Here is a 72,089-nt window from a genome sequence, read left to right as displayed (position 1 = left end):
TAATCTAGATTACACAGTAATGATTCTAACACCCATGGAGCCTTGGTGCTGATCATGTTTTGCTCGTGGAAGAGGCTTAGTCAACGGGTCTGCAACATTCAGATCCGTATGTATCTTGCAAATTTCTATGTCTCCCACCTGGACTAGATCCCGGATGGAATTGCAGCATCTCTTGATGTGCTTGGTTCTCTTGTGAAATCTGGATTCCTTCGCTAAGGCAATTGCTCTAGTATTGTCACAAAAGATTTTCATTGGACCCGATGCACTAGGTATGACACCTAGATCGGATATGAACTCCTTCATCCAGACTCCTTCATTTGCTGCTTCCGAAGCAGCTATGTACTCCGCTTCACATGTAGACCCCGCCACGACGCTTTGTTTAGAACTGCACCAACTGACAGCTCCACCGTTTAATGTAAACACATATCCGGTTTGCAATTTAGAATCGTCCGGATCAGTGTCAAAGCTTGCATCAACGTAACCATTTACGATGAGCTCTTTGTCACCTCCATAAACGAGAAACATATCCTTAGTCCTTTTCAGGTATTTCAGGATGTTCTTGACCGCTGTCCAGTGATCCACTCCTGGATTACTTTGGTACCTCCCTGCTAGACTTATAGCAAGGCACACATCAGGTCTGGTACACAGCATTGCATACATGATAGAGCCTATGGCTGAAGCATAGGGAACATCTTTCATTTTCTCTCTATCTTCTGCAGTGGTCGGGCATTGAGTCTTACTCAACTTCACACCTTGTAACACAGGCAAGAACCCTTTCTTTGCTTGATCCATTTTGAACTTCTTCAAAACTTTGTCAATGTATGTGCTTTGTGAAAGTCCAATTAAGCGTTTTGATCTATCTCTATAGATCTTAATGCCCAATATGTAAGCAGCTTCACCGAGGTCTTTCATTGAAAAACTCTTATTCAAGTATCCCTTTATGCTATCCAGAAATTCTATATCATTTCCAATCAGTAATATGTCATCCACATATAATATCAGAAATGCTACAGAGCTCCCACTCACCTTCTTGTAAATACAGGCTTCTCCAAAAGTCTGCATAAAACCAAATGCTTTGATCACACTATCAAAGCGTTTATTCCAACTCCGAGAGGCTTGCACCAGTCCATAAATGGATCGCTGGAGCTTGCACACTTTGTTAGCTCCCTTTGGATCGACAAAACCTTCTGGTTGCATCATATACAACTCTTCTTCCAAAAATCCATTCAGGAATGCAGTTTTGACATCCATTTGCCAAATTTCATAATCATAAAATGCCGCAATTGCTAACATGATTCGGACAGACTTAAGCATCGCTACGGGTGAGAAGGTCTCATCGTAGTCAATCCCTTGAACTTGTCGAAAACCTTTTGCAACAAGTCGAGCTTTGTAGACAGTAACATTACCGTCAGCGTCAGTCTTCTTCTTGAAGATCCATTTATTCTCAATTGCTTGCCGATCATCGGGCAAGTCAACCAAAGTCCACACTTTGTTCTCATACATGGATCCCATCTCAGATTTCATGGCTTCAAGCCATTTTGCGGAATCTGGGCTCACCATCACTTCTTCATAGTTCGTAGGTTCATCATGATCTAGTAGCATGACTTCCAAAATAGGATTACCGTACCACTCTGGTGCGGATCTTACACTGTTTGATCTACGAGGTTCAGTAGCAACTTGATCTGAAGTTCTATGATCATCATCATTAACTTCCTCACTAATTGGTTTAGGTGTCACAGAAACCGGTTTCTGTGATGTACTACTTTGCAATAAGGGAGCAGGTATAGTTACCTCATCAAGTTCTACTTTCCTCCCACTCACTTCTTTCGAGAGAAACTCCTTCTCTAGAAAGGATCCATTCTTAGCAACGAATGTCTTGCCTTCGGATCTGTGATAGAAGGTGTACCCAACAGTCTCCTTTGGGTATCCTATGAAGACACATTTCTCCGATTTGGGTTCGAGCTTATCAGGTTGAAGTTTTTTCACATAAGCATCACAGCCCCAAACTTTAAGAAACGACAACTTTGGTTTCTTGCCAAACCATAGTTCATAAGGCGTCGTCTCAATGGATTTTGATGGTGCCCTATTTAACGTGAATGCGGCCGTCTCTAAAGCATAACCCCAAAACGATAGCGGTAAATCTGTAAGAGACATCATAGATCACACCATATCAAGTAAAGTACGATTACGACGTTCGGACACACCATTACGCTGTGGTGTTCCGGGTGGCGTGAGCTGCGAAACTATTCCGCATTGTTTCAAATGTAGACCAAACTCGTAACTCAAATACTCTCCTCCACGATCAGATCGTAGAAACTTTATTTTCTTATTACAATGATTTTCAACTTCACTCTAAAATTCTGTGAACTTTTCAAATGTTTCAGACTTATGCTTCATTAAGTAGATATACCCATATCTGCTTAAATCATCTGTGAAGGTGAGAAAATAACGATGTCCGCCACGAGCCTCAACATTCATCGGACCACATACATCTGTATGTATGATTTCCAACAAATCTGTTGCTCTCTCCATAGTACCGGAGAACGGTGTTTTAGTCATCTTGCCCATGAGGCACGGTTCGCAAGTACCAAGTGATTCATAATCAAGTGGTTCCAAAAGTCCATCTGTATGGAGTTTCTTCATGCGCTTTACACCGATATGACCTAAATGGCAGTGCCACAAATAAGTTGCACTATCATTATCAACTCTGCATCTTTTGGCTTCAACATTATGAATATGCGTATCACTACTATCGAGATTAATCAAAAATAGACCACTCTTCAAGGGTGCATGACCATAAAAGATATTACTCATATAAATAGAACAACCATTATTCTCTGATTTAAATGAATAACCATCTCGCATCAAACATGATCCAGATATAATGTTCATGCTCAACGCTGGCACCAAATAACAATTATTTAGGTCTAATACTAATCCCGAAGGTAGATGTAGAGGTAGCGTGCCGACCGCGATCACATCGACTTTGGAACCATTTCCCACGCGCATCGTCACCTCGTCCTTTGCCAGTGTTCGCTTAATCCGTAGTCCCTGTTTCGAGTTGTAAATATTAGCAACAGAACCGGTATCAAATACCCAGGTGCTACTGCGAGCTCTAGTAAGGTACACATCAATAACATGTATATCACATATACCTTTGTTCACCTTGCCATCCTTCTTATCCGCCAAATACTTGGGGCAGTTCGCTTCCAGTGGCCAGTCTGCTTGCAGTAGAAGCACTCAATTTCAGGCTTAGGTCCAGACTTGGGTTTCTTCTCCTGAGCAGCAAATTGCTTGCTGTTCTTCTTGAAGTTCCCCTTCTTCTTCCCTTTGCCCTTTTTCTTGAAACTAGTGGTCTTGTTGACCATCAACACTTGATGCTCCTTCTTGATTTCTACCTCCGCAGCCTTTAGCATTGCGAAGAGCTCGGGAATTGTATTATCCATCCCTTGCATATTATAGTTCATCACGAAGCTCTTGTAGCTAGGTGGAAGTGATTGGAGAATTCTGTCAATGACACTATCATCCGGAAGATTAACTCCCAGTTGAATCAAGTGATTACAATACCCAGACATCTTGAGTATATGCTCACTGATAGAACTATTCTCCCCCATCTTGCAGCTATAGAACTTATTGGAGACTTCATATCTCTCAATCCGGGCATCCTTCTGGAATATTAACTTCAACTCCTGGAACATCTCATATGCCCCATGATGTTCAAAACGTCGTTGAAGTCCCGGTTCTAAGCCGTAAAGCATGGCACATTGAACTACCGAGTAGTCATCAGCTTTGCTCTGCCAGATGTTCTTAACGTCGTCAGTTGCATCAGCAGTAGGCCTGGCACCCAGCGGTGCTTCCAGGACGTAACTCTTCTGTGCAGCAATAAGGATAATCCTCAAGTTACGGACCCAGTCCGTGTAATTGCTACCATCATCTTTCAACTTTTCTTTCTCAAGGAACGCATTAAAATTCAACGGAACAACAGCACGGGCCATCTATCTACAATCAACACAGACAAGCAAGATACTATCAGGTACTAAGTTCATGATAAATTTAAGTTCAATTAATCATATTACTTAAGAACTCCCACTTAGATAGACATCCATCTAATCCTCTAAGTGATCACGTGATCCAAATCAACTAAACCATAACCGATCATCACGTGAAATGGAGTAGCTTTCAATGGTGAACATCTTTATGTTGATCATATCTACTATATGATTCACGCTCGACCTTTCGGTCTCAGTGTTCCGAGGCCATATCTGCATATGCTAGGCTCGTCAAGTTTAACCTGAGTATTCTGCGTGTGCAAAACCGGCTTGCACCCGTTGTAGATGGACGTAGAGCTTATCACACCCGATCATCACGTGGTGTCTGGGCACGACGAACTTTGGCAACGGTGCATACTCAGGGAGAACACTTTTATCTTGAAATTTAGTGAGAGATCATCTTATAAAGCTACCGTCGAACTAAGCAAAATAAGATGTATAAAAGATAAACATCATATGCAATCAAAATATGTGACATGATATGGCCATGATCATCTTGTGCCTTTGATCTCCATCTCCAATGTACCGTCATGATCTCTATCATCACCGGCATGACACCATGATCACCATCATCTTGATCTATATCAATGTGTCGTCACGTGGTCGTCTCGCCAACTATTGCTCTTGTAACTATTGCTATCGCATAGCGATAATGTAAAGCAATTATTTGGCGCTTGCATCTTATGCAATAGAGAGACAACCATAAGGCTTTTGCCAGTTGCCGATAACTTTAACAAAACATGATCATCTCATACAACAACTTATATCTCATCACGTCTTGACTATATCACATCACAACATGCCCTGCAAAAACAAGTTAGACGTCCTCTACTTTGTTGTTGCAAGTTTTACGTGGCTGCTACGGGCTTAGCAAGAACTGTTCTTACCTACGCATGAAAACCACAACGATAGTTTGTCAAGTTGGTGCTGTTTTAACCTTCGCAAGGACCGGGCGTAGCCACACTCGGTTCAACTAAAGTTGGAGAAACTGACATCCACTAGTCACCTGTGTGCATAGCACGGCGGTAAAACCAGTCTCGCGTAAGCGTACGCGTAATGTCGGTCCGGGCCGCTTCATCCAACAATACCGCCGAACCAAAGTATGACATGCTGGTAAGCAGTATGACTTATATCGCCCACAACTCACTTGTGTTCTACTCATGCATATAACATCAACACATAAAACCTAGGCTCGGATGCCACTGTTGGGGAACGTAGTAATTTCAAAAAAATTCCTATGCACACGAAAGATCATGGTGATGCATAGAAACGAGAGGGGAGAGTGTTGTCTACGTACCCTCGTAGACCGAAGCGGAAGCGTTGACGCAACGTAGAGGAAGTAGTCATACGTCTTCCCGATCCGACCGATCCAAGCACCGAAACTACGGTGCCTCCGAGTTCTAGCACACGTTCAGCTCGATGACGATCCCTGGGCTTCGATCCAGCAAAGCGTCGGGGAAGAGTTCCGACAGCACGATGGCGTGGTGATGATCTTGATGTTCTACCGTCGCAGGGCTTCGCCTAAGCACCGCTACGATATGACCGAGGTGGAATATGGTGGAGGGGGGCACCGCACACGGCTAAGGAACGATCATGAAGATCAACTTGTTGTGTTCTAGGGTGCCCCCTGCCCCCGTATATAAAGGAGCCAAGGGGAGGGGGCGGCCGACCAAGGAGGGCGCGCCAAGGGGGAGTCCTACTCCCACCGGGAGTAGGACTCCCTTCTTTCCTAGTTGTTGAAGGAGAAGGGGGAAGGAGGAGGAAGAGGGGAAGGAAAGGGGGGGGCGCCGCCCCCCTCTCCTTGTCCTATTCGGACTAGGGAGGGGAGGGGGCGCAGCCCACCTCTTGCCTCCACTCCTCTTCTCCCTTAGGGCCCATGTAGGCCCAATAACCCCCGGGGGGGTTCCGGTAACCCCCTGGTACTCCGGTAAAATCCCGATTTCACCCGGAACAATTCCGATATCCAAATATAGGCTTCCAATATATCGATCTTTATGTCTCGACCATTTCGAGACTCCTCATCATGTCCGTGATCATATCCGGGATTCCGAACTAACTTCGGTACATCAAAACTCATAAACTCATAATATAACTGTCATCGAAACTTTAAGCGTGCGGACCCTACGGTTCGAGAACAATGTAGACATGACCCAGACACGTCTCCGGTCAATAACCAATAGCGGGACCTGGATGCCCATATTGGCTCCTACATATTCTATGAAGATCTTTATCGGTCAGACCGCATAACAACATACGTCGTTCCCTTTGTCATCGGTATGTTACTTGCCCGAGATTCGATCGTCGGTATCCAATACCTAGTTCAATCTCGTTACCGGCAAGTCTCTTTACTCGTTCCGTAATACATCATCTCACAACTAACATATTAGTTGTAATGCTTGCAAGGCTTATGTGATGTGTATTACCGAGAGGGCCCAGAGATACCTCTCCGACAATCGGAGTGACAAATCCTAATCTCGAAATACGCCAACCCAACATGTACCTTTGGAGACACCTGTAGAGCTCCTTTATAATCACCCAGTTACGTTGTGACGTTTGGTAGCACACAGAGTGTTCCTCTAGTAAACGGGAGTTGCATAATCTCATAGTCATAGGAACATGTATAAGTCATGAAGAAAGCAATAGCAACATACTAAACGATCGGGTGCTAAGCTAACGGAATGGGTCATGTCAATCACATCATTCTCCTAATGATGTGATCTCGTTAATCAAATGACAACTCATGTCTATGGCTAGGAAACTTAACCATCTTTGATCAACGAGCTAGTCAAGTAGAGGCATACTAGTGAGACTCTGTTTGTCTATGTATTCACACATGTATTATGTTTCCGGTTAATACAATTCTAGCATGAATAATAAACATTTATCATGATATAAGAAAATAAATAATAACTTTATTATTGCCTCTAGGGCATATTTCCTTCACCCACCTCTGTCCACTATAGTCACCTCCTCCGTGTTCTACGATATCTTCGTGGCACGATCTGTCAGCACCTTTTCTTTCCCCGCTCCAGCTCTCTCCAGCTCCAGGCCTACTCTGATGCTACGTGGGATAGTGATCCTTCTGCTCGACGCTCACTGTCTGCTTACTGTGTCTTTCTTGGCGGCTCTCTCATTGCCTGGAAGACAAAGAAATAGATTGCAGTTTCTCGGTCAGGCACAGAGGCTGAGTTGCGAGCGATGGCTATGTTGACGGCTAAGGTGACCTGATTACAATTGTTAGTTGAGGACTTTGGTGTGTCTTCTACTACACCGACTCCCTTATAGTCAGACAGTACATGTACTATCAGTATTGCGCGTGATCCGGTGAAGCATGAGCTCACCAAGCACATCGGCGTGGATGCCTCCTTTGTGCGTGCTGCTGTGTAGGATAAGATTCTTGCTTTTCACTATGTGCCCTCTGAGTTACAGTTGACGGACTTCTTCACAAAGGCACAGACTCGAGCGCAGCATGGGTTCTTTCTCTCCAAACTCAGTGTTGTTAATCCACCATGAGTTTGAGGGGGTGTTAGATCTGTATAGTTATCCCCTTTTCTGTATATCCCCATTGTATAAGGGGCTTCCTACACTTTACCATACATGTTGGCCTTTGGCCCCATGTGAAAGTTACGACGCGTTTGGTTCGACAGTTTTCCTCCGTCTCCCGATTACACCGCTTAGCGAAGACGTTACCAGCGTTTGGTACGGCTTGGCCGGTTTCAATCGCCGTGTAATCCGATACGCCGCTTCGTAAAGCCCAAAACGGGGTATACCTTGTGGGAACCGAAAACGCCCGATCTCCTTTTCCGCTCGCCCGCGACCTCGCCTGTCGCCTCCAGCAGGATTCTCTCTCTTCGACGGCTCCCTGCCGCGAGCAGCAACGCTGGCCGAACTCCGCGCCGCTCCCCCCTCCCCTCCCCTCCCCGCCACGAGCAGCGACTGTAACACCCCGGATGTAACTTTCCCTATTTGTACTCCAACTCTTGCCGTCTCCGGCGTTAAGTTATAATTTTTTCCTCGGGTTTGGGTTTTTGTCTCCGTGTGTTGTTGTCGTTGTCATGCATCTCATATCATGTCATCATGTGCATTGCATTTTGCATACGTGTTCATCTCATGCATTCGAGCATTTTCCCCGTTGTCCATTTTGCATTCCGGCGCTTCGTTCTCCTCCGGTGGTCATTTCTAGCCTTCTTTCGTGTGTGGGGATTAAACATTTCCGGATTGGACCGAGACTTGCCAAGCGGCCTTGGTTTACTACCGGTAGACCGACTGTCAAGTTTCGTACCATTTGGACTTCGTTTGGTACTCCAACGGTTAACCGAGGGACCGAAAAGGCCTCGTGTGTGTTGCAGCCCAACACCCCTCCAATTTGGCCCAAAACCCACCAAACTCTGCTCCATGCTCTAGAGCGTTCGATCACGATCGTGTGGCCGAAAACCGCACCTCATTTGGACTCTCCTAGCTCCCTCTATGCCTATATATACACCCCCCTTCGAAATTCCCGGATCCTCTCCCCCCTAACCCTAAAAATCCAAGATCCCCGCCGCCGCCGGACGTGTCCGACCCGCGCCGGACAACGTCCGGATCCGCCTCCGCCTGTCGCCGCCTGCCATGTGGCCTTCCGCCGCTCGCCGCCGCTCCGGCCCGGATCGGGCCCCCGCGAGCCCGAAGCTTCCGCCGCCCAGCGCCGCGCCCCCTCCGCCCTCGTCCTCGCGCCCGGTGGCCGGCGCCGCCGCCCCGCCATCTCCGGCCGCCGGAGCTCCGATCGCCCGAGCCGCCGGTGTTCCCCGCCGCCTCCACGCGCCACCACCGCGCCACCGCGGCCGCCCCGCGTCTCCACCGGCCGGCGCCGCCCGGCCCCGGCCTCTCCTCTCCTTCCCCGGCGAGTCCCTCCTACTCCGGCCACCACCGCGGCCATTGCCGGCCGTCGAACCTCGGGACGCGTGCCTGCTACAGTAACCTCTCAGATCTGAGATCTGATAAACCCTAGGGTTGACTTTTCCCCTCCCCCCTAATTTTTTGTGCATACTTTGACCGGCCATATCTCCGCATCCGTAGTTTCGATTTGGTCATATAGTATATCAAAATGTTCGTCTCGACGAGTACATCATTTCATTCCATTGCATAATTTTCAGTTGAGTTCATCTTGATGCCCGAAATGCTGTTAGAAGGAGGCTTCGTGAGTTAATTGTCAGATATGTTGCTTCATTTAGCACTTTTGTCATTTTTTCCATGATTAATGTGTGCATGATATGCCTGTGAGTCCTTCATATGTTTTGTTAAGGATTTTTTTATCTTTCCATAGGTGCAACCCATGAATTTTTAGGATGTGTGTGGTGACTTGTGCAAGCTTGCAAAGTGAGGCACCCGGTAAATCTGTTTTCAGGGACTTAGTAGTTTTCACTAAGTCTGGGATTGTTTAGTTCATGATGCCATATGTTCTTGTTGTTTCCTAGTGATCCGTACCTCTTTTGAGGATGATCAGTAAGGGAGTTTTGTTAATCTTGTAGTGCTCTATCCATCCATGTCTTTTTTGCAATTATGGAGCACCCTAGCTTGAGTCAATCGAGCTCTACTTTTGCTTCGTTGTGAATATGGGCAGATCGTCAACTTGTTTGCGATTTTGCCGATGTTATTGTAGTTGATCCGTGCATGATATGCCATGTCTAGCTTGTATTTTGTGCCTTCTTTATGGGTGTATGCTTGCCTTTCCATGACTTGCACCGTAGTGAGTGCATCGAGCTCGTAAACATGCCTTCGTGAGTTATGTTTCAGCAAGTCCCAGTTTTCACTAAGTCTGAAAACTGATGATGTTTTTGCTATGTTCGTGTGCTTGTTAGTATATTTTGTGATCCCTTTTGGCTCAAGGTCACTAAGGGACTTTTGTTAAGCTTGTTGAGTAGCTCCATGCCATGTCTTTCTTTGTCATGTTCAGGTCCTGTAGCATGTTGTTTTGTTGCTCCGAAGAGGGCTATATAATCTGAAATTCCAGACAAGTGTTAATTTCACCAAGTCTGAGATCTGTTTGTCATTTGCGTTTTTGCCATGCTTGTTTGAACCTGTTAATGGACGATTTGGCCGTAGCTCAGTGCTAGACTTTTGTTAAGCATCTTGTGTGCATCCCTGCCATGTATTTTGTTGTCTTGTTTGGTGGCTGTAGCATGTTCATGTCATTGCATTTAGATGCCTACTTGCTGTAAATCGCAGACCGGTGTCATTTTTGAATCGCTTGCCATTTCCAAACCGTAACTCCGATTCCGGCGTTCTTTATATCGTTTTCAAGCGATTTCATCTCATCTTTCCAGTGGCACCCTTGGAATTCCAAGTTGAGGCCAGGTTCATGCATTTCCTGTCATATCTTGCATTTTGCATCCCGCATCGCATCCCGCATAGCATATCATCTTTGCATCGTGTTGATTGAGTTTGCACGTGGTTGATTGTATCCTTGTTGTTTGTTTGTCTTGTTTGGGTAGAGCCAGGAGACGAGTTCGCTAACGAGGAGCCCGTTGAGTTTGCTTTTGAAGATCCAGTCAACTCTGACAACTGTGCAGGCAAGATGATCATACCCTCGAAATCACTACTATCTTTGCTATACTAGTTTGCTCGCTCTTTTGCTATGCCATTGCTACGATGCCTACCACTTGCTTGCAAGCCTCCCAAATTGCCATGTCAACCTCTAACCCACCATTGTCCTAGCAAACCGTTGATTGGCTATGTTACCGCTTTGCTCAGCCTCTCTTATAGCGTTGCTAGTTGCAGGTGAAGATTGGAGGCCGTTCCTTGTTGGAACATTTATTTACTTGTTGGGATATAATTATATTGCTATGTTATCTTAATGCATCTATATACTTGGTAAAGGTTGGAAGGCTCGGCCTCTCGCCTAGTGTTTTGTTCCACTCTTGCCGCCTAGTTTCCGTCATATCGGTGTTATGTTTCCGGATTTTGCGTTCCTCACGCGGTTGGGTTATAATGGGAACCCCTTGATAGTTCGCCTTGATTAAAGCTTTTCCAGCAATGCCCAACCTTGGTTTTACCATTTGCCACCTAGCCCTTTTCTTTCCCTTGGGTTCTGCAGACTCAAGGGTCATCTTATTTTAACCCCCCCCCCGGGCCAGTGCTCCTCTGAGTGTTGGTCCCACTGAGCGATGTCCGAGGCTACCAGGGGCAACTCTGGGCTGGCTTACCCGATGTCTGGCTCATCTGAGTGTGCCCTGAGAACGAGATATGTGCAGCTCCTATCGGGATTTGTCGGCACATTCGGGCGGTGTTGCTGGTCTTGTTTTAACCTATCGAAGTGTCTTGTTGTACCGGGATACCGAGTCTGATCGGAACGTCTCGGGTGGAGGTCTATTCCTTCGTTGACCATGAGAGCTTGTCATGGGCTAAGTTGGGACTCCCCTGCAGGGCTTGAACTTTCGAAAGCCATGCCCGCGGTTATGGGCAGATGGGAATTTGTTAACGTCCGGTTGTAGATAACTTGAACCTTAATTAAATTAAAATGAATCAACCGAGTGTGTTACCGTGATGGCCTCTTCTCGGCGGAGTCCGGGAAGTGGACACGGTGTTGGAGTAATGTTTGCGCACGTTGTTCTCTAGTTTCTCGCTCGTGCTTTGCCTCCTCTTCTCGCTCTCCTTTGCGAATAAGTTAGCCACCATACTTGCTAGTCGCTTGCTGCAGCTCCACTCATATTTTACCTTGCCATACCTATAAGCTCAAATAGTCTTGATCGCGAGGGTGCAAGATTGATGAGTCGCTGTGGCTCACAGATTACTATTACACCAGATGCAGGGCCTGATGATTCCGCTCCAGGAGACGCGTGTGAGCTCAAGTGGGAGTTCGACGAAGACTCTCAACGATACTACGTTTCCTTTCCCGATGATCAGTAGTGGTGCCCAGTTGGGGGTGAACGGGACCGTTGTCGCATGTTGGGTTCTCTTTTATTTTGGCGCCGTAGTCGGGCCTTGAGTGTATGGATGATGTAATGTTATTTATGTACTTGATTGACGTGGCGAGTGTAAGCCAACTATGTTATCTCCCCTTTTATTATTATTACATGGGATGTTGTGAAGATTGCCTAACTTGCAACATATGCCTTCAATGCGATTATGTCTCTAAGTCGTGCCTCGACACGTGGGAGCTATAGTCTCATCGAGGGTGTTACAAGTTGGTAATCAGAGCCTTCCCCGACCTTTGGAGCCCCATTGCTTGATCGTTTTTAGCGGCCGAGTTGTGTCTAGAAAAATGTTTTGAGTCTTAAGGAATTATATATCAGAGAGATTAGGAATTCTTTTTACTTCCCAGTCTCCTCATCGCTCTGGTAAGGCATCCTGACGTGGAGTTTTGACTCTTCTCTTCTCAAATTTCACTAAATTTTTTTTAGGATCACGCGGGTATCTTGGAATCGTTCCGATGGTTTTATGATGAGAACATTGACTTGGTGCCTCCTGTCAGGGGTTTAGTGGAAGTGTCCCGGGGAGTTGAGCTCTGAGGTGTTGTCATCATAATTTTATCGTTGCAATTCTGGAATACCTGAGTCTAGTACGCTGACATCGAAAATCTCTTTTATGCAGTTCGTTGGTGAGATAACCTCGACGCCACCCAGTACTGGGGCGGGAGTTCGGGAGTATCGCCATAACTTGTATAACGGATGCTTTTCGAAGGTTGAGGTAGATGGTTTCCGAAGGTTTCTTGGTGATGTGTTGAAGGATGGATACAGCTGGATGTAGGATTTGCTAGTTTGGGCGAGATATTATGCTTCCCCTATATCCCCAACACCTGATTGCATAACCGGAAAGGTTCGGGAGTTTCATAGGTGGGAATTCTAGTAGCTCTAGTTCTTCTTCCACGGATATTGGTTTGAGATTGGGATTTCTTACCGATTATTCGTTCTTGATCCGTACCTTGTTGATTTATTTCTCTACCTTAATTCTACGTGGCTTCTCAATTTATGGATATGTGACCATTTTTAAGAGGAATGCATTCGTGCATTTTGTTCGGATGTGAAGACTATATGTTGCCATTTTCATTTCGTTGGATTCAGCTTCAATATTATCTGTCTATGTGCTAATGGTGGTCAACCTCTTCAGGATGGCTCCTCCAACACGCATGACTCCGAATCCTGATCCGCCACCACCTCCACCTCCTCCAGAGGCATGGCAAGCTGTGATGGCCGCAACCAATGCAAACACACAGCTGATCATGCAAATTCTTCAAGAGCGCAATCAAGGCAGTCAAGGGAATCAAGGCAGAAATCAGAGTCACTTTGCTACACTCAACCAGTTCCTTGCTAACGGGCCAAAGACTTTCAGCAATTGTGTTGAGGCAACCGATGCTGACGATTGGCTTGTGGATCTGTGTAAGCATTTCGAGTGCAGTAATGTCAGGCCTGAGGACTTTGTGAAGTTCGCTTCCTTCCAACTCAAAGATCAAGCTGCAGAATGGTTCCAGCAGTACAAGGACTCCAGAGGTGGACGTGTTATCACTTGGGATGATTTCCGTTGAGATTTCCGAGCTCATCATATTCCGTAGAGCGTGGTTGAAAGCAAGCGTGAGGAATTCCGCAATCTGAAGCAAGGCTCTTTGTCTGTCTATGACTACAACAAGTTGTTCCAGAAGCTCGCCCGCTTTGCCAAGCAGGACGTGCCTGATGAGAAGAGCATGATATATCAGTTCAGGGGTGGTCTCAGAGAAGAAATTCAGCTCGCTCTTGTCCTCTTTGAGCCCTTGAGATACGATGAGTTCTACAACATGGCACTGAAGCAAGAGGCTGCTCAGTTGAGGTGTGATGCTTCCAAGAAGCGAGTCAGAGATGTTACTCCTTCTTCCTCTACTCAAGTGGCCAAGCAGCAGAAGTTTTGGCTTCCTCCTCCTCCGTTTTGTCAGCCGTATCAGCAGAAGAGCAAAGGTGGCAGTGGTTCTTCCCACCCACCCAACCCTGGCTTTCAGAATAAGACTTCGTCTCAAGCTCCAAGATCGAGTGCTCCGTATCACCGTCCGCTTTCAGAGGTCACGTGCAACAAGTGCCAACAGAAGGGTCACTATGCCAACAAGTGTCTCAACCAGAGGCGTCTTCCTCCTCCTCCTCCTGTCAGATCGGCAAGTACAGCTGTGGTCAAGCATAACCCCAAGTCTGCCAAGGTCAACTTGATAAATGCAGCTCAGGCAGAGGACTCGTCAGATGTGATCATGGGTAACCTTCCTGTTAATGATATTCCAGCTAAAGTTCTTTTTGACACGGGTGCATCGCATTGTTTCATTTCGAGGCCATTTGTTTCTAAGCATGAGTTGCCTTTGCAAGATTTGCCTAGACAGTTATCTGTTGTTTCTCCGGGTAAATTTATGAATGCAAGCGCTATTGCCCCAGATGTTTCTATCACATTGGGCGATTACAAGTTTCTCTCTTCTCCGGTGGTTCTTTGTAACTCGGATATTGATCTTATTCTCGGAATGGATTGGCTTTCTAAGCACAAGGCTCAGCTTGATTGTGCAACCAGGCTGATTCAATTGACTCATTCGTCTGAGGATGTAATTGTCTTTGCCGCTCATGATGATACCATTCGTCTATTTTCTCTCAATGAGAAGGGTGAATTGGATGCCATCTCTCAAATTCCAGTCGTTTGCGAATATCAAGACGTCTTTCCAGAAGAGCTCCCGGGAATGCCTCCGCACCGGCCAGTTGAATTCGTTATTGATCTTGAGCCTGGCACGGAACCTGTGTGCAAACGTCCTTACAAGCTCGGACCTGAAGAGTTGAAAGAGCTGAAGAAGCAACTCGATATGCAAGAGAAAATGGGTCTCATCCGGCCTAGTTCTTCTCCGTGGGGTTGTGGTGTTCTTTTTGTGAAGAAGAAGGATGGAACGGACCGACTTTGTGTTGATTACCGTCCAGTGAACAAGAAGACCATCAAGAACAAATATCCACTTCCCAACATCAATGAGCTGTTCGAATAACTCAAAGGTGCCCAAGTATTCTCCAAGCTTGATCTCCGTATGGGTTATCACCAGATTCGCATTCGTGAAGAAGATATTCCCAAGACAGCATTCAGAACAAGCTTTGGTTCATATGAATACACTGTCATGTCTTTTGGCCTTGCCAACGCTCCTCCGACGTTCTCTCGCATGATGAATTTCATCTTCAATGCCTACACCAATAACTTCGTTTTGGTCTATCTCGACGACATTTTGGTTTTCTCGAAGAACAAGGAAGATCATGCCAAGCACTTGCGTTTGGTTCTCGATAAGCTCAGGGAACATCAGTTCTACGCCAAGTTCTCCAAGTGTGAATTTTGGCTTGATGAGGTTCTTTATCTTGGTCATATCATCTCTGCCAAGGGCATTGCCGTGAATCCTGAGAAGGTGTCCACAATTGTGAATTGGGAACCTCCTCAGAACGTGAAGCAACTCCGCAGTTTTCTCGGTCTCGCAAGCTATTACCGAAGATTCGTTGAAAACTTTTCTAAGATCGTGAAGCCTCTCTCAAATCTTCTTCAGAAGCACGTCAAGTACGTTTGGTCTCCGGAGTGTGATATTGCTTTCAACACTTTGAAAGAGAAATTGATCACTGCTCCAGTTCTGACTCCGCCTGATGAATCCAAACCGTACGAGGTCTTTTGTGATGCCTCTCTCCAAGGTCTTGGCGCAGTATTGATGCAAGAGAAGAAAGTTGTTGCTTATACATCTCGCTAGTTGAAGCCTAATGAGAAGAACTACCCCACTCATGATCTCGAGTTGGCGGCAGTTGTGCATGCTCTTTTGACTTGGAGACGTCTTCTATTGGGAAGAAAAGTGGACATTTTCACTGATCACAAGAGTCTCAAGTACATCTTCACTCAGCCTAATCTCAACCTCAGGCAAACTCGATGGGTCGAGATGATTCAAGAGTATAATCCGAGTATCGAGTACACTCCAGGCAAGGCTAATGTGGTTGCTGACGCTTTGAGCAGAAAAGCCTACTGCAATAGTCTGATTCTCAAGCCTTATCAACCCGAGCTTTGTGAAGCTTTCCGCAAACTTAATCTGCAAGTTGTTCCTCAAGGTTTCCTCGCCAACCTTCAAGTCTCTCCTACCTTGGAAGACCAGATTCGCCAAGCCCAGCTTCTTGATGCTATGGTGAAAAAGGTGAAGATTGGGATTGCCAAGAGTCAGTCCAAGTACAAGTGCTACCGCCTTGATGACAAGGACACTCTCCTCTTCGAGGATCGTATTGTTGTGCCCAAAGGTGACCTCCGTAAAGTGATCATGAACGAGGCTCACAATTCTCTCCTCTCCATCCACCCTGGGAGCACGAAGATGTATCAGGACCTTAAGCAAGCTTATTGGTGATGTTTTTGCTATGTTCGTGTGCTTGTTAGTATATTTTGTGATCCCTTTTGGCTCAAGGTCACTAAGGGACTTTTGTTAAGCTTGTTGAGTAGCTCCATGCCATGTCTTTCTTTGTCATGTTCAGGTCCTGTAGCATGTTGTTTTGTTGCTCCGAAGAGGGCTATATGATCTGAAATTCCAGACAAGTGTTAATTTCACTAAGTCTGAGATCTGTTTGTCATTTGCGTTTTTGCCATGCTTGTTTGAACCTGTTAATGGACGATTTGGTCGTAGCTCAGTGCTAGACTTTTGTTAAGCATCTTGTGTGCATCCCTGCCATGTATTTTGTTGTCTTGTTTGGTGGCTGTAGCATGTTCATGTCATTGCATTTAGATGCCTACTTGCTGTAAATCGCAGACCGGTGTCATTTTTGAATCGCTTGCCATTTCCAAACCGTAACTCCGATTCCGGCGTTCTTTATATCGTTTTCAAGAGATTTCATCTCATCTTTCCAGTGGCACCCTTGGAATTCCAAGTTGAGGCCAGGTTCATGCATTTCCTGTCATATCTTGCATTTTGCATCCCGCATCGCATCCCGCATAGCATATCATCTTTGCATCGTGTTGATTGAGTTTGCACGTGGTTGATTGTATCCTTGTTGTTTGTTTGTCTTGTTTGGGTAGAGCCAGGAGACGAGTTCGCTAACGAGGAGCCCGTTGAGTTTGCTTTTGAAGATCCAGTCAACTCTGACAACCGTGCAAGCAAGATGATCATACCCTCGAAATCACTACTATCTTTGCTATGCTAGTTTGCTCGCTCTTTTGCTATGCCATTGCTACGATGCCTACCACTTGCTTGCAAGCCTCCCAAATTGCCATGTCAACCTCTAACCCACCATTGTCCTAGCAAACCGTTGATTGGCTATGTTACCGCTTTGCTCAGCCTCTCTTATAGCGTTGCTAGTTGCAGGTGAAGATTGGAGGCCGTTCCTTGTTGGAACATTTATTTACTTGTTGGGATATCATTATATTTCTATGTTATCTTAATGCATCTATATACTTGGTAAAGGGTGGAAGGCTCGGCCTCTTGCCTAGTGTTTTGTTCCACTCTTGCCGCCTAGTTTCCGTCATATCGGTGTTATGTTCCCGGATTTTGCGTTCCTCACGCGGTTGGGTTATAATGGGAACCCCTTGATAGTTCGCCTTGATTAAAGCTTTTCCAGCAATGCCCAATCTTGGTTTTACCATTTGCCACCTATCCCTTTTCTTTCCCTTGGGTTCTGCAGACTCAAGGGTCATCTTATTTTAACCCCCCCCCGGGCCAGTGCTCCTCTGAGTGTTGGTCCCACTGAGCGATGTCTGAGGCTACCAGGGGCAACTCTGGGCTGGCTTACCCGACGTCTGGCTCATCTGAGTGTGCCCTGAGAACGAGATATGTGCAGCTCCTATCGGGATTTGTCGGCACATTCGGGCGGTGTTGCTGGTCTTGTTTTAACCTGTCGAAGTGTCTTGTTGTACCGGGATACCGAGTCTGATCGGAACGTCTCGGGTGGAGGTCTATTCCTTCGTTGACCGTGAGAGCTTGTCATGGGCTAAGTTGGGACTCCCCTGCAGGGATTGAACTTTCGAAAGCCGTGCCCGCGGTTATGGGCAGATGGGAATTTGTTAACGTCCGGTTGTAGATAACTTGAACCTTAATTAAATTAAAATGAATCAACCGAGTGTGTTACCGTGATGGCCTCTTCTCGGCGGAGTCCGAGAAGTGGACACGGTGTTGGAGTAATGTTTGCGCAGGTTGTTCTCTAGTTTCTCGCTCGTGCTTTGCCTCCTCTTCTCGCTCTCCTTTGCGAATAAGTTAGCCACCATACTTGCTAGTCACTTGCTGCAGCTCCACTCATATTTTACCTTGCCATACCTATAAGCTCAAATAGTCTTGATCGCGAGGGTGCGAGATTGCTGAGTCCTTGTGGCTCACAGATTACTATTACACCAGATGCAGGGCCTGATGATTCCGCTCCAGGAGACGCGTGTGAGCTCAAGTGGGAGTTCGACGAAGACTCTCAACGATACTACATTTCCTTTCCCGATGATCAGTAGTGGTGCCCAGTTGGGGGTGAACGAGACCGTTGTCGCATGTTGGGTTCTCTTTTATTTTGGCGCCGTAGTCGGGCCTTGAGTGTATGGATGATGTAATGTTATTTATGTACTTGATTGACGTGGCGAGTGTAAGCCAACTATGTTATCTCCCCTTTTATTATTATTGCATGGGATGTTGTGAAGATTGCCTAACTTGCGACATATGCCTTCAATGCGATTATGTCTCTAAGTCGTGCCTCGACACGTGGGAGCTATAGTCGCATCGAGGGTGTTACAAGTTGGTAATCAGAGCCTTCCCCGACCTTAGGAGCCCCATTGCTTGATCGTTTTTAGCGGCCGAGTTGTGTCTAGAAAAATGTTTTGAGTCTTAAGGAATTATATATCAGAGAGATTAGGAATTCTTTTTACTTCCCAGTCTCCTCATCGCTCTGGTAAGGCATCCTGACGTGGAGTTTTGACTCTTCTCTTCTCAAATTTCACTAAATTTTTTTTAGGATCACGCGGGTATCTTGGAATCGTTCCGATGGTTTTATGATGAGAACATTGACTTGGTGCCTCCTGTCAGGGGTTTAGTGGAAGTGTCCCGGGGAGTTGAGCTCTGAGGTGTTGTCATCATAATTTTATCGTTGCAATTCTGGAATACCTGAGTCTAGTACGCCGACATCGAAAATCTCTTTTATGCAGTCCGTTGGTGAGATAACCTCGACGCCACCCAGTACTGGGGCGGGAGTTCGGGAGTATCGCCATAACTTGTATAACGGATGCTTTTCGAAGGTTGAGGTAGATGGTTTCCGAAGGTTTCTTGGTTATGTGTTGAAGGATGGATATAGCTGGATGTAGGATTTGCTAGTTTGGGTGAGATATTATGCTTCCCCTGTATCCCCAACACCTGATTGCATAACCGGAAAGGTTCGGGAGTTTCATAGGTGGGAATTCTAGTAGCTCTAGTTCTTCTTCCACGGATATTGGTTTGAGATTGGGATTTCTTATCGATTATTCGTTCTTGATCCGTACCTTGTTGATTTATTTCTCTACCTTAATTCTACGTGGCTTCTCAATTTATGGATATGTGACCATTTTTAAGAGGAATGCATTCGTGCATTTTCTTCGGATGTGAAGACTATATGTTGCAATTTTCATTTCGTTGGATTCAGCTTCAATATTATCTGTCTATGTGCTAATGGTGGTCAACCTCTTCAGGATGGCTCCTCCAACGTGCACGACTCCGAATCCTGATCCGCCACCACCTCCACCTCCTCCAGAGGCATGGCAAGCTGTGATGGCCGCAACCAATGCAAACACACAGCTGATCATGCAAATTCTTCAAGAGCGCAATCAAGGCAGTCAAGGGAATCAAGGCAGCAATCAGAGTCACTTTGCTACACTCAACCAGTTCCTTGCTAACGGGCCAAAGACTTTCAGCAATTGTGTTGAGGCAACCGATGCTGACGATTGGCTTGTGGATCTGTGTAAGCATTTCAAGTGCAGTAACGTCAGGCCTGAGGACTTTGTGAAGTTCGCTTCCTTCCAACTCAAAGATCAAGCTGCAGAATGGTTCCAGCAGTATAAGGACTCCAGAGGTGGACGTGTTATCACTTGGGATGATTTCCGTCGAGATTTCCGAGCTCATCATATTCCGCAGAGCGTGGTTGAAAGCAAGCGTGAGGAATTCCGCAATCTGAAGCAAGGCTCTTTGTCTGTCTATGACTACAACAAGTTGTTCCAGAAGCTCGCCCGCTTTGCCAAGCAGGACGTGCCTGATGAGAAGAGCATGATATATCAGTTCAGGGGTGGTCTCAGAGAAGAAATTCAGCTCGCTCTTGTCCTCTTTGAGCCCTTGAGATACGATAAGTTCTACAACATGGCACTGAAGCAAGAGGCTGCTCAGTTGAGGTGTGATGCTTCCAAGAAGCGAGTCAGAGATGTTACTCCTTCTTCCTCTACTCAAGTGGCCAAGCAGCAGAAGTTTTGGCTTCCTCCTCCTCCGTTTCGTCAGCCGTATCAGCAGAAGAGCAAAGGTGGCAGTGGTTCTTCCCACCCACCCAACCCTGGCTTTCAGAACAAGACTTCGTCTCAAGCTCCAAGATCGAGTGCTCCGTATCACCGTCCGCTTTCAGAGGTCACGTGCAACAAGTGCCAACAGAAGGGTCACTATGCCAACAAGTGTCTCAACCAGAGGCGTCTTCCTCCTCCTCCTCCTGTCAGATCGGCAAGTACAGCTGTGGTCAAGCATAACCCCAAGCCTGCCAAGGTCAACTTGATGAATGCAGCTCAGGCAGAGGACTCGTCAGATGTGATCATGGGTAACCTTCCTGTTAATGATATTCCAGCTAAAGTTCTTTTTGACACGGGTGCATCGCATTGTTTCATTTCGAGGCCATTTATTTCTAAGCATGAGTTGCCTTTGCAAGATTTGCCTAGACAGTTATCTGTTGTTTCTCCGGGTAAATTTATGAATGCAAGCGCTATTGCCCCAGATGTTTCTATCACATTGGGCGATTACAAGTTTCTCTCTTCTCCGGTGGTTCTTTGTAACTCGGATATTGATCTTATTCTCGGAATGGATTGGCTTTCTAAGCACAAGGCTCAGCTTGATTGTGCAACCAGGCTGATTCAATTGACTCATTCGTCTGAGGATGTAATTGTCTTTGCCGCTCATGATGATACCATTCGTCTATTTTCTCTCAATGAGAAGGGTGAATTGGATGCCATCTCTCAAATTCCAGTCGTTTGCGAATATCAAGACGTCTTTCCAGAAGAGCTCCCGGGAATGCCTCCGCACCGGCCAGTTGAATTCGTTATTGATCTTGAGCCTGGCACGGAACCTGTGTGCAAACGTCCTTACAAGCTCGGACCTGAAGAGTTGAAAGAGCTGAAGAAGCAACTCGATATGCAAGAGAAAATGGGTCTCATCCGGCCTAGTTCTTCTCCGTGGGGTTGTGGTGTTCTTTTTGTGAAGAAGAAGGATGGAACGGACCGACTTTGTGTTGATTACCGTCCAGTGAACAAGAAGACCATCAAGAACAAATATCCACTTCCCAACATCAATGAGCTGTTCGAATAACTCAAAGGTGCCCAAGTATTCTCCAAGCTTGATCTCCGTATGGGTTATCACCAGATTCGCATTCGTGAAGAAGATATTCCCAAGACAGCATTCAGAACAAGCTTTGGTTCATATGAATACACTATCATGTCTTTTGGCCTTGCCAACGCTCCTCCGACGTTCTCTCGCATGATGAATTTCATCTTCAATGCCTACACCAATAACTTCGTTTTGGTCTATCTCGACGACATTTTGGTTTTCTCGAAGAACAAGGAAGATCATGCCAAGCACTTGCGTTTGGTTCTCGATAAGCTCAGGGAACATCAGTTCTACGCCAAGTTCTCCAAGTGTGAATTTTGGCTCGATGAGGTTCTTTATCTTGGTCATATCATCTCTGCCAAGGGCATTGCCATGAATCCTGAGAAGGTGTCCGCAATTGTGAATTGGGAACCTCCTCAGAACGTGAAGCAACTCCGCAGTTTTCTCGGTCTCGCAAGCTATTACCGAAGATTCGTTGAAAACTTTTCTAAGATTGCGAAGCCTCTCTCAAATCTTCTTCAGAAGCACGTCAAGTACGTTTGGTCTCCGGAGTGTGATATTGCTTTCAACACTTTGAAAGAGAAATTGATCACTACTCCAGTTCTGACTCCGCCTGATGAATCCAAACCGTACGAGGTCTTTTGTGATGCCTCTCTCCAAGGTCTTGGCGCAGTATTGATGCAAGAGAAGAAAGTTGTTGCTTATACATCTCGCTAGTTGAAGCCTAATGAGAAGAACTACCCCACTCATGATCTCGAGTTGGCGGCAGTTGTGCATGCTCTTTTGACTTGGAGACGTCTTCTATTGGGAAGAAAAGTGGACATTTTCACTGATCACAAGAGTCTCAAGTACATCTTCACTCAGCCTAATCTCAACCTCAGGCAAACTCGATGGGTCGAGATGATTCAAGAGTATAATCCGAGTATCGAGTACACTCCAGGCAAGGCTAATGTGATTGCTGACGCTTTGAGCAGAAAAGCCTACTGCAATAGTCTGATTCTCAAGCCTTATCAACCCGAGCTTTGTGAAGCTTTCCGCAAACTTAATCTGCAAGTTGTTCCTCAAGGTTTCCTCGCCAACCTTCAAGTCTCTCCTACCTTGGAAGACCAGATTCGCCAAGCCCAGCTTCTTGATGCTATGGTGAAAAAGGTGAAGATTGGGATTGCCAAGAGTCAGTCCAAGTACAAGTGCTACCGCCTTGATGACAAGGACACTCTCCTCTTCGAGGATCGTATTGTTGTGCCCAAAGGTGACCTCCGTAAAGTGATCATGAACGAGGCTCACAATTCTCTCCTCTCCATCCACCCTGGGAGCACGAAGATGTATCAGGACCTTAAGCAAGCTTATTGGTGATGTTTTTGCTATGTTCGTGTGCTTGTTAGTATATTTTGTGATCCCTTTTGGCTCAAGGTCACTAAGGGACTTTTGTTAAGCTTGTTGAGTAGCTCCATGCCATGTCTTTCTTTGTCATGTTCAGGTCCTGTAGCATGTTGTTTTGTTGCTCCGAAGAGGGCTATATGATCTGAAATTCCAGACAAGTGTTAATTTCACTAAGTCTGAGATCTGTTTGTCATTTGCGTTTTTGCCATGCTTGTTTGAACCTGTTAATGGACGATTTGGTCGTAGCTCAGTGCTAGACTTTTGTTAAGCATCTTGTGTGCATCCCTGCCATGTATTTTGTTGTCTTGTTTGGTGGCTGTAGCATGTTCATGTCATTGCATTTAGATGCCTACTTGCTGTAAATCGCAGACCGGTGTCATTTTTGAATCGCTTGCCATTTCCAAACCGTAACTCCGATTCCGGCGTTCTTTATATCGTTTTCAAGAGATTTCATCTCATCTTTCCAGTGGCACCCTTGGAATTCCAAGTTGAGGCCAGGTTCATGCATTTCCTGTCATATCTTGCATTTTGCATCCCGCATCGCATCCCGCATAGCATATCATCTTTGCATCGTGTTGATTGAGTTTGCACGTGGTTGATTGTATCCTTGTTGTTTGTTTGTCTTGTTTGGGTAGAGCCAGGAGACGAGTTCGCTAACGAGGAGCCCGTTGAGTTTGCTTTTGAAGATCCAGTCAACTCTGACAACCGTGCAAGCAAGATGATCATACCCTCGAAATCACTACTATCTTTGCTATGCTAGTTTGCTCGCTCTTTTGCTATGCCATTGCTACGATGCCTACCACTTGCTTGCAAGCCTCCCAAATTGCCATGTCAACCTCTAACCCACCATTGTCCTAGCAAACCGTTGATTGGCTATGTTACCGCTTTGCTCAGCCTCTCTTATAGCGTTGCTAGTTGCAGGTGAAGATTGGAGGCCGTTCCTTGTTGGAACATTTATTTACTTGTTGGGATATCATTATATTTCTATGTTATCTTAATGCATCTATATACTTGGTAAAGGGTGGAAGGCTCGGCCTCTTGCCTAGTGTTTTGTTCCACTCTTGCCGCCTAGTTTCCGTCATATCGGTGTTATGTTCCCGGATTTTGCGTTCCTCACGCGGTTGGGTTATAATGGGAACCCCTTGATAGTTCGCCTTGATTAAAGCTTTTCCAGCAATGCCCAATCTTGGTTTTACCATTTGCCACCTATCCCTTTTCTTTCCCTTGGGTTCTGCAGACTCAAGGGTCATCTTATTTTAACCCCCCCCCCGGGCCAGTGCTCCTCTGAGTGTTGGTCCCACTGAGCGATGTCTGAGGCTACCAGGGGCAACTCTGGGCTGGCTTACCCGACGTCTGGCTCATCTGAGTGTGCCCTGAGAACGAGATATGTGCAGCTCCTATCGGGATTTGTCGGCACATTCGGGCGGTGTTGCTGGTCTTGTTTTAACCTGTCGAAGTGTCTTGTTGTACCGGGATACCGAGTCTGATCGGAACGTCTCGGGTGGAGGTCTATTCCTTCGTTGACCGTGAGAGCTTGTCATGGGCTAAGTTGGGACTCCCCTGCAGGGATTGAACTTTCGAAAGCCGTGCCCGCGGTTATGGGCAGATGGGAATTTGTTAACGTCCGGTTGTAGATAACTTGAACCTTAATTAAATTAAAATGAATCAACCGAGTGTGTTACCGTGATGGCCTCTTCTCGGCGGAGTCCGGGAAGTGGACACGGTGTTGGAGTAATGTTTGCGCAGGTTGTTCTCTAGTTTCTCGCTCGTGCTTTGCCTCCTCTTCTCGCTCTCCTTTGCGAATAAGTTAGCCACCATACTTGCTAGTCACTTGCTGCAGCTCCACTCATATTTTACCTTGCCATACCTATAAGCTCAAATAGTCTTGATCGCGAGGGTGCGAGATTGCTGAGTCCTTGTGGCTCACAGATTACTATTACACCAGATGCAGGGCCTGATGATTCCGCTCCAGGAGACGCGTGTGAGCTCAAGTGGGAGTTCGACGAAGACTCTCAACGATACTACATTTCCTTTCCCGATGATCAGTAGTGGTGCCCAGTTGGGGGTGAACGAGACCGTTGTCGCATGTTGGGTTCTCTTTTATTTTGGCGCCGTAGTCGGGCCTTGAGTGTATGGATGATGTAATGTTATTTATGTACTTGATTGACGTGGCGAGTGTAAGCCAACTATGTTATCTCCCCTTTTATTATTATTGCATGGGATGTTGTGAAGATTGCCTAACTTGCGACATATGCCTTCAATGCGATTATGTCTCTAAGTCGTGCCTCGACACGTGGGAGCTATAGTCGCATCGAGGGTGTTACAAGTTGGTAATCAGAGCCTTCCCCGACCTTAGGAGCCCCATTGCTTGATCGTTTTTAGCGGCCGAGTTGTGTCTAGAAAAATGTTTTGAGTCTTAAGGAATTATATATCAGAGAGATTAGGAATTCTTTTTACTTCCCAGTCTCCTCATCGCTCTGGTAAGGCATCCTGACGTGGAGTTTTGACTCTTCTCTTCTCAAATTTCACTAAATTTTTTTTAGGATCACGCGGGTATCTTGGAATCGTTCCGATGGTTTTATGATGAGAACATTGACTTGGTGCCTCCTGTCAGGGGTTTAGTGGAAGTGTCCCGGGGAGTTGAGCTCTGAGGTGTTGTCATCATAATTTTATCGTTGCAATTCTGGAATACCTGAGTCTAGTACGCCGACATCGAAAATCTCTTTTATGCAGTCCGTTGGTGAGATAACCTCGACGCCACCCAGTACTGGGGCGGGAGTTCGGGAGTATCGCCATAACTTGTATAACGGATGCTTTTCGAAGGTTGAGGTAGATGGTTTCCGAAGGTTTCTTGGTTATGTGTTGAAGGATGGATATAGCTGGATGTAGGATTTGCTAGTTTGGGTGAGATATTATGCTTCCCCTGTATCCCCAACACCTGATTGCATAACCGGAAAGGTTCGGGAGTTTCATAGGTGGGAATTCTAGTAGCTCTAGTTCTTCTTCCACGGATATTGGTTTGAGATTGGGATTTCTTATCGATTATTCGTTCTTGATCCGTACCTTGTTGATTTATTTCTCTACCTTAATTCTACGTGGCTTCTCAATTTATGGATATGTGACCATTTTTAAGAGGAATGCATTCGTGCATTTTCTTCGGATGTGAAGACTATATGTTGCAATTTTCATTTCGTTGGATTCAGCTTCAATATTATCTGTCTATGTGCTAATGGTGGTCAACCTCTTCAGGATGGCTCCTCCAACGTGCACGACTCCGAATCCTGATCCGCCACCACCTCCACCTCCTCCAGAGGCATGGCAAGCTGTGATGGCCGCAACCAATGCAAACACACAGCTGATCATGCAAATTCTTCAAGAGCGCAATCAAGGCAGTCAAGGGAATCAAGGCAGCAATCAGAGTCACTTTGCTACACTCAACCAGTTCCTTGCTAACGGGCCAAAGACTTTCAGCAATTGTGTTGAGGCAACCGATGCTGACGATTGGCTTGTGGATCTGTGTAAGCATTTCAAGTGCAGTAACGTCAGGCCTGAGGACTTTGTGAAGTTCGCTTCCTTCCAACTCAAAGATCAAGCTGCAGAATGGTTCCAGCAGTATAAGGACTCCAGAGGTGGACGTGTTATCACTTGGGATGATTTCCGTCGAGATTTCCGAGCTCATCATATTCCGCAGAGCGTGGTTGAAAGCAAGCGTGAGGAATTCCGCAATCTGAAGCAAGGCTCTTTGTCTGTCTATGACTACAACAAGTTGTTCCAGAAGCTCGCCCGCTTTGCCAAGCAGGACGTGCCTGATGAGAAGAGCATGATATATCAGTTCAGGGGTGGTCTCAGAGAAGAAATTCAGCTCGCTCTTGTCCTCTTTGAGCCCTTGAGATACGATAAGTTCTACAACATGGCACTGAAGCAAGAGGCTGCTCAGTTGAGGTGTGATGCTTCCAAGAAGCGAGTCAGAGATGTTACTCCTTCTTCCTCTACTCAAGTGGCCAAGCAGCAGAAGTTTTGGCTTCCTCCTCCTCCGTTTCGTCAGCCGTATCAGCAGAAGAGCAAAGGTGGCAGTGGTTCTTCCCACCCACCCAACCCTGGCTTTCAGAACAAGACTTCGTCTCAAGCTCCAAGATCGAGTGCTCCGTATCACCGTCCGCTTTCAGAGGTCACGTGCAACAAGTGCCAACAGAAGGGTCACTATGCCAACAAGTGTCTCAACCAGAGGCGTCTTCCTCCTCCTCCTCCTGTCAGATCGGCAAGTACAGCTGTGGTCAAGCATAACCCCAAGCCTGCCAAGGTCAACTTGATGAATGCAGCTCAGGCAGAGGACTCGTCAGATGTGATCATGGGTAACCTTCCTGTTAATGATATTCCAGCTAAAGTTCTTTTTGACACGGGTGCATCGCATTGTTTCATTTCGAGGCCATTTATTTCTAAGCATGAGTTGCCTTTGCAAGATTTGCCTAGACAGTTATCTGTTGTTTCTCCGGGTAAATTTATGAATGCAAGCGCTATTGCCCCAGATGTTTCTATCACATTGGGCGATTACAAGTTTCTCTCTTCTCCGGTGGTTCTTTGTAACTCGGATATTGATCTTATTCTCGGAATGGATTGGCTTTCTAAGCACAAGGCTCAGCTTGATTGTGCAACCAGGCTGATTCAATTGACTCATTCGTCTGAGGATGTAATTGTCTTTGCCGCTCATGATGATACCATTCGTCTATTTTCTCTCAATGAGAAGGGTGAATTGGATGCCATCTCTCAAATTCCAGTCGTTTGCGAATATCAAGACGTCTTTCCAGAAGAGCTCCCGGGAATGCCTCCGCACCGGCCAGTTGAATTCGTTATTGATCTTGAGCCTGGCACGGAACCTGTGTGCAAACGTCCTTACAAGCTCGGACCTGAAGAGTTGAAAGAGCTGAAGAAGCAACTCGATATGCAAGAGAAAATGGGTCTCATCCGGCCTAGTTCTTCTCCGTGGGGTTGTGGTGTTCTTTTTGTGAAGAAGAAGGATGGAACGGACCGACTTTGTGTTGATTACCGTCCAGTGAACAAGAAGACCATCAAGAACAAATATCCACTTCCCAACATCAATGAGCTGTTCGAATAACTCAAAGGTGCCCAAGTATTCTCCAAGCTTGATCTCCGTATGGGTTATCACCAGATTCGCATTCGTGAAGAAGATATTCCCAAGACAGCATTCAGAACAAGCTTTGGTTCATATGAATACACTATCATGTCTTTTGGCCTTGCCAACGCTCCTCCGACGTTCTCTCGCATGATGAATTTCATCTTCAATGCCTACACCAATAACTTCGTTTTGGTCTATCTCGACGACATTTTGGTTTTCTCGAAGAACAAGGAAGATCATGCCAAGCACTTGCGTTTGGTTCTCGATAAGCTCAGGGAACATCAGTTCTACGCCAAGTTCTCCAAGTGTGAATTTTGGCTCGATGAGGTTCTTTATCTTGGTCATATCATCTCTGCCAAGGGCATTGCCATGAATCCTGAGAAGGTGTCCGCAATTGTGAATTGGGAACCTCCTCAGAACGTGAAGCAACTCCGCAGTTTTCTCGGTCTCGCAAGCTATTACCGAAGATTCGTTGAAAACTTTTCTAAGATTGCGAAGCCTCTCTCAAATCTTCTTCAGAAGCACGTCAAGTACGTTTGGTCTCCGGAGTGTGATATTGCTTTCAACACTTTGAAAGAGAAATTGATCACTGCTCCAGTTCTGACTCCGCCTGATGAATCCAAACCGTACGAGGTCTTTTGTGATGCCTCTCTCCAAGGTCTTGGCGCAGTATTGATGCAAGAGAAGAAAGTTGTTGCTTATACATCTCGCTAGTTGAAGCCTAATGAGAAGAACTACCCCACTCATGATCTCGAGTTGGCGGCAGTTGTGCATGCTCTTTTGACTTGGAGACGTCTTCTATTGGGAAGAAAAGTGGACATTTTCACTGATCACAAGAGTCTCAAGTACATCTTCACTCAGCCTAATCTCAACCTCAGGCAAACTCGATGGGTCGAGATGATTCAAGAGTATAATCCGAGTATCGAGTACACTCCAGGCAAGGCTAATGTGATTGCTGACGCTTTGAGCAGAAAAGCCTACTGCAATAGTCTGATTCTCAAGCCTTATCAACCCGAGCTTTGTGAAGCTTTCCGCAAACTTAATCTGCAAGTTGTTCCTCAAGGTTTCCTCGCCAACCTTCAAGTCTCTCCTACCTTGGAAGACCAGATTCGCCAAGCCCAGCTTCTTGATGCTATGGTGAAAAAGGTGAAGATTGGGATTGCCAAGAGTCAGTCCAAGTACAAGTGCTACCGCCTTGATGACAAGGACACTCTCCTCTTCGAGGATCGTATTGTTGTGCCCAAAGGTGACCTCCGTAAAGTGATCATGAACGAGGCTCACAATTCTCTCCTCTCCATCCACCCTGGGAGCACGAAGATGTATCAGGACCTTAAGCAAGCTTATTGGTGATGTTTTTGCTATGTTCGTGTGCTTGTAGTATATTTTGTGATCCCTTTTGGCTCAAGGTCACTAAGGGACTTTTGTTAAGCTTGTTGAGTAGCTCCATGCCATGTCTTTCTTTGTCATGTTCAGGTCCTGTAGCATGTTGTTTTGTTGCTCCGAAGAGGGCTATATGATCTGAAATTCCAGACAAGTGTTAATTTCACTAAGTCTGAGATCTGTTTGTCATTTGCGTTTTTGCCATGCTTGTTTGAACCTGTTAATGGACGATTTGGCCGTAGCTCAGTGCTAGACTTTTGTTAAGCATCTTGTGTGCATCCCTGCCATGTATTTTGTTGTCTTGTTTGGTGGCTGTAGCATGTTCATGTCATTGCATTTAGATGCCTACTTGCTGTAAATCGCAGACCGGTGTCATTTTTGAATCACTTGCCATTTCCAAACCGTAACTCCGATTCCGGCGTTCTTTATATCGTTTTCAAGAGATTTCATCTCATCTTTCCAGTGGCACCCTTGGAATTCCAAGTTGAGGCCAGGTTCATGCATTTCCTGTCATATCTTGCATTTTGCATCCCGCATCGCATCCCGCATAGCATATCATCTTTGCATCGTGTTGATTGAGTTTGCACGTGGTTGATTGTATCCTTGTTGTTTGTTTGTCTTGTTTGGGTAGATCCGGGAGACGAGTTCGCTAACGAGGAGCCCGTTGAGTTTGCTTTTGAAGATCCAGTCAACTCTGACAACTGTGCAGGCAAGATGATCATACCCTCGAAATCACTACTATCTTTGCTATGCTAGTTTGCTCGCTCTTTTGCTATGCCATTGCTACGATGCCTACCACTTGCTTGCAAGCCTCCCAAATTGCCATGTCAACCTCTAACCCACCATTGTCCTAGCAAACCGTTGATTGGCTATGTTACCGCTTTGCTCAGCCTCTCTTATAGCGTTGCTAGTTGCAGGTGAAGATTGGAGGTCGTTCCTTGTTGGAACATTTATTTACTTGTTGGGATATCATTATATTGCTATGTTATCTTAATGCATCTATATACTTGGTAAAGGGTGGAAGGCTCGGCCTTTCGCCTAGTGTTTTGTTCCACTCTTGCCGCCTAGTTTCCGTCATATCGGTGTTATGTTCCCGGATTTTGTGTTCCTCACGCGGTTGGGTTATAATGGGAACCCCTTGATAGTTCGCCTTGATTAAAGCTTTTCCAGCAATGCCCAATCTTGGTTTTACCATTTGCCACCTATCCATTTTCTTTCCCTTGGGTTCTGCAGACTCAAGGGTCATCTTATTTTAACCCCCCCCCCCCCCCGCCCCCCGGGCCAGTGCTCCTCTAAGTGTTGGTCCCACTGAGCGATGTCTAAGGCTACCAGGGGCAACTCTGGGCTGGCTTACCCGACGTCTGGCTCATCTGAGTGTGCCCTGAGAACGAGATATGTGCAGCTCCTATCGGGATTTGTCGGCACATTCGGGCGGTGTTGCTGGTCTTGTTTTAACCTGTCGAAGTGTCTTGTTGTACCGGGATACCGAGTCTGATCGGAACATCTCGGGTGAAGGTCTATTCCTTCGTTGACCGTGAGAGCTTGTCATGGGCTAAGTTGGGACTCCCTTGCAGGGATTGAACTTTCGAAAGCCGTGCCCGCGGTTATGGGCAGATGGGAATTTGTTAACGTCCGGTTGTAGATAACTTGAACCTTAATTAAATTAAAATGAATCAACCGAGTGTGTTACCGTGATGGCCTCTTCTCGGCGGAGTCCGGGAAGTGGACACGGTGTTGGAGTAATGTTTGCGCAGGTTGTTCTCTAGTTTCTCGCTCGTGCTTTGCCTCCTCTTATCGCTCTCCTTTGCGAATAAGTTAGCCACCATACTTGCTAGTCGCTTGCTGCAGCTCCACTCATATTTTACCTTGCCATACCTATAAGCTCAAATAGTCTTGATCGCGAGGGTGCGAGATTGCTGAGTCCTTGTGGCTCACAGATTACTATTACACCAGATGCAGGGCCTGATGATTCCGCTCCAGGAGACGCGTGTGAGCTCAAGTGGGAGTTCGACGAAGACTCTCAACGATACTACGTTTCCTTTCCCGATGATCAGTAGTGGTGCCCAGTTGGGGGTGAACGGGACCATTGTCGCATGTTGGGTTCTCTTTTATTTTGGCGCCGTAGTCGGGCCTTGAGTGTATGGATGATGTAATGTTATTTATGTACTTGATTGACGTGGCGAGTGTAAGCCAACTATGTTATCTCCCCTTTTATTATTATTGCATGGGATGTTGTGAAGATTGCCTAACTTGCGACATATGCCTTCAATGCGATTATGTCTCTAAGTCGTGCCTCGACATGTGGGAGCTATAGTCGCATCGAGGGTGTTACAGTTACGCCGGCCGAACATCCCCCGTCCCCACCACGAGCAGCAGCGCCGGCCAGGCCTCCTTCTCGTGAGCAACAGCTCTAGCCGGATCTCCCCTTTCTCCGTCGCTAGCAGCCACGCTGGCAGCGGAGCTCTCCCCGTCCCCATCGCGAGCAGCCCCCTTGCGGGACTTCCCCTTCTTCGTCGCAGCCCCCTTGCCAGACATCCGCTTCTTCGTCGCAAGCAGGCATGCCGGCTGAGCCTCTCCCTTCTCCTCATTTCTTTTCTAACGCTCTGGTTTGGGAAACCAACCCTTCGTCGAACCAAACACATCACGTAATCAGCCAATCCACAGCCTAATACACTGACCTGAACCAAACGCGTCGTTAGTTGCTCATTATCAAACGGAATTGATAACGGCCGAACGGCCTTTTTATTGTCGGATCTAAGCACAAATCTTAAAGTGGAAGTTTACGGCCACGTCCGAGTGAAAGCGTTCGGTAAAAAGAATTCTCATCCCGAACGAATCCCGCCGCCGCATTTCTCTATTCCCCTCCTTATCCATTCCTCTCAGGCCGCGCCCAACCAGAGAGTGAGGCGGAGGCCGACCGCCATAGGTCGCGGCGATGCTCGCCGGCGTGAAGCACCAGGCCGGCGTGCTCCGGGTCTGCGCGAGCGGCTTCAGCTGCCGTTGTGGGCGGAGGCTGAGGGCCGCGGCAGCCTCCACCGCTCAACGGACACGCCTCCATCCGCGCGATCCTCGCCGTCGCCGAGGTCGCCGCCATCCGAGGCTTCCGTCCCAGAGCCGACCATACTCGACGTCGACGGAGTCTGCCGTCGCCGAGCTGCGTCTCCTCCGCCGCACACCTTCGCGTTCGTCGCGACGACGCGGCCATTTTCAGGCGATAGCATCGCCCCTCGCCTCGGCGCCCACCTCGGTCGCGTCTTCTCCGAGCACGGTGTCCATGGGCGACGGGCCCCTCCTCCTCGTCTTCTCCGGCTTATCGGACGCCGGGGAACTCGTGCGCTGCGTGTTCACCCGGAGGCGACGGCGCAGCCATTTTCAGGCGATAGCATCGCCCCTCGCCTCGGCGCCCACCTCGGTCGCGTCTTCTCCGAGCACGGTGTCCATGGGCGACGGGCCCCTCCTCCTCGTCTTCTCCGGCTTATCGGACGCCGGGGAACTCGTGCGCTGCGCGTTCACCCGGAGGCGACGGCGCCCTCCACGGCCACGTCTTCTCCTAGCACGGCGACCAGGCGCTGCCCATGGGCGACGGGACCATCCTGCTCGTCTTCTCCGGCCGCTCGGGCGTGTTCAGGAACTCGTCTGCTGCACATGACCTCTCGAAGGACAGGTTCAGTTTTATGTTACTGGCTCAACACATGACCTCTCGACGGTGATTCACCTTTTTTTAGCTCAATCCATATGATGCAATTATTGTATGATTCATTTTCTAAATCATTCATGGATTGCAGAAACTTTTTTTACTTTCATGTGATGTTAATTGACCAATTTTGCATTGCATTTTTTTTAGAAATTATAGTTGATGGAAAGGCAAAATATGTTTTTGCCATGCAAACACAAAATATGTTGCCATGTTGCCTCAACTTTTGCTGCCGTCCCAGTTTAAATTATTTCTTACCATGGCAAAATATCTAATATCTTGCCATGGAAACACAAAGTATGTTGCCATGTCGAAATCATGTTTTCATTGCCATGGAAATAGAACATAATATGTTTTGTCATGCTTCTGAAGTTGATAGTACTATTTCCAAGGCAATTTTATAGATGTTGTTCTCAATAAACCGTGGCAATTCTTTTGTAAAAATGCCATGACAATTTACTGAAATTTGTGTTAGCTAGAACATGGCAAATTGGTTTGATTTTTGTCTTTTGTATTTGTTTGGGCTATCACAATTTGGAAAACATCTTTGTTCTACAACATGGAAAGAGGTGTATGTCAGTAACTTCCCAAGCAGCTCATCTTTCTTGTGCTTGTATACATGACAGCAACTTCTCCAGGCAAACAAGTTGGTTGCGCTCAATATACTTGCATAGCGTAAATTTTGACATGGCAAACATAGAGTAAATTTTGCCGTGGCAACAATAGAGTAAATTTGGCCATGGCAAATAAACTTGCCATGTGAATAAAAATATTTTTTCCATGGCAAAAATAGAGTAAATTTTGCCATGGCAAATAAAACTAAAACTTGCCATGTGAATAAAAGTATTTTTGCCATGGCAAATAAAATTAAAACTTGCCATGTGAATAAAAGTATTTTTGCCATGGCAAATAAAACTAAAACTTGCCATGTGAATAAAAGTATTTTTGCCATGGCAAATAAAACTAAAACTTGCCATGTGAATAAAAGTATTTTTGCCATGGCAAATTAAACTAAAACTTGCCATGTGAATAAAAGTATTTTTTGCCATGGCAAATTAAACTAAAACTTGCCATGTGAATAAAAGTATTTTTGCCATGGCAAATAAAACTAAAACTTGCCATGTGAATAAAAGTATTTTTGCCATGGCAAATTAAACTAAAACTTGCCATGTGAATAAAAGTATTTTTTGCCATGGCAAAAATAGAGTAAATTTTGCCATAGCAAATTAAACTAAAACTTGCCATGTGAATAGAAGTATTTTTGTGATGGCAAAAATAGAGTAAATTTTGTCATGGCAAATTAAACTAAAACTTGCCATGTGTTAAAAGTATTTTTTCCATGGCAAAAATTAGAGTAAATTTTGCCATGGCAAATTAAACTAAAACTTGCCATGTGAATAGAAGTTGGCAAAAATAGAGTACATTTTTCCATGGTAAATTAAACTAAAATTTGCCATGTGCATAAAAGTATTTTTTGCAATGGCAAAAATAGAGTAAATTTTGCCATGGAAAATTAAACTAAAATTTTCCATGTGAATTAAATTATTTTTTCCATGGAAAAATTGTGGCTATGGGAATTTTCCAGTTTTTGATTTCCTAGTATGTGTGCAATTGCTAGCTTTTTTAATACTTGGGTCTTTGTGTGCGTACGCTGGGCCTTTTTTTAGCCCACTTTCTTTAGACGGCACGTATTGCCAAGTTACACTCGTGAATGAGGAGGGGTTCGGGCTGGTGCGTTTCTACACCGAACGATTCTGTTCGGTAGAGTGCTGTCCCAGATCCGAACGGCCGAGCGTTCGGTCCTTATCAAGGTCCTTATCAAACACTTCCATAATGCTGACAACACTCGTCAAGTATAATTTCTCCCTAAACAACAACAGTGCTTAAAATAGTTCTAGAGAAGATATTTGTGCATGAAGATGGTATGATAAAGAAAGCTTTGCAAAAGAAATGGACTGAACTAGTACTGTATGCTGTAGTACTCCAGAAAGTGCAAATCCATCCTACCCAACGCAACGCAAACCCACTCTCTGCATTTACATGTCAAGCGACGACGACGCCGACGCCGGCGAGGTCCTCGACGCCATCGCCATGAGCACCCACGCCTTCGACGCGCAGCAGCACCCCACCGCCGAGAGCGCCCTGGCCTCCGACGCGCAGCACCACCCCGCTGCCAAGAGCGCCCTGGCATCCGACGCGCACCACCACCTCGCTGCCGAGAGCGCCCTGGCCTCCGACGCGCACCACCACCTCGCCACCGAGAGCGCCCTGGCCTCCGACGCCCAGCAGCACCCGGCCGCCGTAATCACCACTACGCCAGCCCAGGAAGCGGTGCCGCCCGAGCTCCACCACCACTTCCTGGACCTGCGCCGGGATGACGCCGCGGGGAGTTTACTGGCCGCCGCGGTGAAGAGGGCCGAGGACGCCATCGCCGACGAGTACGACGCGAGGGCGAGGCTCCTGGAGGCCAGGTGCGAGGAGGCGGCCGTGGCAGTGCGGGCGGCGGAGCAGGACATTAGCTGCCTCGTCGACGAGCTCGCCGGTAATAATCCATGGATTGCTCTTGCTGTGAGCTCGATAGTGATCTGATTATTTAGGCAAATGTTAATCTTGTTGGTTCGTTACCTGCCAGAGCTGAGGATCATATCTGACAAGCTCATACCAGAGCTGAACTGTGAGGATCCGGAGGAGCAGAATCAGAGGCTCAGGGCGGAACTGGACGCCGCGACGAAAGAGCTTGACTGGAAGATGGAGAAGATTGCAGAATTGCAGGAGCTGGAGAAGGTAGGCGCATGCCATTTCTTGCCTGAACTCTAAAATGCTATCTTACTTTCAGAGTGCTCAACTTTTTAACTCAACTTTACAATGTCTTTTTACAAATTGGCACCAACATCAGTAGTTCAGTACCTAACAAAAAGTTACGGATGCTAATGTCGGATGTGAGACCTCAGATGAGTGAGGCCTGAATTGCAAGTTTATAGCCGAAAATTACAGCGGCATGTCGAATTTGCTATTGAATTCGTTTGGATATCATATAAATCCAGAGATAGTAACTTGTGAGCACACTGAAATGAAGCAACAAAACACGTTCTACATGCAACTGGGAGCAAAGACAGTATACATTAAAATCATCTAGAATTAACATCAGTGTTAGTTTACTTTCAGTTTTCAGAGTTTTGATTTCTCTCCTAACTTCAGAGTTTCGTTTTGCAAAGGAACACTAATATCAGCAGTTATTAAAATGAACGCACATATCAGAGTGTCCAGGTGAAGAGGGCATGAATTGCATTACTTTTTCAGTGAAAAAATTGGAACTGTATGCTAAATTCTTATTGTATTGATCATGGACAGCAATTCAGCATATGCTCAGAGAAACAGTAACAGAGTTCATCTATCGGCACTCCTTCATTGGATGCTAGAATTAGCTTCAGTATTGAGAAGACTCCCTCGTTCAAATCAGATGCAGCTTCTACTCAGGCAGTGAACAAATAAACAAACAAAACAAACAGGAGGACTTGATTGGAAATTCTACATATTCACACAAATTCTGGTTCCTTTTAGCTAGATTATTGGTACCTTAATACTCCTTAACAATAATTACCAACAAAGCCACCTCCACCCAGTTTATTTGCTTTCACCATCTTGACACAGTCTTGTGCTGTTTTTACTGTCTTATATGATAATGGTCCCACACAGGGTGCTTTGGAGGTCAACACACTGGACATGGCAAGTGGAGGGAGCAAGCTAGCTGACCATGATCTGGTGCTGCATGAGCTGGAGAAGGTAGGGCCATACATTTCTTACCTGAACTCTGTAACATGTTTACTTTCAGTTTTCAGAGTGCTGAATTTTCACCTGAACTTTAGTGTCATTTCGAAAATGAACACCGATGTCCACAGTTATAAAATAAAAGTTACAGATAGTGATGCCGAATGCGAACTGAAAAAAGCGTGATATGTCGAATGCTGAATTCTGTTTTTACTGATCATGGACAACATATGCTCAGAGAGGCAGCATCAGAATGTACTTGCCCTGCTTTAGAAGCCAAAACATGTAGGTGGAGTTAAAACAGCATGGAATTCAAATCATGTATCTGCACTCCCAGTTTTAATGCTAGAATTAGCTTCAGTGTCAGTCTCATTCAATTTAAGATGATTTCAGTGGAAACTCTGCACAAATATTGGCCCTTTTAGCTAGATTATCGCTACATTCATAACTAACAGACCGAGCTCACCACGCAATATGATCCGGTTCATGTCCTTTTTATGTTCTCACCAGAACTCCCCTACACATCACAGGGTGCTTTGGAGATCAACGCATCGGAGCTTGGAGGTGGAGAGTGCAATATGGCTGACCATGCTCTTATGCTGCATGAAAACCACAAGGTTTCTTCTTCTCTTTGATAGGACAACTGATAAGCTCATCTGCATCAGATTCTTATCAGCTCCATCAACCAGCTGACCATGCTATTCATACAAAATAACATATGCATACGCGCCTTGTAGCAAGAGATGGAGGCTATTCATGCCAAGCTAATTCAACTTGAGAGGCAACTGGAGCAAAGGGATAAAGCCCTAGTGCTCATCGCACGGCAGCTGAACATGAAACTACAAGCAGGGGAGAAGGTCCCAGAGGAAGACCATCAACGTCTTTATGCAGTAATGACGTATGTGAGAAATATTCTGGATGAGGAAGGGAAAAGGATGAAAATTCCATTGCTAGACCTCTTCAAAAGAGAGCAGGCTAACAGCAAAGAGCTCCAAGAGAATCGCCAAGAGCTGGTTCAGGTAAAAGTAAAAGCCTTTCAGTTTTTTAAAATTCTAGTTGCTCTGTTTCCCTCATTGGGAGGAGTTACATTGTTGCTAGAGGTTTTCCTCATTGAAATGATGATGATGATGTGCAAATGTGCAGGGTTTTGAGAACATGCCGATTAGTGGGGGCGCCGATGTTGGAATCAAAAGGATGGGCCAACTTGATGAAAATCCTTTTCGCGCCGCATGCAATTTGAAATACAGGGACAACGATCCAGATGGAAAAGCTGCAAGGTTGGTCTCGTATTGGCAGGAGGAAATACAGAATCCGTTGTGGCGTCCGTTTATGACTATGCTGGTCGATGAAGAAGATAAGGTGTGTGTCCAATTTCCCTACAGAATTCATGCACTTATATTTCTCTGAATTTTGTGTGAACAATCACTAGGGTGGTTTTGGACGATTGCAGGAGGTTATAGATGACAATGATCCAAGGCTAAGCAAGCTGCGGTTGGATTACGGCGACAGCGTCTGCAATGCAGTGAAGGATGCACTGAGAGAGCTCAACGAGTATAGTCCTGACAAGCGGCGCATCATGAATGAGGTCTGGAACTTCCGGGAAGGGCGAAAAGCAACGATGACAGAGGTGATCACCTACATTTTGGAGCAGTTGGCAGTGGCGGACCCAGGATTGCGAGGGAAGGAATTCAAGGTTCCCCCCAAAAAATGTTCAAATTCAATATAACAGGCTAGGTACAGAGCTGTTTAGTTGTATAACCGGATGACAATAGTTCAATCAGCCAACTAAAACAATTAAGACTATCATCCAAGTTACTGACATGTTGCAATTACTTGGCTAATGATTTGCACTTCTTTTCGCACATCATTGTGTTTCTTCGTTGCTGGCAACATATGACTCGATTTTCACATTTTCCTCTGCTTCATTTTTTCTGAATTTCTTTGCCTTTTTCTGCAAATAGAGAGCAACCACAATGATGTGATACTAACAGTGAAACAACGGAGCACACTCTCCCTAAGAAAACAGAGAATATACACTAAAACAAGTTAAAAAGAACAGGCATGAACAAAATATGTAAGGCGCGAAACAACAACAGCAACGTGTACCTTCAAGGATTTTGTCATATCAGCAATCTCATTGTTGTCAATGGCAGATTCAGATAGACCAACAGTATTTTCCTGAAACAAATAAAAAGAGGAAAAAAAATTAATAGCTCTACAAGAGAAAGAGAAGCCCACTAATAAATAAATGCACACCGAAGAATAATCAGACCTTCGGTGGAACAAATGCAACTTCTCTCTTTCTTTTATTTTCTTCTGATTTCTCTGACTGCTTATCTAGCTTCTCTTGCCATTTCTTTGCTGACTTCTTCTTGTCACTCATGACTTCTGGTCGCATGACACGTGTACATTCCGCCATAAGGTATGGCGGAAAGGGACACATGTCGCTTTGTTGTGCTTCTGCCATTCTTACTGAAAGAGGTGTATTGCTGTCAATTGCAATGGGCAGAAGGTTAAATGTGAAAAAAAAAAGATGCAACTATTTGAAGCTAGTAGTAAGTTATTTCAGGATATGTATGAGGTCAACATAAGCCGGGAATGGTTATTTGTTAGGAGGACATTAACACTGTGTCACTACTGTGAGGTACAAAATAGCAGCAGCGAGTGGTTTGATTTAAGGAGGAAAGCAGTAAGCAAGTGATGGAGCAACTGCATAGAAACGCTGTCTATCAATATCAGTATAGAAGTTGAAGAACGTTCTCTACATTGACCTGGATTGACTGCACCACGCTAACGGAAATACATGATGGAAAGCACACAAGTCTCCAATGTGAACTGCAGATCTCAGAGCAGATAGTTAATACCAAATAAGTAGAAAATTAAAAATCTAACCACTATTCAAGCTTCATACCGTGTCTCTGTTGCCATCTCACTGGGTTTGTCTCAGCCTTTACACCATGTGCAGACATCCACGTCTTCGCACCCTTCTGTGGCTGCTGCTCCTGCTGCATCTTCAATAAAGGACCAATATCCTCCCAGTTGTGCAAATCCCTGATAACAAGCACTTCGAGCTTGGGGAAAGCAACTGCCACCATGGACCTCGGATTAGCCCTAGTCTCCCTGCAACCCACAAATTCAGGTCCGATCTTGTTAACTTTGGTTGCTCCATCAATTTTCAGATACTTCAAGTTCGATAGCTGCCCAATTGGTGGAAGATACACACAGGTTTTGCAATTTACAAGTTTCAAGTGTTTCAGTGAAGACAAATGGGTAGTGCCTAGCCAGGTTGGATACGTTCAACCAATCTTTTGCAAGCATGTAAAGTGTGCTTTCCCACAAGATTAGGCTCCACAAGGTGACTAGTTCTCATATGCTTCAGAGTCTGAACTTCTGCTTTAGGTTCATGGTTTTCACTTTCAGTGAGATTTCGATGAAATTCACTGAATTTCAGTAATTTCAGCAGACACTGAAATATTATGTTTCGGCCAAAATATTTCAGCAATTTCAGTATAGCACAACAATTCCAATATTTTTCAAAATAGTTTTTAAAATTTTCAATTTTTAATTGAATTCAAGTGAATATTTCGGTCATTTGGCTGAAATGGAAACTGAAATCACTGAAATTCACTGAATTTCAGTGATTTCGGTTGGTGCTGAAATTTTTCTGAAACTGAAATTGAAATCCATGTTTAGGTTGCATATATTCTGATGCTTTAAAAATCTTTCACCCGACTTTGAAATCTTCTCAAGATCGGCATTGAAGTCTCGGATTTGAACAGCAATCTTATGACGCTTCTGAACAACAGGAATGCAGGTGGAAAACGAAATACCACTACATTTAGTTGGCTTTCTTGATGATAAAGGGTGTTCCACTAGTAGCTTGCCTCCTTCAGATCTTGCCAGGTCAGCATAATACATAGCATCTCTTAGCTCCCCAAGCCAATTGTTAACTGATGTCTCTTCTGAGGTCTTCTTTTACCCCTAGAATCAGATCAGCCTCTTCTGTAATAACTTGTTGCAATTTTTTGGCACATGATCCAACAAGGGAACCCAGTATGGCTGACATAAGACAAACTTGATGAGGTTGATCCACCAAAAATACAGTGATTCCTTGGGAGGTGTAGCAAACTTGCAGGCTGACAATGAATGCGCAACATGTTGTTAGGATGGTTAAAAACATAGACAATGTTCAACAAATCCATGCATATCCTTGTAACAGAAATTCAGAGATAACGTCATCTGTTTGCCGTTTAATTTTTTAATAAGATAGTCTACTGCAGCTAAGTTAATACCAGTAATGACTTTAGTGGGGTCTAAGGATTTCGGCCTTCAGCCCAGCGCCCCAGCATGATTTCGGTACATGATTTACCTGAGTTCTACTACGTGCTGGAGACTGGAATAGCTAAGAAGGTCAGTGGATGATGAGCTACACTGCTTGTTTTGCTACTTTGACTTAGTAGAAACTGTGCCTTTTGCCATTCGTTTACAAAATCAGCAGTAGGGCGCTACGATTCATGGCAACATGTTCATGCGTGGCAATATCATGGAAACAGAGATTCGAGATCTGGAATACAGCACAGATCTTACCTTTCAAAGCCAATCCTTGAGCAAGAAATGAAACTCAAGAGCCAAAGCAATCATCTCGCAGAAGCAGATTGCTCCAGCCTCCAGCGATGAGCCGATCGCCGCATTCAGATCTCAGTCAACCCGTCACTGTTTAATAAGATATCAAAAGGGACAAACCCAAGGTCTGTGTGGGATCCCACCCTTCGCCTGGACCCCCAACATTGTCGAGCGCCTGCTCGGCCGCCGGTGCGCCCTGGAGTCCTTGGATGGACGGCCGCTCCGTCACCATGACAGACACCCGTGCCCTGGGACGAGGACGACTCCCTGTGGCGAGAGACAGCTGCTCTTGGTGCCCTCCTTGCGGCCTCCCCGCGGGATCGGATGCAGGTCCAGCCTCCGTCCCCAACCCCTGCAACAATCCACACGCAGACGCCCAAGGCTGTGACCCCGCAAGCCGCGCTCGATCGAGCCTGAGGGGAGCTGGTACCCACTGTCGTGCTCGAGCCTCGAGCCACTGCTGCTGGCCTCTGTCGGCCAGGGACCCAGGGTACACTCCTGGTCAGGCCAAGATAGAGGAACGCATCTGCGTGGCCATGCAGGACCTGCATGCGCCCCTAGCCGTCGTGGCCACGGAGAATGAAGCCTGGCACTGACTGCTCCGACGACGACGACGCTGCTGCCCATGTCGTCAACGCGGCACTCGTTGACGTCCCGGTGATGCTGGCTCCCAACCCGATGCGCCTAGCTAGCTTCCAACCCAGACCAAACAGCCATGCACACCTCTGAAGGCAACAAACAACTCGGTGACAACGTACGGCGGCTTCAAATTGCTGCTCAGACTGGGCCCCGGCGCCGGCAGACACCGTCGCGGACTCGCGCGTGCACTCTGGCCGAGTTCGTGCAGCGAGTCACCAAGCCGGTGCCAATGCCACTGCTGCCCGCGCCTGCCCTACAGGCCTGCAAGACCCGCAAGGCGGCCACTCCATCAGCCAGCATCGTCCGCCGGAGTGGCGGAATTGCAAAGAAAAAGCAGGCCACTGATGTTGTTGGAGACGCAGCCGATCCCATCCGGCCAGGAGCTGATCGCTCGTGTGTGCCTCCCGATGAGAACTACAACAACAAACACAAGCAGGAGTATGTATGTATGTGCAGATGTTCAGCTCACCACTAGACTAGAGCCACGTGTCATTGACGCCATTGACACTCTCTCTCATCACACTTTAGCTACTTTTCAATCAGCTGACTTTTCATGTTATGGTCAGTCGATTTTCTGTTCGTTGGATCGTGCTTTGAGATTTGTGCTGTTTTCATTTTTTTTCTGTTCAGTTCTGTTGTTGGACTGGGCTGCAAGGAATCGATTGACGCGTTGTTTTGGTCAGTCGAATTGGCACCGGGCCAATTTCTTTGACTTTGTTGCGCCCGTTTAATTCTGGACTGAATATTTTCTTTCCTTTTTTCTTTCCTTTATTGGTTATAATTTTGTTTTTGTGGGTTTTGGCTGGGTGTAATTATATACGTACAAATACTATATAATATGTGCCAACATTTCATGATTATATGATTATGTTTGCATATTATGAGAAAATGCAATTTTGGTGCGAAGTTGTGCGTAAATTTTTTTATAAATATTATTTCTTCTTAAAGAAAATACCAACGCCACTAATTCATTCTTTTTCAAAAAAACATTATTTTGATATTGTTTTAGTCTCTATTCATTTTCATTCTACTTTAAGGTTAATACCAATGCCACTATTCATTTATTCTTAGATTCTGTTTTTGCAAAATTTTACTTTTATATGCTTATTCTTGCATATTTCTAAAAAGCACAATTTTTTTGCATATTTTGTGCAAATTTTGTCCGTCTTTGTTTAACATTCTTTTTCCCATTTTTTTTCTTAAATGGTAATACCAATGCCACTAATTTAATCTTCCTAAGTAAATTTAATTATTTCTTTTGTGGGTATTTTTGCTTCATTTTTTATTTCTGTTTTATGTTTCTATGTGTTTTTCTTTTTTTTCCTTTATTTATTTTATTGCTTTTTGTTGGTTTTTTGGGTGATTGTAATTATATACAAATAAATACTATATAATATTTTGCCAAAATTACATGGTTATATGATTATTTTTGTGTATTATGGTAAGTGCAATTTCAGCGCAAAGTTGTGCGCAAGTTTTTTTTTTATTTTCTGACTTCTTAAAGGAAATACATTATTTCATTTACATTATGTGTAAAGTATGGTAGAATGCGGAAAATGCACTATTATATGTTTATCCTTTGCATATTTCAAAAAGTGCAATTTCAGTGCAAATTGTGTATACGTTTTACACACACACAATTGTGTGTAATTGTATGTGTTTACATATAATGCTTGGCTGCCTAATTAATCATGCTTGATCAATTACTTTTTATTTGTGTTTTATGTTTCTATATGTTTTTCTTTTTTCCTTTATTGATTTTTTGTGGTATTTTGGCTGAGTGTAATTATGTACAAACAAACACTATATAATATTTGCCAAAATTTCATGATCATATGATCATTTTTGCATATTACGGTAAAGTGCAATTTCGGTGCAAAGTTGTGCGCAAGTTTTTTTTATTTTCCGACTTCTTAAAGGAAATACATTATTTCAGTTACACTATGTGTAAACTATAGTAGAATGCGAAAATTGGACTATTATATGCTTATTCTTTGCATTTCAAAAAGTGCAATTTCAGTGCCAATTGTGTGTAAGTTTTGAAAGTTTTTCCTTTTCATTTTCTTTCTTCTTAAAGGGTTTGATTATTTCGTAGAATACTTCATTATTTTGATTTTGTTTTAGTTTTTTTTAAATGGTAATACTAGTGCCACGAATTCATTCTTCCAAAGAAAACTTCATTTTTTTACTTTTTTTTACTTTTTCTTACATTTTTTTAGTTTTCATTTCTTTTCTTTTGTATGGATAATACGGATGCCTCTAATCCATTACTTTTTAGAAAACACTTTTTTGTGTGAAAATCTCACTATAATATGCTCAGTTTTGCATAGTAATAATATATTTTCCAGATATATCTATGTATAAAAATAAATATGTGTGAGGATTCTATTCATCAGTGAGATTGCATGTGTGTAAAAATAAATATACGTGTATGAGATTGCACATATAGTCACTGACCATTGCATGCAATTATGTGTGAGTGCTATCCATTGGTCATCTACAAAGACTTGGCCAATTACTAGTACTAGAGCAGCGAGTAATTAACGTACAAAAAAAAGTATGTAGGCTTGGTAGTATTGAACTGGAGCAGCCCATGGTCCAGCTTGCACCTGTGCAGACGCTGCTAGTTTGGGGGTCAATCGACTGACCCAAAATTCATTCAGCCGATTGACCAGTAGCCACGCCCCTCTCATCAAGCACGTCAAGAAGGCGACCAAAGGACCCAAGCAAGCCAACAACTCCATTGTGCTACCCTCAGTCGTCAACGTCTCAAGTCCAATAGAGCCTGCTTTACTTCCATGTCGTCAGTTTTAATTGCTCCCGGCCGATGCTCCTGCGCACTGGCGGATCATAGTGAGGGCCAAAGGGGGCAATGACCCCCTACCAAATTTATTTATTTGTATAAACACATAGTAAGAGCAACTCCAACGGGCCGACCCAAACGGACGGCGTTTTTGTCCGCTTTTTATCCGTTTGGGTCGGCCCGGCAGGCTGTGGTCGACGCCGCGGACGCCGTGACGCCTCGCCTCCTCGTGCTCGAAGGCGAACCATCGAGCCCAGTTGAGCGAGTCGACGGCGAAGCGCGGGTCGGCGCGCTGCTCCGACGTCAGCAACGTCCGCCGGCGCCGCACCTCCTCCGCATGGGCCCTGGCCGTCCGCGGCGCCGCCGGCACTGAGATCCTCTCCGGATCCAAATGTCAGTCGTGCGGCAGCGTCACGTCCGGGTACGGCAGAGGCACGCAGTGGTGCCAATGCCACTCGGCCTGGTGCAAGGGCACGTTGATGCGCTACCTCTGTCGGGGAGCGCGCGCCGGCGCGGGGAGGGAGGGGGAATGGCGGGTAGGGGCTTTGCCCTTGCGGCTGCTGCCGATGCCGGAGAAGAAACCCATGCTGGCGGTGGCTAGGGTTGTCGCCGGCGTGGGGACAGGGGTGGCCAGATGGGGACGGGGGGCGAGTGGTAGTGGATGAGGACGGCCCCGCCGCACGCCCGGCTTAAAAATGGACGACCGCCGTCACTGACGCGTGGGTCCAAGGTGGGCGGTCGTCATAAATTATGTTGACCGTCGTAGTTGGACGGCCGCCAGGTGGGGACGCGGCGGACGGCGAGGAGACGCGCGGCGCGTCCGCGCCGATGCATTCCAGGCGCAATTTTGGGTCAAAAATGGGTCGGCGCGGACGACGGGCGGACAAGATTTGAGTTTGGGTTGGCGCGTTGGGCCGCCACTTTTATCCGCGCCGACCCAAAGGGACGCGGACGGACGAAATGGGTCACCCATTGGAGTTGCTCTAATATTTAATAATATTTGGATAAACTTTAATAGAATACACTAGATTAGGCCCCTCAACTCTATTTAAGACTTATTTAGCCCCCTTCCAAATCGGGTTGAAGCTCCGCCACTGCTCATGCGTGTCCATCATGGCCTCTACCAGAGTCTGTATCCAACACTGTCAACCGTCTGCGTTCAGATGCCATTCATTTTCAGCAACAATTATGAGCTTATCAGTTTTCCATCATGTCGCAACGTGACGCAAAGATCCTCTGTTGAACATCCGTGGCCTTAACGCCAATGTGAGAAAAGACCCCATCCACGACATCATCCACGACACACACGCCACAATTGTTTGCATCCAAGAAACAAGGCTTGTGATGGTCAATGCCGGTATCATCCAACGCGCGCTCGGTCCGCAGTTCGTGTCTAACTACTCATTTCTGCCGGCTAATGGGACTCGTGATGGCATGATCATGACTGTCTCCGATGCTTTTTTCACCATGTCCGAGGTATCCACCTCAAACAACACCATCTCGGCAACCATCACCTTGCTGGCTGACGGCACCTCTTGGACGATGACTGGAGCAGATGGTCCTCAATCCGAGCAAGACAAAATCGCCTTTTCTCGATGAAATCCTACAGCTCCAACCCCTTGTGCGCGACCGGTGGATATTGTTCGGTGATTTTAACTTGATTGTCAAAGCGGTGGACAAGAGCAGCAAAATCAACATGTGGCTCATGGGAAAATTCAAGACGGTGATTGACTCCCTCATGCTCAAGGAGATGCGGCTTAATGGTCGTCGTTTCACTATGTCAAACGAGCAGCAGAATCCAACCCAAACAAAGATCGATCACGTTTTTTGTTCAAACGACTGGGAGATGTTGTTCCCGGCAGCACATCTCCAAGCCCTTCCCACGATGTGCTCCGACCATGGCCCACTTTTCCTCCAAGGAGACACTACTGCATCTAACGCCAACTTCTTCAAGTTTGAGCAATTCTGGCTGAAGATGCATGGCTTCCAAGAAACAGTTCAGGCCGCATGGACCAAGAAAACTCTCATCGTTAACCCCGTGCGCAGGCTCCATACTCGTTTGTGCCGCACAGCAAAGGCCCTGAAGAAATGGCAGCGCGGGAGTGTGGGTAGTGTAAAGCTACAAATAAAAATCGCGACAGACATCATTTGATGTTTGGATACCGCTCGGGAATCTAGAGGCCTTTCGGAGCCTGAGCGCACTCTACGCACAAACACCAAGTCCAAGCTACTAGCTCTATATACAATTCAGAAATCCCTCATGAGACAACGTTCTAGATTGACATGGATCAAGAAGGGGGATGCAAACACTAGACTTTCTCACATCACCGCAAGTGCTCGACGCTGTAAGAAGTTCATCCAAACACTCCAAAAAGCATCAGGGGGAGTAGCAATCTCTAAGGCCTTGTTCGTTTAATCCCACCCCCGCCGGGATGGGAAGGGTTTTGGCCCGAACCCCGTGGTTTTTACCCTCGCCGGGGCTGAATCCCCGCGTAGCTTACATGCGTGTTCGGTTAAACCCGACCGGGTTTCTATCCCATCCAATCCCACCCCAAATCGCAGGGATTTCACCGGGTTTTGACCCACGTCTCCCGACGCGTGGAAGAAAACCTCGTCTCGTCTTCTCGAAAGAAAAAGGAGGAGAGGGCGAGAGCGGCGGCGCGGCGGCGCCGACGCCGGCAGGGAAGGACTGGGCGACGGATAGGGGCCGGAGCGGACGATCTCTCATCTCCAGTGAAGGCCGGCTGTTGCGTCATCCTTCTACATCCCCACCAGCCCCCCCCCCCCCCCCCCGCCCCAAGTTAGCAGTAGATCTCCCAGTGCGAGCTCGGCGGCCACGGCAGGCTACTTCGGTGTCCCTCCCCAAGGTTTCATGCAGGCAAGATCTTCTCCCCTTTTGATTTCTAGGGATTCACATCACCTTTTCCGCCGGTGATTGAGGGGATTAACCAAACAGCAATGAAGGGAAGGGTTGAGAGGAAATTCTGTGGATTAATCACGGCGGGGTTTGGGTGACAGGGTGGGGGTCACCCAATCCCTAGGTGGATCAAATCCACTAGAGGATTAAATCTTTTGCAACCGAACAAAGCCTTAGGAGGCTGAGTTGCTCAACCATTTTCAGTCACACCTTGGTACTCCCGCACCCAGATCAAGATGTCTGAATTGGGAGGAGCTTCGCTATAAACCGTATGATTTGTCAGCCCTTGATGCCCCTTTCAACAAGATGGAAATTAAGAAGGTGGTTTTCTCATTACCCTCCGTCAAGGCGACTGGGCCGGATGGCTTCATCGGTTTTCTCATTATGAGTGTTTACATACAATGAAGAAAAGGAAGAAGGGGAAGTTCGAAACATGTGCGATCAAGCTAGATATGCACAAAGAATACAACCGAGTTGAGTGGGTGTTTCCGGAGGCCATGCTGACTAAGTTGGGATTTCATGCTCACTGGATTCAGATGGTCATGGCTTGTGTGAAATTGGTTGAGTACAAGGTTCGCTTCAACTCAAATGAGACCTTGCCTTTTTCACCAACGAGAGGTTTGAGACAGGGGGTCCCCTCTTCCCGTATATGTTCTTTTTATGTGCGGAAGGTCTTTCTACACTTATTACCCATGAGGAGGAGGCTGGTAACTTTAATGGTGTGTAGGTGTGTAGAGACTCCCAAAAAATCTCGCATTTACTATTTGTTGACCATTCTCTTATTCTCAAGAGAGCATATGCCCAAAATGCAAACACCCTGCGTGGAATATTGGATGAGTATTGTTCAACCTTAGGGCAATCGGTGAGTGAAGCAAAATGCTCTATTTTTTTCAGTCCCAACACAAATGTCGAGGTGAAGGCAGAAGTGTGTTAAACTCTAAATGTCGAGGACAAGTTCTTGCAGCAGTGCGTTTTCAATTATCTCAGGTGTGACCCACTATTTCCTGCTGACCGAGAGCCCAGCCCACGGAGATCATGTTTCAGACGCTTCAATGTTGCCTTGTCTGTACTTAGAGGTTCAAGCGGTCCTTGCCCTCGCTACAGGGTACACAAGAACCAAGGTATTTATATTTTCTAAGCCTGAACTCTGAAATTGGATGGAACTGAGAAGCCCATTTCAGTATATTTTTACTGCTTTATTGCACATTTTCACCAAGCAAGATTTTGGTGACTTCAGTGGTCCTCGTTTCGACTACCTCATTTGTTGCATTCTGCTCATCTGTTACTGTAAGAACCTCTACATTATGCTATGTGATCTGTTGTGTTGGATAATTCAACATGTACCATGTCCGGGGGAAAACTGGGTACCACCAAGGCTTCTTTTCATATTAGATTTATTATGAATTACTGTGTGGCAAATGGCAAATGTTTTTAAGTGGTGCTTCCAGCATCACTAGTCCCAAATTTCAGCTCCTATACTTTAGTATTGAGCATCTGAATACTATTATCTTCTGCTCATGCCTTATTCGCAAGTTACAAATGGATACTTAAACCAGGATATGTGGCTTAATGGGATTGTAGGTTATATGCTGTACAACAATAAGCTCCACAATTACAGAACTGTCCTGTAAAACTGACTAGTTAAATGCCAGTGCGTTTCTACTGGGTAAGATAAACAAGACGTAAATAGAGACTGATCAATTGGGTTATATATTTTATAAAGTGTGTCAGGAGTAATGCGCGTGTGATGTTCGACCATATCACAACATAACAGCTTGTTTTTCGCTCCCGATTTCTTGCGATGTGATGACAGTGTGCACCCGTCCCATTCTTCTTTCTCCTTGCTTTAGTATCATCCCGCTCCACTTTGTTGTCTCCACGGCCAACTGTGTGCTGTCTCAAACTTGAAAAAATCCCTGCTTGATATGGATCATTATTCATGAAGGCCAACATGCTGCAATGACATCATTCATCCTTTGTATATCAGAGAAGCAAAAAATTGCGAGGATGCTAAATCCTCTGGAGCAGAACCTCTATGAGTTCACCAAATTGCTTCTTCAAGAAACGGATAAATAGGGCGAAAAGTTCTAGCATTATCACACAAAAAAAAATTTAGTTCCTCTCCTTGGAGTACCAACTAAACATCTGTAGAGAAACTTCATCCATAGTACTGGAAACCCCTTCTCTTTTTCAAATAATAGTACAAGATCTCACTGTGGCACCATAATCAAATATTCTAAGGGAAATTCCTTGTAGCCTGCCAGACGCCTCTTGCTAAATCACTTGACAAGTTTAGCTTTTGTAGCTCATACACTCTCCATACTCTACCAACAAATCCAATTTATCACTGCCGGTACCCACAACAGCCTACAACTGGAACATCACATTTTTTTTCCACAATAGACTGTCCACATTTGCTAATCAATCATACAGCTTCCAATGCATAGCACCATTGTCTAATCATGAGAAAACAGGAAAAAATGGGATAATAGACTTTTATTTGATTATGAACATTAAAAATATTTGGATATAGAAAAATTGTGAGCACCTTTGATCAACAATATTATTTTGGTATGGGGGTAGTATTTACAACTGAGTATGTAGTGACTGCAATGGAATTTCGAAATACAAATTGTGAGATAGTGCAGATGAGTAGTAGTTAAGCAGCTAAAAATGCTCTAGGTAGTAGTGTTAGTGCTAGTGGAGCAGCAGCAAAAGCATCGAGTTACTTACCATGCTGCAAACCAACTAATGATTCACTTAACATATATTGAGACACAAAGCCCAAAGAATAAAAAGGAGAAGACACAAGGATAATTTACTGAGACCCCACTTTTGGTGTAAGATTTGCTACTGACAGAAATAAAACACAAGCAGATGGGAGCTATACACGAAACAGGGATTCTTCAAAATTGCAGTATCAGCATATTCCACCTATGCATTACTAAGGTCCAAAAAGTATTAGACCTTAGTGTGATGAGAGATTTACATAAAAAATACTGCAAAAACCATTGTGATATTTCAAAAGAGAAAAAATAGATTCAAGAAAGTGGATATATTGCTTCAATTCTTACATTTTCAGGCCTGTCATCTCCTTTTTAATTGTACGCATCTTGATCCCTCTAGGGCTGCTGGGGAAAATGCAGACGCACTCGTTGGCGAATACAAATATCAATAAAAATGCTGTTTCAATCAACAACAACGGTACCATGAGTGTTGCTCCACTTCTATGCAGTGTAGCGGTGGCCTGGCACTGAAGAGAATCTAACTCACCTGCTGATTGGTTTCCCCAGCCCTCGCTCTTCTTGACGCGCATACTGTTGCTGACATAGATGCCGCTCGTGCAACCACATTGGAGCATACATGCTTTTGCTGCTCCTTTACATGAGATCCCGCTTGACATTGACAACATGCTAGTCCGCCTTCTCCTGTGGGTAGTGTCGAAGAGCAGGAACACAGTGGTCTTCAACAGGGTGCACCCGAACGCTCGCCAATATCATCTCACATGCTAGCCTTCATTGTTTTGAGTTGCTGCACTTGTCTCTGTGGCTTTTAGAGCCTTACAAAATAATATAAGGAACAAGAAGTTCGACCTCTTAGAAGCAAATGCAAAGAAAGTAGAAAGCATATTTTGCTAAGGTGTCATTCATGCAATAAAAGATTCAGTATGTGGCGAGCGCCACATAGATTTCTTTACCACACAGAGGAAAATGATCACATGTATCTGATTGCTATGTATACAGCAAAAATTTATGATGTTACAGAGAATGGTGACGAAAGTGCATACATGCATGACAGAAACAGAACGAATGTTGCATCTCCACCATCCGCAATTGTCTACCTCCCATCAGCATGGCGGCTAGGAAGACAGAAAACATAACTCAATCCTTACAGCCTGAAAAGTATTCTTGCTAGGACTTAACTTGGATCGGGTCACAAAAGAATGCCCCTTCAGATTTGGTTAGTGCAGACAAAAACATTTCTATTAAATTCGATATACCGATCTCTATCAGTTCAGATCTTCAGTTTTAGTAATCTAAAAAAGCTATCTGAATATGCTAACTTCACTTGGAAATTTTGAAGATATCGCCATGTCGGTAGCAACACAAATTCAGTCATAAAGGTATATATTTATGCTTATCTTCTGTGGGGTGCTTGAGCAGTTGAATCAACTTTTGAACTATTCTTGGGCCAAGACATAGTTTGTAAAAATCCTAGATTCTTTGGATCGTGATAACATAGTTCTGAATAATGTTTTCAGTCATGCGCATTGTCAAAAAAATGAGCACAAGTATTAATCATTATATTAAAACAACGAGAGACTAAAACTCATGTTGTTTATTGTCGCCTCGTGACTAAGGAAAACATATCAACTATAGGAAGGGCATACGGAATTTCCTTAATTAGCTTCAAATAGTCATATAGAGTATGAATACCGAACTTCTAATTCTTGAATGCAGGAAAGCAGTGAACACATTCCACTCAAAGAATCTTTTGATGTAGCAAGGAGGGTGAAGGAAATGCACTGCTATATATGTCTGGACATTGTGAAGGTATTAAGTACATCAGGCGTTAACTATGCTAGTTGTTGAACATCTATATGCTACTCCCTCCGTCCCATAATATAAGACGTTTTTTGACACTACAGTAGTGTCGAAAAACGTCTTACATTATGGGACGGAGGGAGTATCTGTTGTTCTGTTTTCCAGAAAAGTTTAGTTCTTTATAGAAAGGAAGTTTCCTCTTTCATTCTCAGCTCAACAAGCTTCCTGAAAGCAATGCAGTTGGCTACCTGTGTTAGTATAGCAGCCAGCCACTCGGCTTATGCATTGACATTTTATCACCTTACTGACACGGACCTGATTGTGTAAATCCATGCTATTGAGATGTTGTGTCAAATTTTGTTTTCCTCTTTACTGTTTTCTGCCATTGCTGATTGTTAAATTATCATGTTTTTTTCTAGTCCACTCTAAATCATTTTCTTCATAAGAAGTAATCCAGAAATAACAATAATCATATTAACATTGTGCTTGTTTGGTTTTAGGAATTTAATAAGCATGGCAGGGAACCCTAAGTACATAAAACGACTTGACTGGCATCAAACCCAGAACTGGCGCTCCATACACCTGTGACATTGGACATGAGCGCTTCTTGGGCCCTGAGGTTAGGACATCTGTAGTTACTTCTGTGGTGTCATGTCTTATTTAGGCTCACCCTTTACCAGAACTGTAAAACTGGTGTGACGTCTACACTTAGTAACATGGACCTGTTTCATAAGTTTAGGGTTCGTTTTGGACCGCTTGAAAGTTTTAGCACCGTTAGTGAACTTGAGGCGAAGTTCAGGGTAGTTTACACTTTATACTAAAATGTAAAACTTGACCTTATGGATAGCCGTTGCAGACAGTATATTTCGGAGGATCTTGGATCTTTTTTGCGATGCATTTCCATTTCAAAGCTCGTTTCTCTTAGTTCAATCTTCTCAAGAATGCTGCATAATATTTGGAGATATTCTTTCACCCCGAGATCTACAACAATGACTTTACCACTCCTTTGCAAGATGTTATAGACAAGTGCATCCAATCATCCCCAATTGACACATGGGGGATCTCTTTATAAGGTTTGTACATCAAATCTTGTTTTCTCTGACATTTCAGTGTTTTGAGTCTGTTGTCAATGTCATATAATATTGTCTTGTCTGCAGCCTCAACTATGTTTAAGGATTTCTACAGAAGATTACAACGAGACCTGAAAAAGATTGTGGATGTACGGGTCCGTGCATCTATTGCTCGACTTGGTGGAGATGTGAAGGTATAAACTTTCTTCATTTGCTGTTTTCCTCTCTTTCTAGCAGCACAAAGCAATGGCTTTCTTGTAGTTTCGGAACTTGGGGAGTTCAGCTGAATTTATTGGTTTCAGGCTCAACCTGCAGAAGTAAACGTGGTTAGTCATCCAATTTCTTATTAGTTTCAGAGTGTGGCGGATCTGTACTTGCTTCTATATCGGAATCCTATGAGGTATGCAAACTTTGTCTCTATACAGTAGTAAGAAAACCCATATATCACCTAGAATTTCTTAGTGTGATTAGAGTGAAATTTCTCAGAGTGCTTAAGAGTTTTGCTTCCATACCCCCAGCCCCAGCCCCACCGCCACCCAACTTGGGCGAGAAGCTCTCACCTTGCTTGAGCAACTTGACCGCTTCTACTCCAATCAAAGTGTCCACGTTACTCCTGTGACTGCAAGAGGGAACAGAAGGGAGAGCGAATAAGCACACATGGGAGCATCAAGGATGCTCACAACCCCAGGAATGTACAAAGTACTGAAGCACACACATGGTGTGGCGTGCATGCCCATGATGAAAAAAGCTTTGGTTGGTCTTAATCGTCCGTGCTGCTACCGCTACGACCAGTGGCGATTCTACTGGGCATGCTTCAACAGGCTCAAGCCTGCCCTCTGAAATTGAAAAACGAAAATTTACTACTAGTTCCTAGCCCATCTCAGCCCACTGTCTAGTGTCTAGCCTGTTGTTTACCCGTTCCAACCCTTGTACTGAGAAGTTGAGCCAGCCCTTCATTTTCATCCAAGATTCGCCACTGGCTACGACAAGGGATATATGAAATTGTTTGGAGATGATTAGATAGAATCATTATCTTGTATACTACTCCAAGTCTGTTTTCTTGCCTCCCAAGTTCCATACCATTATTTTCTAAAAGAAAAAGGTTGCATACAATTATATGCACTCACTTATCCTGGCCTCAGTAAGCAATCCAGGATATTTTAACACACTTAAATTATAATAAGAAGGCATCTACTATAGAAAGCAATCGTCGGCTCAATAGGTCACTTAACACACCCTTTTTTCCCCTTCGTCTTGGCCTCTTGGGTATGTGCTAGGTAAGAAAAAAGTGCAGCTGTGCTTTTTAGGATTTAGGATTATATTAAATCAAAATCATATTGTAGCATATATAGAGATAGGGAGATACAGTAATAATGTTCTTATAGCAATTAAAAAAAGAAAGGATGTGTCTAGTTCTCAGCTAGATGAGAAATAACTATGTCTCATCTAACTCCTACACTGCTGGATTTTACGCGAAGATTCATGAGGATTTTTTTCTTCAATTTTTTGTTTGGTTAATCAAATAGTGTAGGAAATCCGAAAAAGAAAAGTCTTGTTTGGAAATGATAATAATAAATAAATGGTTTAAAAATGCATGGGATGTCTGAACTCGTCCACCTGCTCGATCCGTCGCTCACACACGCCGACGCTCCTATCGATGGTCGTGGACAGACTGCTCGAAATCAACATTGCGCTGTTGCGCTGTTCCCCTGCGCCAAGATCAATCAATCAAATGCAATTTTTTGAAGGTGAAATATTATCATTTTACAAAAGGTTGAAGCATGCTGCACAACTAGCAAAGCATTTTTAAAAAAGAATTGGTGGTGGGAAGAACTATTCTATATATTCTTTTTTGAAGAACTGATGTTTTTTTTTCATCACTCTGATGTGATTGACGGGTAGTGGTCGTTATGAAACAAATTGTGACCAGGGGAAATACGTATATGAAAACTAACAATCTGATTTATGACTTGTTATGCTGCACAACTAGCGTAGTTGCCTCCCATGCCCTCATGGATATGATTTATGACTTGTTTGCAATGAGACGCACGAGCAAGTGTTGCATCCCCAGATCTTGTACAAGAGATAGTGCCTAGCTCCCACCGTAGCAGGATCAAGGAGTCTGTGGATCACAAGAATAGACGAGCCCAGATAGCTTCCATTCCATTGCGATCACAGCAAATGCCCAACCCACGTCATGATCAATGGAAATACCCGCATCAACATTTATTTTGATAGTTCCTTGTGGAGGTCTAACTTGCACATTTGAAGTTGTTAATGCATGTGACAGCTCTCGGCGCCTGAAGCTGTTCCAATCCAGCTATGAACAAATGTGTTGATAATGGACTTTGGATGACTCTTTCATGTATTAGCTTCATCCGCGCATACCAGATCGCCCATAAAGTTACCACCATTCGAGTCATCTCGTCATGTACGGGAACTTCCATCATACAGAACAGCAAGCTCTGAGTCGACCGTTCCGTTCCGTCGTAGCTGTGGCTCAGTTTTACCGTTTCTCAATTTTGTATGAAATGAAATGAAATCACACAGCAGGGCCACCAAGGGAGCAAACAACAACAACAAGTATATCCACCAGACAACAAACAAACATGCTTGTAATTGTACAGCACCACAAACAGAGGTCAATCGACATACTTGTTCTTTTTGGTCTCCTATAATCGAATTGAACAAAACAGGTGTTCCATTGATCCTTGCCCTCATACTTGAACACGAAACTAAGCTGGAAACATGGCTGATGAGCAGGAGTACATGTGAGCAACGAGACGAGGGAGCCATAAATAACAGTCATGGAAAAATTAATCACCATTGTTGCACGAGGTGAACATGCTTCCGGCGGCTTCGGGGCGCTCGTTATAGCCTTCCGGCAAGCCAGGTCGGTGGACGCAGAGATGAGGGAACGGCATGGAGTCCCTATGACGGTGACAGAGGGTTGGACTGACACATCTCGCGCGGCCGCGGCGGCGAGGAACGCACGACATAGGCAACTTGAGCAGCGACAGAGAGGCAGGGATGCATGGTACGGGCCTGTAACAGATAACATGGTTAGTTGGCCTGCGGAGCAGCGGCCTTAAGCCGGGCGGGCCGCGAGAGTGACGGACAGAGGCTCGTCACCGCACGCTAGATAGATCTGGGACGTCCAGTATTGCTATCCAACGGTTGAAAATGTCAAATCGCCCCGTTTTGCTGTTATAATACCGCCTCCGCCTAGTATATCATTAGATAGATAGATCGAGATCGAGATCGAGCATCTCGCAGATATCCCTCCCTCCAGCGCCGCCCTCTTTTCTCGCGAAACCCTAACCTAAACCCACCATACCCCACCCCACCCCTGCGCCGACCCATCATCCATGGCCATGGCTGGATCCGACCAGGCTGCTGGCTGGATGATGCTGGACCGTTTCGTCTACCGCAGGGACGAGGACAACGACGGCGGCGGCTGGCGCTTCCCGGACGAATCTACGGCGCCCCTGAGGGCCACCTCGTCCACCTCCCTCGGCAGGCCTTTCGACGTCGCCATCCTCCATGCCGAGCCGCCCGCCGTCTCCCGCCTCTACGTGCGGTGGCCCGGCGGCACCAAAGGAAAATACGGCTCCAGCGCCGGCACCGCGCTCATGGCTGCGCACCGTGACCTCATCCTCTTCCAGCTCGTCTCTATGGAAGGTCATATCACGCATGACCACTTCGTCTGCATAGCATCCTCGGATCCTGCAGCTGGGCCGCACATGGAGCTCAAACGCCTCCCCGTCTGCACCATACCCATGGTCTTACCTCCGTGTTCTTGTGAGGAACAAGACACGGAGGAGGAAACTCCGTCTTGTGAGGAACAAGACACGGAGGATGCCACTATGCGGCGAGTGTTTTTCCCCAACACTGTAGGGCTGATTCGCGGCCGTGAACAAGAGTTTGCCGTGGCACAGCTGGCTATGGTCACCAAGATACGAGGCGCCCACCGGATGGAAGCTGAAGTGTGCGTGCTCCGCTCACGTGTGTCGGATCCTGACGACCATGGCATGTGGGAGCTTCAAAAGATACCTATTCAGCATCAGAGTCATGAATACTTGGCCCTGGATAATTGGTTGACGGATGCTGTCGTCACATTCAACAACTATATCTGCTGGATTTCCTACTACGCAGGAGGTATTCTATTCTACGATATATTTGCAGAAACACCTAACATTTTTTATCTTCGGTTACCTACCAGTAACCGTCCTACAACGACTCAAGAAAGAGGTTTCCTTGAGGTCAACCGTAGCCTCTGTGTCACTGGTGATCTTCTCAAGTACACGTATATTCTTCGCAATGATAAACGACTCTACGGCCCACTTAAACCTCGTACGGGTTTTACCATCCTCACTGATACTTTGAGCATAACGGAGACTGGTGACATAAATTGTTTCCACGAAAGGGTCAAGATAGCTAATGAATTGTGGCATTACAACACCTCTGAATGTCTCCCGCGCCAAGCCCTGATGTACCCTCTTGTGAGCATGGACAGCCCTAATATTGTCCACTATTTGATCTCTGAGGAAGGAGATAAGATTGACAAGGTTTCCATGGTTACGTTGGATATGATTACTCAGAAAGTCATTTCAATTGTTTCATATATTAAAGGAGAGGAAGACCTCTGTGGCCAAGATGCTGACATGGTTAAAGAAAAGTCCCACCTTCTCGCGTCCTTCCTTCCATCCGAGTTTCCCAAGTTCTTGAATCTCACAAGGTATTGATCTTTGCAGTGGACTTTTTATTTTGAACTTTCAAAAACATTCTAGATACTACAATAAGTCAATGGTAGGGTGCACACTTCGTAAAGTTAAGTTAGAAGCAGGCCCTAGCTTTTATTATGACACTATCTTTAATGGCCTTATCTATTTCACTAGCAAAAGAGCCTGTGCGTTGCAACAGAAGAAACAAATCCTTGCACATCATTTGGGCTCCATCCATGTTGCCGCTTTTCCTATTGGTCACCACCGCCGATGGTGGTCAAGTTGTCCACCTATTCACACAAATGTGTGAATCCTGAGGCGATGAACTTGGTAATAACACTCTAGCGCACCGCTTTCACACACCCAAATGATGGTAGGCAAGAAATATTACCATCCACTCTAATGAGTAGCCCACTGTTTTCCATCATTACGTTTACAATCGCTTACTTATCTCAAATCTTAATCAGATGACCATATGTGAGTATATAATTAAAAATACCTCTTATTCTGACATAAAAGGCAAAGCACAAACTATGCCTATGAACAAAATTCTAGATTATGCAAAAATGACTTGATATCACATATGTTTCAGATTTAGAAAAAGGAGCAGAAATAAAAATCAACCCTTAGGGAACTGCTAGAACTATATACATTTGGTACAAATAATACAGTCCATTTAAAGGAGGCAAATTTATTCCAGCATGTATCATAAAAGGGCAAGCACACTACCTTAAGTTAATCCAGAACCTCATCAAGTTGTGACTATATTCATTTCGTATCTAAGTAGTAGTAGTGAGTAGCGGTGTGTTTTTTGGGACACGACGACAGGTTAGGACGACATCTACGCAGCAAGTTGGGCCTTTGAGATTCTTATATTTAATATAGTGATTTATGAATACCTGTTAGATACTAATCGAGAGCTTAGAGAAGACGGCCCTGCTGAACAAAGTTATTTGGTTTGTGCTTTCAGGGATCGTTGAAACATACAGAATGTTGAGGATTCTGTGCAAGTGGGTGTCAGTTCCACCGTTGGATTGCTATGCTATGTTCGGCTGTAATCCATCTGATGATCACATGGATTTGCTGAGGAGATGGTCCTGTGAGTTGCTGAAGTTTAGATTTCGTGTGTGTTTCTATCTACTTGCTGTGTCAGTCTTGTTAGTTTTGCAAACTTGTATGGGACCCCAGTTTCGTTGGGCACTAAGAGATATGGGCTTCTGTAGTTTGATCAACTTAATAATGGTGTTTTAAACTTTTATGTCTAAGTATCAATAGTTCCCTGAGTTCTTGAATGGTCATCTCAGTTATTATGACAGTGATGTCTCTTTTGCTCAATGCCTCTATCCTGGTTATCATTGAATAGGGCATCAAGAAGCAAACCGAGTTCATCATCCTGGACAGTCCTCACGCCACTGCCACTGTTATGTCAGATTGCAAAGTTTATTTTTCATATAGATGTATCAGCCGCTTGTCTGCTTTTCTCGGTGTATGTGATTGGGCTCTGCTTTTTTAGGAGTAGTGTAGGAGCAAATTAACATGCTAGTTTGCTCTGGTTTGACTAATTAAAATTGATGGTAGACTACTAGTATCGATCACTTAGAGAGAGGCTAGTTGATTCGCTGATAGATGCACTTGAGAAGCAAGGTGAAACAAGGAGATGCAGGCCCTGAGAAGAAAAGCTGTTGTAATGTGGGAGCCATTGCACTGATGGTTTTGCTTAGTTTAGGCAATTAGCTAGAGTAACTACTATGCTCTCTTTTTTTTGTGTAGGGAAAAAACTAGTACTCCCTCTGTCCGTGAATAAGTATACATTCTAAGTCAAAGTTTTAAGATTTTGACCAACTTTATAGAAAATAGTACTGACATATATGACATCAAATTGATATATTATCAAAGTACATTTCAAAACGAATCTAGTGATACTAATTTGGCGCCATAAATGCTTTTACTTTTTCCTAGAAAGGTGGTCAAAGTAATCAAATTTTGACTTAAGACAAAAACTAGATGTACACGTATTCACGGACGGAGGGAGTATGTTCTTAGTAATATGTAGTCTGGATCAGCAGCAACAACATTATACTCCCTTCGTAAATTAATATAAGAGTGTTTAGAATACTAAAGTAGTGATCTAAACACTCTTATATTAATTTACAGGGGGAGTACTGTATTTGATATGTATTCTAGATCAAGTTTTGAATTAAATATGTTATATTCTAGATCAAGTTTTGAATTAAATATGTTATAAAAATATACATGTCCAAAATGAAATGTGTAAATACTAGTAAAAAAGAGTGAGTGATTGAGTTTTGACAGATCCGCCTTTTCTTTTCAGGAATAAGAGATTACGATTTGAGATTATATGATGGGGTGTCTGCTAGAGATCCCTTTAGATAGTTTTCCAGTAAGTTGTTGCTCTAAATAAGTGTGCCATCCCCATTTTGTGCATTATGTATGAATGATTGGGGGTCAAAATCTGCATGGTATAGTTTTATCTTTTAGTGAACCCTGAAGAAGAATTCTTGTGTTCTCCAGGGCTTAAGTTGTCTTTATCTGAGCCTTAAATCGATGATAATGTGGGTCCTTTTTCTGACATTCACCTTACAAGATTTTTTTTCTTCTGATAATAATGTGCGGCGTTGGATGGCATGTCACACGCTAGTATAGGGGCACCTTCCAGCCAAAGGGCATCTGAAGCATAGCGCGACTGATCCTGTGCTTGCCTTGGTCCCATCATTTTTTTTACGGCGCGCAGACTCAGACACCCACACACACCCAGGGCGTCTGAAAGGATAGCGCTTGGCTCCCCTTCCTTAAACGTCCCAATCCCATCACACAGGCTCGTGTCGGTATAGTGATAATATATATAAGGACTGCGATATTTGGCACACGTGTGCCACATAGCTAAAACTACCACACACCTCCGTTTCCTTCCTAATTACATGCATAATTGCATTAGTATGAATCACTTTCCACGTGCATTTCTTTCTCTAATTACATGCATACACTAGAAGACAAAAAAGTTGATGTCATCATAGATTCTTTTTATTTTGAAAATTCAAAATGTTTTGTAGTTCAAACCGTCGGTCCGATGCAAAAATCGTTTTCATATAAAAATTCTTCACGACGAGATCTTCGAAACTAGATCCCATGTTGGTATGTTTCGATGACTTTTTTTCCGGGTCAAAAGTTACCACGTCTTGGCTATATAAGTTACCACATCTGTGGTATGCAACTTATCGTGCTATTTCCAAATAAGTTACCAGGACATAAACATGGTTCTCCCACCTTCTCCACATGCGCATGTATGCACTAGAGGACAAAAAGATGATGTCATCATAGATTCCGAAAATTCAAAATGTTTTGTGGCTCAAACCGTCGGTCCGATGCAAAAACCGTTTTCACATAAAAGATTCGTCACGATGAAATCTTCAAAACTAGATCCCATATTGGTATATTCCAATGACTTTTTTCCGGGTCTAAACTTACTACGTCTCAGCTACATAAGTTATCACGCCTGTGGTATGCAAGTTATCGTGCTATTTCAACATAAGTTATCGGGGTTATATTTTTCAACAACTTTCCCCCCTTGATCAAAAGTTACCCTGGTGTTTGTACTTAAGTTATCAGATATGTGTGATTCATACATTACCGTGCTATTTTCACATAAGTTACCGGGGAATGTTTTTCAACAACTTTTCCTCTTTGCTCAAAAGTTATCATGATGTTTGTACGTAAGTTGTCGGGTATGCTATTTGTATATTACCATGTTGTTTTGATATAAGTTACCGGGTTATATTTTTCAACAACTTTTTTCCTCTTAGTCAACGTTACCGTGGTGTTTGTACGTAAGTTACTGGGTATGCGGTTCATATATTACCATGGTATTTTCACATGTTACAAGAGGATGCTTTTCAGCCCCCTAGTCAAGTTACCACGATATTTTTACATAAGGTATGGGGTATGTGGTTTGTATATTACCGTTACATAAGTTATCGGGGGTATATTTTCCAACAAATTTTTTCTCTCATTGGTAAAAGTTAACGTGCTGTTTGTATGTAAGTTATCGAGTATGTGGTTCATATATTACCGAGCTATGTTCACATGAGTTATCGAAGGCGAGGGAGGGAGAAGATGTTTTTAGCAACTTTTTTACCTCGTTGGCCAAAGTTATCATTTGTATGTAAGTTATCGAGTGTGTGATTCGTTTATTACCGTGCTATGTTCACATAAGTGACTGGGGTATGTTTTCAACAACTTTCCCCCCTCCTTGGCCAAAGTTACCTCGGTGTTTGTACGTAAGTTATCGGGTCTACATTGCTTAAAAATATCATGCTATTTACACAAAAGTTACCGGGGTATGTTTCACCAACCTTTTTTTCATGGGTTGAAAAGTTACCATGGTGTTTTGGACATAAATTATCAGGTATGTGGTGCATATATTACCATGCTATGTACACATTAGTTACCGGTGGTATGTTTTAGAATTTTTTTTGCTCGTGTCCAAATTACCAGTGTTTTCACCTAAGTTATCAGGTCTGCGTTGCGTATATTATCGTACTATTTACACCGAAGTTATCAATGATACCTTTTCAACAATTTTTTTTAACATGGTCAAAGTTACCATGGTGTTTGTATCCAAGTTATTAGGCCTCCAGTGTGTATGTTACCAAGCTATTTACATAGAAATCAATCGGGGTTCTTTTCAATAATTTTCTTCCCCGTTGTCAAAGTTACCATGGTGTTTTCACTTAAATTATCAGGTCTGTGGTGCATACATTACCATGCTACTTACATAAAATTTACCATGAGTATGCTTTTAGCAACTTTTTCCTCGGGTCCAAAATACCACGGTGTTTGCACCTAAGTTATTATGTCCGTGGGGCATATATTATCATGCTATTTTCACAGAAGTCACAGGAGGTATGTTTTCAACATTTTTTCCCTCCGACTCAAAGTTACCGTGATTCTTATATGTAAATTATGTAGTTCGTGGTGCATATATTACCAATGCTATGTACACAAAAAAAGTTACCGTAATTATGTTTTTCAACAACCGTTTTTTCATTGGGTCAAAATCATCGCGATGATAATTCCTAAGTCACTTGAGAGACGGTCAGTAGCTCTACGCGGGAGATTATGACTTATGTCACTAGCACTACAAATGTTGTAGCAGATCAGTGATCTCATATTGCTAAAACACAAGTTAATAAAAAGATCAACAAGACAAATGATATATAGGACCTGAAAGTAGTGTATTGTACAGAAACTAATTTTCATCTAGTACTGAATTTTCTCTCTTAATTTCAAATGCTAAATCATATAAAAATCAGCATCTTCTCTGTGAATCTGAATTGATATGACTGAACCTAAGTTTCCTCTCTGAATTTCAACCAACTACACTTGAGGCAACCTTGTAGCAGTCGCAAACGGACTAATTAATCCATCTGGCACAGTGCAGCAACTACTTTTACTTACTTATATCTACTACTAGTACAGGAATTCAAAAAACTGTCAACTAAGTAGATTAGCAGTAGTTTCAGTGCGCCGTTTTTCTACCCAATTAGACAATAGAAATTCTGGATCAAGAAACATGGGTGGCACAATCGGGTGTGTCCTTTTCTGCTTGTTTCACATCCGGGCGGAGCGGGAGTGACGCTTGCGCATAGGGTTCATCCATCGATCACTTGCGCAGCAGCTACTGTATTTTGCTGCGGCAAGTCCACATAGTGATTGGCTAGAAAAGCAGCACCAGTGCGACGGCCAGCGTCAGCGGCTACTTGGAGATGGCCGTCGCCGGCGTGGCGGATGAGCCATGCCGCTGCCACATTTGTGGCGTGCCGTCCCCCCGAGGAGACAACGAGCCTCCATGCGGCCGGTGACCACCGGCCACCGAAGCAGGTCAGAAACCCAGCCGTGCCCCTTCTCCCTTCTATTCTCAGCCATTCCTCTCTGGTCGACCTCAGCCCCGAGACAGAGCCCTTGTGCCGCCCTCTGCCGCCGCCGATTACCTCCGCCCATCCTCGACCAAATTCGGCCGGCCCCACGACGCTGGCCACCGGATCTGCCATCCAGACCCAAGCCTTCCCCACTGGAAGTCGCCAGCGCCGTCGCCTACATCCTCGTCCAGAGGAGATGCGTGCCCACACCGCCCCGTTGACCAGTCTTCCACCGCTCGTGTCGACAGATCCGATGGGGGCGGATGCTCGCGATAGGATCTGACGATACTGGATGCGTTAGGTGGATTCAAATCGACGGCATCCAAGTGGTGTGGCGTTTTTGCAATCTGTCACAGGGTTGCCAAATACATTTTTCGTATATATAATCATCATCAAAATATCCTACTCCTTCTGTATCGAAATACTTGTAGCTGGGAAAACTAATACAAGTTCCCCCAACAACAAGTATTATGGTACAGAGAGAGTAGATGCTTCAACAAGTGAAAGCTTTTCTTTCTGTGCCGCTGTGAAAGACTTGTTTGCATCATGACATGCCTTCGGGTTTTTTTTTTCAATGGGCGTTGGCTCAAGATGACTGCGTCAGGATGCGCTACTCATCCACGGACAGTGCAACTTTCCTCGCTCTCATTCTTGATCGAGCTCAGACAACAAATGCTAAGACACCTGCACCACATGAATTTAAGCGGCCTGTAAACTCAGGGGACGGTGGATTTCTAGCAATTCCCATTAAAAGTAACACAGATTCCAGAATGTTCGCTAAACACGCAGGAAGATGCAAACAGGCCCAATTGTTCACCAAGTCCTCCCAAGACCAGAGACACAAACTTTGATGGACAGAACAAAGATGGGATCAAGCAGCTCCAATTTCTCAGGGATTCTATCTCATCCATACAGAAGGCCTGACCTTACGACGCTCTCTACTGCACGCTCTCTATCTTCTTCCTCCAGCATTTCCTTCGTAAGTCTACTCACTAACCCCATCACGTCAAACGGTTCCTGCAATACGGTAAGCCAATGATAAATTGGTGAAAAAGCTCCCGCATGATCATTATGGAATTATTCTGTAAGTACAATGACCCTACAAATTATTTGATTGGCTTTCTAAAGAAGGCAATCCTTCATGGTGAATTAACACACATATAATGTCACAAGTCTACCATTCTTACAAAAATAATAATGGCGAGTTAATAAAGATCTGTGTTTCTCATGCAGATTCGCCCATATATCTCAAGGTTATTTCAGCAATATATGCAGGTTACCAACGACAACAAAAACACAGTCCGCATCTTTTAAATGCCAGACATGAAAAATGAAGATAACAACGTAGTGAAATCCCATCAATTTCGTGCCTATGAAGATCGAAGTAGCCATACCAAGTGCATCAAATGAACTTAAATAATAAGAAGGACATGCATCATATAATCGGGCTAGCCCAGTTCGACGAAAAGAAAGACAAGCCAACCGCAGGCCAACTCCTTAGCCCAGGAGCATTCTCCATGACCAGGAAACAAATGTAAAGTGGCTGGTGGTATGGTACTGTCAAATACAAACGATTGGGAAGTATCTAAGTGGCTGGTGGTATTGGCGCTCATGAATGCAGTTGATATGGCCGACCAGCTTGGTGTGGGCAGAGTTCAGTTCGAAACTGATTGCCAAAATCTTGCCCAAGCCGTTACCTCCAACAGCTATGATCTGTCTCCTCTCGGTAATTTGTTCACACAAATCAAAGATAAGCTAGGAACCCAGTTTATTCACGCACAAGTGTTGTACGTGCCCCGAGAATGTAACATGCCAGCACACCTGCTGGCCACTATGGGTGCTGGGCTAGCTCAAGCTGAGCGACGTGAGTGGTTTCATAGCTACCCGGTGGATGTAACCCGTGCTGTAACCGGCGTTTCAGCCGTGATATAAATGGAATACGTGTGTTCCATCTCAAAAAAAAAAATCCAGAAGGGAGGATAAAGAATGCAAGTTCCAGCTTCTCAAGGATAATGATAGATAGAAGTGTTCAGGTTTGTCTGAGAAATACCACTGAACATGGTAAACAGGTCTTGGGTCAAATCAGTTGTGCAGGCCCTCCCCACCTATAACCATAAGAGTCCTCAAGTCATCGGCAAGCCTCTGTGAGGATCTTATGCAAATTATGAGGATTGTTTGGTGGGGTGACGAGGAAGACAGAAGAAAAGTCTGTTGGTGGTTGTGGGAAAAACTTACAAAAGTCAGAGCAATGGACTTAAAATATCTGAGATCGTTCAACCAAGCCCTTCTCGCTCGGCAGGCATGGAGATTAATCGAATTCCAGGACAGACTCTGCACTAGAATACTAAAAGCTCGCTGCTACCCAAACAGGGATTTAGGAACACATTGACCGTTTGGCAGGGAATCGAGCATGGTTCAGATTTGCTGAAAAATAGTGGCATCTAGTGAATCAGCTCAGGTAGAGAAGTGAGGCTGTGGAGGGACAATTGAATACCACATGGCAACCTTGAACTCTCTGCCAATACATGACACTCACGGCTTCGCCTGGGTATCAGACCTCTTCATCCACTAGACCGAACGGAGAGAGGCTGCTATGCAACCTGATCTGGAAACGAAAGTACCGCCAAATGTTCATTGAATTAAATTTTGTTCATTGGGATTAAAAAATGTTCATAAAAATTCAAATTTTGTTCTACGCATTCAAAATTTGCTGTGCATTTTCAAAAAATGTTCATTAATATTCCAAACTTGTTCATTAATTTTAAAAAATGTTCATCAAATTCAAATTTTGCTCATAAAATTCATAATTCTTTCATCCATGTTTTTTTTTCTAAATTGTTCATGTAGCAGAAAACATGTTCATCATATTCAAAATTTGTTCACCATAATGTTTAAAAAAATTCACAAATTCAAAAAATGATAATCAATATCCAAATTCAGTGGCATTTTTTGAAATCATGAACATTTATTAAATTCGTGTACATTATTCGAATTCAGGGACATTTTTTTGGCTCAACAAACTTTTTCAAAATTCTAATAGTTTAATTTTTTGGAACTATTTCGAAATCCTGAATTATTTAAATAATAAAAAACAAAAGGGAAGAAAAAAAGAAAAGAGGGGACACCCTGCCGCTGCTATGGGCCGGCCCAGATGGGCGCTCGTGGGGGTGCCACGGAATAAACATTATGGTGATTTTTTCTTAAATTTGATGAACATTTTTAAACATTATGGTGAAAAAAGTTTTAATATGCTGAACATATGTTTTTGAAAAAACATGGATTATTTTTTTTTAATTTAATGAACAAAATTTGAATTTGATGAACATTTTCTAAAATCTATGAACAAATTTCGAGTATTAATGAACATTTTTAAAACGCTCAACAAGTTTTGAATACGATGAACAAATTTTGAATTTTTGTGAACATTCTTTCAATCCCGATGAAGAAAATTTAAATCTGATGAACATTTTCTGAATTTGATGAGTAATATATTTTTTGTTGATTTGAAAGAAAATTCACAAAAAGGTGAAAAAGTAAAGAATAAAAAAGAAAAAAGGGAAAATAAAATAGAAAAGAAGAAAAAAACAGGGAAATGGGCCAGCCCATACCACATCCGCGCTGTAAGGGGGTACACACCACCGCGATCGCGAGCGCCCTACAGATCGTATAGGATTGCCCCGCCAGAACCAGGGAGCGCACACCCTCCCCGCTCCCCCACGTGATATGCGGGGTGCCGAGCCCCTTGGTTTTCATTTTTGCTTGTTTTTCTGTTTTAAGTTTTTTATTTGTATTTAAATAATTCGGTATTTCAAAAGAATTACAAATTGCTGAATTGTTCGTGCATTAAAAAACTATTCCTGATTTGAAAAATGTTCGCGAAATGATAAATTCTAACGGATTAAAAATTGTTTTGTGATTTAGAAAAAAAACGGGAATTTGAAAATTGTTGACGATTTCAATAAAATGTTCATGAATATGAAAATATGTTTAATTTTTCCAGAAAAAAATGTGAATCGGCAAAAACTGTTCATCAATTCAAAAAATGTTCGTAATTTTCTAAAACATTATGAATTTGTAAAAAATATTCACGAATTTGAAAAACATTCATGTGTTCAAAAAATGTTCACAATTTGAGAAAATATGTTTGCAAATTTGGAAGATGTCTGAAAAAACAAAAAAAAGGAAAAGAAAAGAAAAGAAAGAAAAAGGAAAGCAGAACAGTAAAGAAAAAGAAAAACATGTAAAAAAAGGAAAAAGAAAGAAAAACCTGAAAGAAAAAAATGAAAAAAAAACCCGGCTGTGTGAAGGTTCTAGAACGTAGAGAGGGGGGGGGGGGTCCGAAAAGGAGCCAACGTTGTAGGGGGTACGTGCCACCTTGCTATTTGGTGACCTACGCGCCAAATAGGAGTGGCCGTATATAAGCTCCATCATTCTGTAGGTGAGATCAGCGAATAATTGAACTAGCTCACATTTCCCTCCTCCTTCCTTTGTATCCCCTATGTATCTTCTTCTTCCCCAAGTCATCCTCCTCTGGTTTTTCCACTTGTACTCAAATCTGAGAAAGTAATCCTAGATCGAATATGACAAGTGGTACACAGAGCTAGATCTGTCCAATTCGCGCTCCGCAATCCTGAGATTCCTCTGTAACATCGACCTATTGTTATTGGTTGTTGATTGCTCTCGGGCGATTGGCTAGAAATCCAAAATCGGTGCGAGACGAATTCAGAGGGAGTGGCGACAACGCTTGTCAAGCTGAACCCTCAGACGAGACATCTGGAGGAAGCGATGCGCTCTATTGAGGAGAAGGTGATGTAGGAATTTGCGGCTGCTGCGGGAACAAGCGGAAGGGATAGCAGAAATCTGGGCGTGGTTGGAAGGATCTGATAGCAAGTTTGAGGAACAAGTGTCCCGGCTAGATCAAGTCCAATCCAAGGGGGGAGATCCATCGGGATCAGGTTCAGGTGGCGCGGGTGCTCAAGGAGACTAGTTGAGGAATATCGCAACAACAGTACTAAAAAAGAACACTTCCATGATAATACAGACGACGTGTAACTTGTCTGCGGGTCCGGGAATGCACAGTCACCATGCATGATCGCTGGTGCAATGGGGTCGTACGTCGTGGGTGTTGCTCCTGCTCGCGTGCTAGCAGCAAGGCAAGGCGTGGCACCGGCGGCGCCGCCAAGCACACGAGCCGCGGCAGATGTTAGAGCATCTTCGGCCGCCCCCCTAGGATGCCCCCAGAACCACATTTTGGCCGTCGGCGACTAAATTTTCGCTCACTCGTGACCCCAACAGCCCAGATTTCGCTGAATTTAGCCAAAATTAGAGCCGACGGTCAGAGGCCACACCCAGCTCATCGGAGGCACTTGGGGGAGGAGAGAGAAGATTTTGCTTCATTTGGCCCACAGTCAGCCTCCCACTCCCTCTCTCCATCTTTTTTCTCCGGGCCCCATGCACATGCAGCCCCTTCTTCCACGCCTCCACTCCAACCACCATCATCGCCCACAAATGTAGCCCATCCTCGCCCTGCTCCTGGCGTCGCCGGCGCCGGCGCTCTGCCGCCACCGCGCGCCCGCGGCCGACGGGTCGAGGCCTCACTCTCCCGTGCCCGCGCCCCACGCCGCCGTCTCCAGTTGCTCGCCACGCCCCACGCCGCCGTCTCCAGTGTCCCTCGCCGCGCCCCGTGCCGCCGTCTCCCGCCCCGACCTGAGGCCGGCCAACGCCATGCCGGATTTCGAGGCGTCGGCGCCGGAGCATGGTGCGGCGAGTACTTCTCCCGCGCGGACGTCGGCTCCGCCGTGTCGTGGAGCCCCGAGGAGGACGAGCTGCTACGCGGCGGCGAATCTGGAGGTGAGCGACCTCTTGGCGCCAGAGTCCGGGGTGTACCGGCGGAGCGTGACCACGCCCTACACGAGGCTCATCGCCCTGGGATTGGGCGGCCGCGTGGAGTCCAGGGTGGCGGCGATCTAGATGTAGCCGAACTCCATCATGCCGAGGGAGCGCGTAGCGGCGAAGACGGCGAGTGTGACGCCCTCGATTCAATCGTACACTAATCATACACGCAAATGTGTACGATCAAGATCAAGGACTCACGGGAAGATATCACAACACAACTCCAGACACAAATTAAAATAATACAAGCTCTATATTACAAGCCAGGGGCCTCGAGGGCTCGAATACATAAGCTCGAAAACACAAGAGTCAGCGGAAACAACAATATCTGAGTACAGACATAGGTTAGACAAGTTTGCCTTAAGAAGGCTAGCACAAAAGCAATATCGATCGAAAAGGCAAGGCCTCCTGCCTGGGAGCCTCCTAACTACTCCAGGTCGTTGGCGGTCTTCACGTAGTAGTAGGCATCAACGGTGTCATCTGGTTCCTGGGCTCCGACATCTGGTTGCATCAACCGGAAAGAAGAAAGGGGGAAAAGGGGGAGCAAAGCAACCGTGAGTACTCATCCAAAGTACTCGCAAGTAAGGATCTACACTACATATGCATCAGTATCAATGAAAAGGGTTGTATATGTGGACTGAACTGCAGAATGCCAGAAGAGAAGGGGAAAGCCTAGCCTATCGAAGACTAGCATCTTCTGGAAACCACCATCTTGCAGCAACAGGAGGGAGTAAAGTAGCATAAAGTAAAGTAGTAGAAGTGTTATCAACTCGAATCCCTGCGAGAAAGCAATCCCAGAGCCATACTATCCAAGTGTCATCACAATCCAATTTTCATCACCATCCAGTTCTCATCACAAGTATCCAGTTCTAGTTGTATCGATCGGGATACAACTCCAAGTGTCCGTTACCGTATGACAGGCTATCGATAGATGTTTTCTTCCCTGCAGGGGTGCACCAACTTACCCACCATGCTCGATTAACTCCGGCCGGACACACTTTCCTGGGTTATGCCCGGCCTCGGCCAAACAATACGCCGCAACCTGACCTAGGCTTAATAGAGAGGTCAGCACGCCGGACTAAACCTATGCCCCCAGGGGTCATGGGCCATCTCCCGGGGAACTCCTGCACGTTGCGAACGCGGTTGGTGAGCAGACCTAGCTACCTCCTTTAAAAAGGCATGTGCTTACCAGTCCAACGCGGCGCGCGCCGCTCAGTCGCTGACGTCTATTAAGCTTCGGCTGATGTATACGACGCAGAACGCCCATACTATGCCCACGTGATGGTTAGTGCTATCAGGCCAGAGGCCCCTCGGATCAAATATCCAAATCGTAGTGGATTAGGAGCACGCGGTAACAAGCAGAGACTCGCAAAATATGTGACCCTGTTGCCCCGTCTCGAGGACTTGCGACAAGGGCTAGGAATGCCCGGCCACGCCTCGTAATTATCTCACGGGCACCCTCCAGGTCAACCCGACTCCACATCACTCGCGATTAAGCTCGCGTGGGTACCCCTCAGGGCCGACCCGTCTTTAGTAACATGGTTCAGTGTAAAGTCATAGTAACCATAGTAACTGTGTGTCCAAACATCAAGGGGAAAACCCGAGGAATCACCCCCGGTGAAATCCACTCGATGTTATCATTAAGGTGAACGTAAGAGGATCCACCCTCGAGGTTCACACTTGAGGGGTTGCACGACAGAGCTGTAACGGAAGTGGTTAAGGAGGACATCACCCTCGATGACCTCGATCGTATAGCTACACTACAGAGATCTCATCAGGAGTGATGTAAGAGGTTCCACCCTCGGCACTCGATGGTAACTCTGCAGAGTCATACAACTAGGGGGGTGATGTGCGGTGTCGGGGCCTGGTCTTCGATCCCGTTGATCGGGTCTTCAATGATGAAGCAAGGGCAACAAGGACAAGATGGGGGTCACTGATGGATCACTAACCAACCTATACTAAGCAGTTTAGGATAAGCAGGTAAGGTACAACAGCAGATACATAAGCAGGCTATGCATCAGAATAGGAGCAAACAATAACAGTAGCAAAATCTAATGCAA

At 45.0% G+C, this 72,089-nt stretch overlaps 2 protein-coding genes and 1 pseudogene across 2 annotated transcripts; all 3 read left to right on the top strand.

The window, feature by feature from the left end:
- The first annotated feature begins 35,044 nt into the window (after positions 1-35,044).
- Positions 35,045-38,743, top strand: LOC125547850 (uncharacterized). The gene is made up of 7 exons (XM_048711600.2): positions 35,045-35,655; positions 35,746-35,897; positions 36,810-36,896; positions 37,412-37,498; positions 37,619-37,900; positions 38,025-38,240; positions 38,332-38,743. The coding sequence occupies exons 1-7, from the start codon at positions 35,154-35,156 to the stop codon at positions 38,605-38,607; spliced, it is 1,602 nt and encodes a 533-aa protein (XP_048567557.1). The 5' UTR covers positions 35,045-35,153; the 3' UTR covers positions 38,608-38,743.
- Positions 38,744-42,219: 3,476 nt separating this feature from the next.
- LOC147978346 (actin-related protein 3-like) lies at positions 42,220-53,972 on the top strand (annotated as a pseudogene).
- A 2,802-nt stretch (positions 53,973-56,774) lies between these two features.
- Positions 56,775-59,579, top strand: LOC125546599 (uncharacterized). Its single transcript, XM_048710796.2, has 2 exons — positions 56,775-58,215; positions 59,172-59,579. The coding sequence occupies exons 1-2, from the start codon at positions 56,846-56,848 to the stop codon at positions 59,179-59,181; spliced, it is 1,380 nt and encodes a 459-aa protein (XP_048566753.2). The 5' UTR covers positions 56,775-56,845; the 3' UTR covers positions 59,182-59,579.
- Positions 59,580-72,089: the final 12,510 nt, after the last annotated feature.

The sequence above is a fragment of the Triticum urartu genome, chromosome 3A, assembly GCF_056163025.1.
Source record: "Triticum urartu cultivar PI428250 chromosome 3A, HENAU_Tu73, whole genome shotgun sequence".
Taxonomy (NCBI): domain Eukaryota; kingdom Viridiplantae; phylum Streptophyta; class Magnoliopsida; order Poales; family Poaceae; genus Triticum; species Triticum urartu.
The sequence above is the reverse complement of the archived record's forward strand: the minus strand, read 5'-3'. Positions and strand labels throughout refer to the sequence as shown.

Coding starts and splice junctions, on each gene's coding strand:
- LOC125547850 (XM_048711600.2), top strand. CDS start 35,154: ATGTCAAGCGACGACGACGCCGACGCCGGCGAGGTCCTCGACGCCATC. Junction 37,499..37,618: donor TGCTGCATGAAAACCACAAG/GTTTCTTCTTCT, acceptor CGCGCCTTGTAG/CAAGAGATGGAGGCTATTCA. Junction 38,241..38,331: donor TGGTCGATGAAGAAGATAAG/GTGTGTGTCCAA, acceptor GGACGATTGCAG/GAGGTTATAGATGACAATGA.
- LOC125546599 (XM_048710796.2), top strand. CDS start 56,846: ATGGCCATGGCTGGATCCGACCAGGCTGCTGGCTGGATGATGCTGGAC.